Raw genomic sequence first — 72089 nt, forward strand, 5'->3', positions numbered from 1 at the left:
CTGCTTTCATATCAATCCTACATGCCCAAATCTTTATTGGAAAATAATACAAACTTAATGGAGGATTGTTTCAAAGCTATAGATTTTAAGATTTTCTGCCTAATTTTACAAAATTTAAAATCTACTTATAGGTCCCCTCCTCTCTAAGAAATGCACAATTCTTATATTAATATTAACTAAGCAGACAAAACTCTTTTCCCCCCTAATTGCTCCCCTTTGAACCCTGGACTACAGCACTGAAAGACCGGAAACCATTTTGAATCCCTCAAGCTAAGCTTAAGCGGATGTCTTAGAGAATGTTTGAACTGAGGCAGACATCGTCTTCATACACACTGTCCTCCAGGTGAAGCCAGACCCAGCCCTGCTTTAGAATCCATACTGTGGTAGCAGAGTACCACGTTGCTGAAGCTCTAAAAGAAATGGAGAATACCAGCCTGATCAAGCCTGTCTTTAACGCAACCTCTTAGTTTCTGAATCAAAAAAATCCAGTTCTTTTGCAGCATAATCTGGTTTGACCCTCTCTGCCCAAATGTCTGGTTGAAAGGTGCAGAAAAAAGTTTAAAAAAGAAAAAAAAAAGAAAATTTTTTAAAATATATGCTTGAATTTCTAGTCTAAAATAATTGAGTTTTAATATCAGATTGCAATTTTTTTGCTTTCAAGTCTCCTCCTCTATAAAATAGATATCAGAACTAGTCTGTTTTTTTTTTCTTTTCAGATGATAATCAAATAAGAAATTTCATATTAAGTTTGTGGATTAGAAATTGTGTTACTACTTTACCCTCTCTCTTTTACCTAGGAATGACAGCTGAGATAAGCCCTCAGAGGCCAAGAGGAAAAATGCACCAGGATTTAAGTGAAAACTCCAGCCAGTTTGCTTGAAATCTTATTATTTCAACCTACTGAGTAGCTAAAACATATTAGAATTTAAGCTTTCACAAAATATTCAACCAAAATAATGTAAAAGAATCAAAACATATTTACTTTTCATGACAGAATAAATTACAACATTCTGTTAAAAGCATGTTTGTTTAGTCAGTGAGATTCTGTTGAAGCTTTATTGACAGCTGCACTGAATTGGGACAACAAAAAATGCTTTAGTCATATGTGATCTTCAAGCAGATCTAATGGGTTATCTTAAATGCATACTGGAAGTGGAAAACAAGGTTTTTAACTATTTTTGGCATGCATTTGAGATAACCTTTTTGTTCCACTTCTTGAATTTTATTGTCCTTCTCATGATAATGCAAAATGCCCTATCTGACAAAAATACTCACATAATAAATATAGACTACCTCTGACCCTGATATATGTATTATATTGTAAAATGGCTTTTCTGTCAGTTAGTCTGAAAATATTTGGGTCAAGTGCATTATGGTAAAATAGGAAATATATTTTCTTCTTTCCCTGCTGTAGCAAAAAGGTGAAAGTTATATTGCTACTTTTTGCTCTGGAACGTGCATCTTTTCCTGTCAATCCAGCATAAACTTCAGCAAAAAGAGAATGTAACTACCCATTCAAAGGAAGAAAAAGTCAAGGACAGATTTGTTTTGTATCAATACATGACATGGATAATAGAATGAGTCATTTTTCTCTTCAGTTTCTATGCATAAATCCCATCATTCAGAGTGAAAACACTACCCTCACTCAAACTGTTTACATTAGAGACCATAAAGTCAAAATCACATGCATGAAGATCTATTTTGAAAACAGTGAACTTTTGAAGAGCATATATTGAGTACACAACTTGCCCTGGCAGGATTAGAAGTTTTATCTTCCTCTATTAAGAACAAATATTTTTTTTCCTTTGGCCTAAAACTTGCTTTAAACTTCATTAATTAGTAATTATATATAACACTAATACAACAGAACTTTGTCATGAAACATTATTGATGAAAACTAATTGCAACATTGTATTTTAGTTGTTTAAATAGGTATAATATAAAAAAAAGAATTCTGAAATACATGCTTCAAAAATGAACAATTCACAACCTGTGAATGAATGATTTAGAAAGTTCATTATAGATACATTTGATAAAGTGCATTTATACCTACCTAATCTGAAAACTATTGCTTAAAGCAGTCCCAAGATGCTGATTACCATCAGCAAATGAATACTAAATAGGTAGGCAGTTTTGCTCATGGCTGGAGTTTTGTACATCAGGCAAGAAAAGCCTTTTAATAAAGCAGCTCTGTTTGATTCAGAATGGCCCCCAGTGCTATACAAAATGATGGCTCAACCTTCATTACATTAGGAAAATACAACTCACACATAGAACATTGCAGTCTGACATCTTAATGCAACTGATTCCTGCAAAACACTATAACTGTAGCTCCAGAGAGTGAATTCCCCTATTGTTGGCACCGAATCGTTTGCTAGACTGGCACAGCACTGGCCAGCTGGCAACATAGGAGCTGGACCAAAGCCCACAGGATGCTGTCAGTTCCCTAGAGGACACTGCCTGAGAAGCCAGCATGGGAGAAAGGGGCTGCCACCACAGCTCAGACCACCAGCCAGAGGCACAGCAGGGATCTGGCACCAGTAGATGCCACCACTGCCTCTTCCATTGCATTCCCTTTGAAAGTAGCAGACCACTCCACTGTGCCAGACAGAGCACACAGTGACAGCCACTGGCAGTGGCAAGAGTGAAGTCTTAGTGAAGTGTCTTTAACGCTTGTGTAGCAAACAGCAGCAGTAAGATCAAGCATGCTACATGGAGGAAGTCCATATCTTCCCTCAGCTACAGGAAACATATCAATGTAAGACAGTTTCTTAAAAGCCTGTACATGCAGGCTGGCCTCTCCTGCAAAATTTGTTTCTCATTCCTCATACCTGATGGTGTTCATATTTCTGCAGAAAAAGGGAGGAAAGATCAAAGTTTTCATTAGTCAGTGAAAGAGATCATTGGATGTACTTGCATTGGAAGTATTTACATTTCTATATGCAGCTGACCTTTTTTAATTGAATTTCATTCCTCTAGAATCCAAACTCAGATCAGGGACAGGACACAATTACTAGAAAAAAGGACTTCAAAAGTTCACCTGAAGGGGTAAAGAAGTCAAAGACAGGACCAAATCTCTCACCTTGCAGAAGCCTAGGGTACTTTGCCTGCCCTGGCATCTCAGTCCTGAGCCATGACGTGAGACTGACAAGCCCTTCTTTCACTCCCAGTTCCACATAATTCAGGGTTTTTTTACTTAACAGTTTTCTGTATCCAAGCCCAGGATAAGTAATAACTAGTCAGTCTCGAAAGGTTTCAAGTTTTAATTCAGAGAAACAGCTGAAGGGCCTTATATCCCTTCCAATTTAATGAGTTGAATAGCTCATAGGAATCAGGTCTCTCTTGACATTTCCAGTAACTTGTTTCTAACAAGGACTGAAATATGAGAACAGCTTCTGCTGTTGTTTCTATATTTCTTTATATTTTCCTAAACAAAATCACACATAATACATAAGGGGGGGGGGTGTAGAAGGGGATGTAGGGAATGGAGGGTGGAGATGGGGGAGGATGGACATAACAGCAGTAAATGAAATTAAGGAAACAAAATTTAAAGGTACCTCAAACTTTAATCAAAATATTTAAAGGTTTTTATGTAGCTGGCTGGTATACATGGTTTTCAATTTTGTTGTCAATTTTTTCCCAAATGTTTAATCAAGACTGAAGAAACCATTTGACATTCTATCATAACAATATCACAGTATATCAGTATTGTTTTACTTGAAATTTGCTTTTTCAAGCTACCAAGTCAGTCTAAATCTGAATATTATCCTTTGGTGACATAATCCTTGTCTACAAAGACTACTTATTTTCCATAGGTCATGGCTTGATGCCTAAGTTTTTCTTTAGTCTCAGTGTGGACATAATACAAGATAGCCAGAGGTGTCACTGATTTGCTATATGCAGCTTTGAAATTCAGTCACAGATGAGGTTCTTATAATAAGCAAAAATTCCGTTCAAATACACATGTAAGCTTTTTAGAACATGTCTTAATGTACACTTTTCTTGAATAATAGTTTTAGGTCTTTGCAAAATGTCAGCCTGTGTGATTTCCAAGTTTTTTGATAGGACTACTCATTACTAATACACCTGCATCCTTGATAATTCTACCCCCATAGGGTTAACCTCTGTTTAACAACCACTAGGGTTACTTACCTCTAGTTTCTAGAGTACCAAAAAGTTTACAAATATTACTTTATCAAATGCTAAACTAATTATCCTTACTATTCTCTTAAGCATAATGTCTTTTTCTCCACTACCTTTCATTCTGCCTGGTGTTGCTTTTTTGACCTCGAAATACAGATGTCAGGAGTTATTTCAATTGTTCTTTCTCCATGTCTTCACCTGTCTCTATTAAGGCTGGGGGGTTGCATTAAACTGAATATAGAAACAGCTATAGCATCAAATATAATACCAAGTAGCAGAGAAACAGTATGTTATGTAATGTCAAAAAATGAACTATGCTGTCGAGGACCAGGAATCGGAATGGGAACGATTCCGGAAATGGAAAAATATGTACAGCGATTGAATGGACTTCACACATTGTGTGTTTCCCCCGAATTTGTATCTTCCGGGCATGTCCCGGCCTGCTCACCTCCCTGCACCTCTGTCTTCTCTGCCGACTGGCTGGAGAAGCTGCGGCAGGAGACAGCCCCCATTTGCCCTTTCCTCCCCTGGTCCCTCCTGCGCTCCCCCCCCCTTTTGCCCACGGCTCAATCCTGGTTTGTCCCCCCGTCTGTCTGTCTCCTGCTCCACCCTATGTTCTGGCCCTTTCCCTCCGGATAAAAACCCCGTGCGCACGCTGGATTAAAGATTCTACCTGCACCCCACCTTTGTGTCTGGGATCCGTGCCGTGTCGCGGCCCCATTCCCCTCCCCCGCTCGGACCGCGGCACTATGCCACACTATTTGAATTAGAATGGGTAAGTAGGTAATCTCAGAAAATCAAATGTACATAAAGTATTTCAGTTAACCAACAAGGAGGCTATAGTCACACAAACTGTACCATGATAACAGATATAAGATGATTTTTCCCCCTGACAGAATAAAAAATAACAGTACAAGTATTAAAACAAAAAAGGTCTAGCATGATACTGTCAAAATTTTGTATATGGTTGGAGTGATTTTTGTCTTGAAAGCCAGATGGTTTATCCCCAGTTAGTCAGGATTTTATTTTGAAATATTCTGTTTAATATTAGTCCAGCCTCACCTTGAATGTTGTGTGTAATTCTGGGCCCCACAATTGAAAAAGGCTGTTAAGGTATTTGAATGCATGCAGAGGAGGGCAACAAAGCTGGTGAAAGGGCTGGAAGGCATGTCCAAGCAGGCCGAAGTAATTGACTGTACCAGCTTTGGAGAAAAGGAGGCATCCAGTGACAAGACACGTGGGAATGGTTCACAGCTGTGTCAGGAGAGGTTCAGACTTGATATTAGGAAACATTTCTTCACTGAGAGGGTGGTCAAACATTGGAACAGGGTTCCTAGAGAGGTGGTCAATGCCTCAAGCCTGTCAGGGTTTGTGGAGCATTTAGACAGTATCCTTGATATACTTTACCTTCTGGTCAGCCCTGAAGTGGTCAGGCAGCTGGAGTAGGGGATCATTGTAGGTCTCTTCCACCTGGAACTATTCTATGCTTTTCAATTCCAAATCTTAAAATTTTCAAATATTCATAGAACAAGACAGCTCCTGATAACCTACATTCAAAAAGAGTTTTGCTGTTGGTTAACGGAGCAGGACTTGACCCATTTTTATGAAGCAAAGAACAATATGGTGCCCTTCTCACCCATTTTCCCAAACATGCTGCAATGTTGAGTCTGGCAGCAGGTTGTCTATGTCTGTCTTGTATTGCTCCCAGTTCAGTTTGCCCCAGAGGATGGAGACAAGCCTCTATTTACTGGCACTGGTCTCGCAGAAGAGTGGGGGACCAAAAGGTAAACTTCTCTTTACTCTAAGATAATTCCACTTTTCAGCCATGTTGAAAAGGGTGTGAATCAGTTTTAAACAGAAAAGGTTCTTACACCTTGGAAAAAAAGCCAGATTATATCCTCTGCTCATGCTCACATTAGCCCCATGCTGTTCAACACTCAGACTTCCATAAAATACCACTATTTCAGACGAGCTATGCTTGACCAGAACAAGCCCCACTTTACCCACCTTTTCCTGTCTTTAATGATTATCATCAGTAAGCATCTAAGTACAAAAACTAAGCAAACCTATAGCAATACTTTTCCTGAATGTTCTCCCAGCTCTTGACTTCAGAAGGAAGTTCTGTGGAAATTCTGTTTCTGTTCAGTGAGATAATGTATTCAAAGAAAACACACACACACACACACACACACATACAAAAAAAAAAAAAAAAAAAGAAACTGAGTTGTAATGGCTGTTAGTTCCCGGAATTAGTAATTTTCTTGCTGGAATAACAAAGGTAATGGTCACTATACCATCTATACAGTCTATAGCCATTTTTACCATCAGTCATGTAGCTTCTGGAGAATTGCATATCCATTGTAATACCTGAGTGTTTTACTTATTATTTCTTTTATTCAGTGAAGGAAAATATACTTTTTAGTGCACCTGACCAAGGCTAAAAAAACAAAACAATACATCAAAACGTGTTTTTTTCCTTATTTTCCCAAAAGATTCCACAATTAAGAGGAAAAAACTCTGCAATTAGGAATAGATTAGTTATCTAATCATTTGGTGCAACTTTAAAACTGCATGCTCTCCAGACAGACTGATCCTTCCTTGATACAAAGTTGCATGTGTCTTAGAAACTCAGCTTGAATTTTGTACTAAGGTTGCACAAGTAATTAAGTATCATATTTCTTAACAAGGCTACTACTTCTTATGTATAAATAAAATATTGAGACTTGATATGCATAGCATTATTTGGACATATGTCAAAGTTCCTAATTGCAGCTGGCTAATTACTGTATGATTTTAGATACTACAGCATCCATTTTTAATTTTGTCACTTGTCAGCTGTGCCAAAATCACTCACAGGAGCAGAATCTACGATTAAAACTTCTGCAATATGTAAAGAATGGCAGGAATGTGAATGATGTGTATGTCACAGACTAGACTAGGTCAGCCTTTGGCCTTCATGTTTCCTGAATTTAATTGATCTTTAGTAAGACATCATTGCATTCCTCCCACAACATCTGAATGTAGTCGCCTGTGACAAAGAATGACTTCACTCCCCCAGAAAAAGAGAGAAAAGAAAGGAAATAAAAGTTAATGTTGCTATGTACACAAGACACTTGCATACAGTCATGAAACCAAGATAACGAAAATGCAAAAAGCCTGGCATTGTTCCTGCTGTGCAGTATAAATATTCCACAGCATGGTTTTATACTTCTTCATCTGACACCTCGTGTACTAAAAGTTAAGGAACTATGTGAGAACATTAACCCTCAGTAATTTCTACAGTCTCTGCCTTCATAGATGAAAAAAACAGTTCAAATTACCAAAGGAATATAGCTTAAGAGGTGATAATCAGAATCCATACTACCCTTTAACCCATGCACCAGATTATGTACCTTTCTTCCTCTCTGCATATTTCTTTCATAGCACTACTACTCCTGAAGAGACAAAAGAGCGTCTGTGAATACAGGAAGGTTAGAATCCTTTTGTGATTCGTGCTTACTCAAGGGAGTTACAACTTTGTTCTTGAAAGAAGCTGCAGGGCAGTGTTTATCATCATTATTGAGAGAAGTCCATATGTTCAGGTCCATTGGAAGCACAGACATTTTTGAAAAGATAAAGTTACAATTCCTTCACATATTTCAATCTCTGCTTAAGAAGGTGTCAGTTGTGAGAAGTGACACTGTCTTTTTTATTTTTTGACAATGTAAAAACAGCAGAACATGCCACAATTCACTTCTCTAACAATATTTAAACATATACCTTAAGGATGGTTTGTTCTGCTCATTCCAGGGTCTTGCCTGAAGATGCCTCTTTTTCTCCAAGGACTGCATGCCTAATTGAAATGGAAGCAAAAGTAACAGGAGGAAAATGTGACTCAAGGACTCAAGTATGACACTGGCCCTGAATCAATCACTGAATCTGGAGAATTAAAAAATACCCAGAGCAATGACTCTTCAGATACACAATTAATTGCTTATTGAAATAGAAGACAGGCATAAAAATGTCTCTGAGTAAACTGGTGACAAACAAGTAGAACAAAAACATGCACCTGAGAAAATCCTCAATTTTAAGAGAACTTCAAGCACTTTTTTTTTTTCCTGGTTTGTCATTCTTCAATCTGAAAATAATGCACCTCTACAAGTCCTAATTTATACAGTATATACACTACTTATGCAATGCTTATCATAAAAAAACACAAATCAACAACCGTATTTCAAAATAATATGTCTAATATTAAAGTTCATACAATGAACTTCTAAATCAGTGGTGATATTCCATTTCCACAATTACTAATTTTCTGGACTCTTGTTCTGATTCAGCTGTTTGATACTTAGGTAAACAAAAGCAGTGTTGTCCTGCATTTTTTTCACTTGGTTATTTATAAATTAAACCAGAAAAGCCATAAGAACCTATCACCAATAAATTATTTAATAATCAAAGAGTTGGACCATCTCAGGTACTCAGGTAGAATGGCAAAGACTTCTGAGACTGTGATAAGACATTCTTATATAGAATTCAGAATTACCATTGGATTTACCATGTTTTCATTTTCACATTTAAAAAAGTAAAAACCTTTTTTAAAAAAAAAAAATCCTGGTTATGAACAGGATAAGAGAAGGCGACTGAGAGCTTTGGGGTCAGGACTCTGCAGTGGTGTAGCCTTGCACTGAATACTTGTGGCAATTTGAGCCACATTAGAAATCCAAAATCCAATTTCCAGGCTTCCCCCACCCCTTCCCATAATTTATCTCACCACCAACGAGGAAACTTTCAGGCAAGAGGTTTCTATAGGGGGAAAGGGGAAATAATATACATTTATTTACACAAATAAATACTATACAAGCTAAAAGTAACTATATATATATTACACTTCTATCAGTCCCTTCGAAGCTTCTCCCTCAATTAGTCCAGGAAAAGCCTTTTCAGGCTCATAGGCACCCAGTCTCTCTCTCGTGGGAGTGTTCGGGGAACCTGAAACACTCCCCCACCAACCTCCAGCTGTTTGCTGCAGTCCTTTCTTCTTCTTGGAGTCCAAGAAGATAGTTTTGAGTCCTTTCTCCTTGGTTCTGTGCCATCTCTGTTGTGTGGTTCTCTCTTTCGCTTTCATACCTTGGTTTGCTGCTGCTGTAATGTAGCTTATCACAGTACACATTTGGAATCTTCATTCCTCCTCCATGTTTTCGGATGCCCCCGGTCAAACCTCGGCAGGGCACCCCCCGAGCCTTTCTCTGGCCCGTCTCCAATTTTGCCGGGGTTTTTGTCCCTGGCACCGAGTTGCACTCAGCCCGTCCACTTGGCTCTGCTCCAATGCTGAGCCTCTCCTCCACTCACAGTGGGAGGGAAAGGAAAAGCCCCCCCTACAGCCTAACTGCAAAAGGGGGGGGGAAGGAGGGCTTGGCTGCAAGGCCTGCCTCTCTCTCTCCCGCTTACCAGTTGTTTGTGAGTCACATCCCTCACAAACACAGACTGACTTTAATGCTGCCTCCAGCTCTGGCTTAGGCAGGGTTGTGGGTCGCAAGGCCTCCTCTCACCCCGGGGGGAAGAAGGAGGCCCTGCCACCCCTTGGCCTTCTCACACCTGCACACAGCAGCAGACACAGACAGAATTGCCAACAGCTTCCAGTGGTTGTGCATATATGATTTTTCAGCAGAAGCGAACAAGACGAGCGGTGATTTGCCCTCCAGGGAACACTGCCCTAGCACCCAGTCACCTCTGAGCCCCCCTGCTCTCAGGGGGGCCAATCTCAACCCATGACAATACTGTGTGCAGTTTTGGGCACCACAATATAAGAAAGATATTAAGCCCTTAGAGAGTGTCCAAAGGAGGGCAACAGAGATGGTGAAGGGCCTTGAGGGGAAGCTCCTTGAGGAGTGGCTGAAGTCACCTGATCTGTTCAGCTTGGAGAAGAGGAGACTGAGGGGGAGATCTCATTGCGGTCTACAACTTTCTTGTGAGGGGAAGAGGAGGCGTAGGCACTGATCTCTTCTCTGTGTTACCAGTGATAGGACCTGAGGGAATGGCCTGAAGTTGTGTCAGGGGAGGTTCAGGTTGTATATCAGGAAAAGGTTTTTCACAAAGGTGGTTGGGGGCTGAAACAGACTCCCCAGGGAAGTGGTCACAGCACCAAGCCTGACAGAATTCAAGAAGCACTTGGACAACCCTCTCAGGCATATGGTGTGATTCTTGGGCAGGGTCAGAATTTGGACTCGATGTGCCTTGTGGGTCCCTTTCAATTCAGCATATTCTGTGATTCTATGATTTAAGGGAGGGCAGGGACAGGGGCATTACAGTGGGAGAACTGCTACAAGCTGCCTGCCCAGGAAGAATGAGTGGATGAGGCCTCTCAGACAGATACGAACAGCCTCACATTCACAAGCCCTGGTCTTCATGGGGGATTTCAACCACCTTGACATCTGTTGGAAGGATGACATAGCAGGACACAAACAATCCAGAAGGTTCCTGGAAGGTATTGATAACTTCCTTCTCCAGGTGACAGAGGAGCCAATGAGGAGAGGTGCTATACTGGATCTTTTTCTCACCAATGGTGGGGAATGTGAAGGTCAAGGGCAACCTTGGCTGCAGTGACCATGAAGTGGTGGAGTTCAAGACCCTTAGGGCAGGGAGGAAGATGCATGGCAGTTCACTGCTCTGGACTTCAGGAGAGCAGACTTTGGCCTTTCATAGAGTACCATGGGATGAAGACATGGAGGGAAGAGGGGCCCAAGAAAACTGGTTAATAGTCAAGGATCACCTTCTCCAAGCTCAGGAAAGATGCATCCTGAAGAAGAGGAAGTCAGGCAAAAATGCCAAGCGGCCTGTGTAGATGAACAAGGAGTTCCTGGACAAACTCAGACACAAAAAGGAAGCCTACAGAAGCTTTCTGCTGTGGAAGGAAGGAGAGGGTGGAAGCCTGAGAGGGATATAGAGAAATTGTGCAAGCTGACAGAGATCAGGTTAGAAAAGCTAAAGTTCTGACAGAATTAAACCTGGCCCAAGATGTCAAGGCCAACAAGAAGAGCTTCTATCAGAATGTCAGTGATAAACAGAAGACTGGGGAAAATATGGTCCCTCTCTGGAAAAAAAAAGGACCCAGTTACCCAGGATATGGAGAAGACTGAGGTATTCAACAACTTTTTTGCCCCAGACTTCACTGGCAAGTGCTCCAGTCACACTGCCCAAGTCACAGAAGACAAAGGTAGGGTCTGGGAGAATGGAGGAGATTCTCCTGCTGTAGGAGAAGCACCAGTTTGAGAAAATCTAAGGGACCTGAAGGTGCACAAGTACACAGGACATCATGAGATGTGTCTGCAGATCTTGAGCAAACCCCTGGATGAAGTGACTAAGTCAGAATCCATCATATTTGAGGAATCACAACAGTCCAGTGAAGTTCCCACTGACTGGAAAAGAGGAAACATAACTGCCATTTTTAAGAAGGAAAATAAGAAACATCTGGGGAAATACAAGACTGGCAGTCTCACCTCGATGCCTGAAAAGATCGAGTCATGGAAACTCTACTAAGACTCATGGAAAGTAAGGAAGTAATGGTGACAAACAACATGGTTTCGCTAAGGGCGAATTGCGCCTGACAAATTTGTTGGCCTTCTATCATTTGACTACAGCTGTGGTAGACGAGGGATGAGCAACTGACCTCGTCTACCTGGACTTCTGCAAAGTATTTGACACTGTCCCACATGACACCCTTGCCTAAACTGGAGACATGGATTTGACAGACTTTTTGGTGTGGATATGGAATTAGCTGGATGATCTCACTCAAAATGTTGTCATCAATGGCTTGATGTCCAAGTGAAGACCAGTGACCTGTTGAAGTGAGTCCAGAGGAGGCCATGAAGATGATTAAAGGGGTGGAGCCCCTCTCCTATGAAGACAGGCTGAGAGAGTAGGGTTTGTTCAGCCTAGAGAAGAGAAGGCTCCAGGAAGACCTCAGAACAGCCTTCGAGTACCTGAAGAGTACCTACAAAGGAGCTGGAGAGGGACTTTTTACAAGGGCATGTAGTGATAGGACAAGGGGGAATAGGTTTAAACTGAAAGAAAGTAGGTTTAGATTGAATACTAGGAAGAAATTCTTTCCTGCTGGGGTGGTGAAGCACTGGAGGCCCAGAGAAGCGGTTGATGAACCATTCCTCGAAGTATTCAAGATCAGGCTGGATGGGGTTTTGAACAACCTATCCAGTGGAAGGTGTCCTTGTCTATGGCAGAGGGATTGGAACTACATGATCTTTAAGGTCAGTTCCAACACAAGCCTTTCTATGATTCTATGATTCATCAAAAAGTCATTGATGGGTATAGTTGCTGTGGAACAACAACAGAAAAACTAGGATTTAATGTATATGAGAATGAGATTTCAGTATCAGCAGTTCAACGGGTAAGTACCAAAATATTAATGATAGAAATAATGTTTTTGAAGAAATTCTTCATTTTCTTTTTGGATGATCACCATCACTTCCTTATTGTAGCAGAAAAGCAGATGGTAATACCCCTCAAGATCAGTTGCGTTCTTGTCAAAAAAGACTTAAAATAGCAGAAGAGAGATCAGTATTAAGAATTGTATGTGCTAAAAACTAACTTCTACTACTGTGCAATACTGTTCTTCATTAGACTTAGAAGAATAAATTTCCATCATCAAATTTTTTTAATGTCAACCATTATTGTTTTTGGAGGTGATAATTAACCAGCTAACACTACATGAGAAACATAAACCAAAAACATAATATATTCTTTTCTAACTAAAATAAGAAAAAGAATTGTTCTTCCATTTCTGCAACATCCCAAAGTCACTGGATGAGAGCAGGTTCCAAAAGCTGAGATAAAACAGGAAAAATGGAAGGCACACATTAACAACAATCTTCTCATTTTAAGTTTTGTCTAACTTCCACTGAGGTTGAACTCCTTCTGAGAAATTCAGTTCTACCCCTGTACTCCTATTGAGCTCTGTCCTGAATAAATTCAACAGATTATTTTGCACAAAAATACCTGCAGAGTATCTCATAACCAATTTCTCAGAATTTAATCATCAAGAATTTAGTCATATACTTACTATTTTGCCATGATAAAAGTTATCGTTTTTTCATTAGATCCCATTATGTTTTTTATACTTACTGCACCTACAAACCCACTAAAATCAGCTTAATTCTCCTTACTATAAAACTGAACCATCTGCTAAACCTATTTCAGAGATAATAATTTGCTAGATTTATCGTGAGCATGTTCTGAATTGATCTGATTAGAGTGTCTTGAGAATAAAGGTTGCAAGACCTTTTAGGATTAAAGCACCAATTTTAGCAAATTATGTTTAGTTGTTTTTTTGTTTTGTTTTGGTCTGATTTTGTGTCAGATGGACTCCTTTGGGACTGAGGTTGTTTATTGTTTTGCCTCAGCTCCATAATTTGGGGAGGAGGAGGGTACAGTATCAGTTAGTTATCCTCATATTTCTCTTTAGAAATTATTAAAACCACTACAACTTCTTGTGATATTCTAAGTATTCATAAAATACCTTACATTTCACATCAATATCATATAGTATAGAGAAAAAAAAAGGAGGGGGAAGGTAAAGGCCTTTATTTACCCCTGTTTTTGAGAAAGAGATCCCCAAATTACATGAGAATTGTTAAAAATCAGTACTTTTGTTCAGTTTTGGAAACACACCTGACACACTTTTTTTGTTGCAGTTGTAGAGTGACAGCTAAACAGACATAATGCCATGTGCCCATGGTAAGGTTGAGAGGAGCTGTTTGGCAGGGGATGGATCAGGAAACATCAGGAATGATACTAGATGTGATAGCACTCTGAAGTGGATTATCTTCCCAGGATTGCTGTGCTGCCTCATTTTGCCAGGGACTTAACTCTGCAAGATGCTGAGGGTTTTGAAGAGTGATTCAGTAAAATACCCTAACATCAAATATGTCTTTAAATATGTATACAAAAAGCCCAAGTGTAATATTACACACATCTTTGAACCAGCTTAATTGCCAGGAGCTGTCTACAAAAATAATATTGCTGCACATAACCTCAGCAGAAAAGCACCAGAATATAAGCTTATGACACCTGCCCAAATATTCAGAAATATGCTCTGCAGGACAAATTAACCTGAAGTGTTTTTTACACCACTTCTGAAGATATCACCACAATAAGATCAAGTATTTATATTCCACTTTCCATTATAAGCAAGACATGAGGTAATAACTCTCCTAACTTCAACTAGACAGGAAAAAAATTAAAATAAACCAAACACTTCAAGTGTGCAAACCAGACTTTGCCTTGTCTAGATGCTTAGATCATTACTCCAAAATCACACTCATATTGCAGCATAAGGATGCCTGGAGGCATGTTAACTACGCCCCTGGGCTCTTCAAGTATCACCAACTGTTAAAATTCAGCAAAACGTATCAAGAGAGAATGAAGGCGCCAAATGCAGACATCCTGAATGCTGACCATATAAAGTACTCATGATATACACAAACTCAGAAAAAGCAAAGCAATTTGTGGTTTTTTGTGTGAACAGCCACATAACAAGGCTACTCTTGTGAGTGTACAGAGCTCAGCATTTAGCTGGAGAGAAGGCTGTTTCTTCTTCTCTTCAAAAATCAATATACTTAGTAACCCTTGCTGATGTGTCATCTGCCACTATATAAGAGCATCCTGTGTAAATGAGACGATATGCATTCACTTGCAAATGGAGAGACAGAGGATTAATTCATAGCATTTAAAGGTTTCATAAAGGGCCAGGCTGGTAAGTTAGCTATCTGTGATGAAGGAACCAAAGTTTATGGGGTTTTTAAGAACTAGAAAACAACTTCAGTGTTACTCTTTCTTTCCCTCATCTCCTGTCATAAGCAAACAAATAAAATTCCTTAGTTCTTCCCCTTGTATTTTAATAACAAATGGATGAAATGCAACAGACCAAATACAGGAAAAATCTGTTGCAAAATAAATCACCTTGGCCAGAGAGGATGCAAGGAAGAGGCTACAGTATGAGACATTGGTAACAGGATCCTGGTACTTGTTCACTCTTAAAACTTATTAAAAGATATTCAGGGTCTTCAGCACTTGTTGAAAATGGAATGATTTCTTCTCAGAAAGTATAAACATCAATGAAATCTCTCAAACAATTTTTACATTTACCTTTCCACAGTTCTTCAGTAATTACCTTCCTAACTAAACTATAGGGCTTTTAAGTCACGACTTGAGCAGTTTTTTGTTGGCTGAAGAGACGATGGATGAAGTGCTTAAACGAGGATCTGCTGCTGGAAAATCTAAACCACAGTACCTAAGTCTAAGAGCAGTAAAATTACTGAGCATTAGCCATATTGCCAGACTCATAGTCAGTGCCCAAGATAATGGTGACAGGCATTCCGTATTACTATATCATCAATACGACCCCTCAAAATTATCTTTCCACCCACTGAACCAGTTAGTCCTGAGAAACAGCAAAGACAAGGAACTGTTCATAATCTTCTGTTATTTACCATATCCTCTTTTATTAAAGACTCAGTTTAAAGATGCACTTATCAATAAGTTGAAATCTATCCCGATAGCAGGAATTATTTAAATATCACTGAATTTCTCAGTACTGTATCTTTACCCCTAAGGAAAAATGTCTTTTAATTCTGCAGCCTCTGAGGTCTGACTGATTTTGGCTCTGGAGCCATGTTTTACTATTCTCATGGTACATCTGTTCTTTATTTCAGAGGTATAATTCCCGTTAATGTGGATGCATATTCTCTTACTATCTGTTTGAAAGGTCAGCTTGGGTTTCAAAAGCCAGTAAGATTTGTCAAGAGGCCTTAGTCAAAATTGTTCCCACAGACCACAATGCTCCACAGCACCCACAGTACCAAAAATCTCATTTGAATCAACCAAGTTATATCTATATGACCTCCAGCCACACTTTGGAACCTGAGCAGTGATAGGCTATTTATCTCCAATTAACCCTCAAGAGTGCCTCTATTTTGTGTCCTATTACATTAACATCCATACAATGTAGTTTCATCTAGGGAGTATTTTGAAATGCAAACATAAAATAACATTTAAACATTTCTTCCTATGATCCCTGAAGTATGGACTTTACACGAGGTATTAGAGAGGTACCTACAAAGATGATTCAAGTGGTATTCTGTTTCAAGTATGAGAAAGACCTAGCAAGACAATGAGAGAACATCTCAAATAATGCAAAGCATTACCTTTTTCATTTTGTTAAATTAACACGTAGAGTAATTTCTAATATCAAACTGCTTTGTACATACTACATAGGTTCCATTACTGTTGTTTACACTCAGACAATATTTTTAAAAAAAAACAAGTCCACATATTACAGGTCTACCTGGGAAGAAGCAAGAAATTAGAAACGTATCTCACCACAATTTAGGAACCAGATTTTTTAAAAGAGTTCATGACACCTTTACTCACCTTTCAATGTCAACAGTAGTAGACCTCAAGGCAGCCAATCTGGGTGTGTGTTTTTCAGAGTTATATGTTACACATTTATTTTTTTCTAGAATATAGATCATAAGAAGCTCTACTAATAAACAGCTCAGAGCTGAATTTGCCTCTAGTGAAACAGTGTTCTGAACAGGGTGGACGTACACTATGTTAGAAATTGGGTTTAATTTCTTTTCACTTAAGAAATGTGCTATATTTTAGAAGGCCGAAATTCATCTCTATGGTTTACATTTTTTTAATAACAGAAGATGACAGAGGAGAAAGAAAATCTGCTTGGGTGACCTCACACTCTGGGTGTCAGTGAAGTGAACTATTCCTAGTTAGCAACAAGTTTTCAAGCATCACCTGATGAACAAGATGACATGCTCCATTTTAAGTAGAACTGAGGCATTAATTGGAACAAAATATCACTCTGCTTGAAGAAAAATCATAGGTTATAGTTGCATTACTGTTTTGAATCACCAGTCAGACTCACCCTAATTAAAAGGGTGAGTTTTAGACCCTGATTGATTTCTGGGTGCTAAAAAGAAGGTATTAAAGCACAGTCCACCCACAGTGCACTTAAAGTGATTCAGAGCTGACAGGCAATAAAAGAAATATTGTTCCTCTTCTCATTTAGCAGAACAAAAATAGCTGTATGCAATTTTATTTCTGAATTTGATAAGTGAAAAATGACTCATTTTATTAGACAAAGACCATTTAAAATGTTAAAAAGCCTGATCCTATAATTTGCATATTTTGAAAATTAACGTGGTTCACCACAAAACAGTCAAATATAGTATTACAAGATACTTGAAAGCCCATCACATTACTTTTCAGTTTTGCATTCTGTTAATGGTCATAAAAAGTACACAGTAAAGATATTATGTAGCTGTTCATATATTGTTTCACATTTTGGACTGTCGTTTGACATTTAACACGATGGGAAGACCAAAATCAAAGGTCTTAATATGCTGCTTACACGCAGCAATAAAACAAAAAGAGAATGGACTAATGCAGCAAATCTGTTTTGAATTTTATGCCCCTTCCGTGCATTTACAAATGGCAAGGGGGTTGGAACTAGATGATCTTTAAGATCCCTTTGAACCCAAGTCATTCTATGATTCAATGAGTCTATGAATTTTACTCATTTGAAAAATAACAGTACAGTGAAATCGTCTGTAAGCCACCCAGCTTTTATAATTTTATATTTTACAGCAAAATAATTTTACATTTTATATAAAACTGGTAAATAATAAGCACTGCAACTGGAAGTATTAGGCTACAAATTATTTGAGAGTGTTATTTCTCTGAATTTTTCTAGGTCTGTGGTCCCTTCTTCACTGAAACTTTGCTTAAAGTATAGCAATCTCCACTTCCTATTAGGATGTGGGAGGGAGAGAGAGAATTGTAGTTAAAAAAATTACAACAGGTTTGCATTTATTTTAATTTTATATCTCTTCTTAAATAAAATCATCTGGCTGACAAAGTTAAAATCAGTGCAAAAGCATAAGGAGAGAAATAAGCACATCTAGAAATGAGAAACAGTGAATTTGAAAAAAAATAAACTTATAAGCATGGTCTTAAATGAAAGGGTTTCTTTTTTTTTGAAGTAAGTTCACTTCCCCTTTATCACATTTTGAATCATTATCATGTAATGAATGATTTTCATGAAAATATTAATATCTCACATTGCTTTTTACTGGCTAAGTGATGCAGCATTCTAAAATTTAATTATGGAAAAAGGAAATTACTGTTAAACTTTGTAATGTAAAATTCTTTAATTAAAAAATGAATTTGGCACAATCGTTAATATTTTATTGGGGGGGAGAGGGGGTGGTGTTTGGATTTTTTTTCATTTGGGGAAAGTTACATGTATTATACCACGTCAATGGCCCAAATGTTTGTAAAAGTATATGAAGGAAAGAGCAAAACTGCAACATCTTGAGAGCTAGTCTTTTCCTGATGAGATCTTGCTGATCAACTTGCCTTGAAACACCATACAAGGATTGCAGGTGGTCAGCAAATAAAGAGGGAGTCATGAAATGAAAGTTCCTTTTTACAGAAGTTAAAATATTTTAGTACTGGGGAAATGATCATTACCTTAAATTGAGAAGCAGTGGAGTAGTCTTTTACCTATCATGATAGTCCAGAGAACCCCCTTGTGATGCATTAGAGCAAACACTGCAGATTAAAACTTGAAGAAACCCTGTAAGTTGTTCTGGAAATGCACAGTCATTATTTATGCAGCCTTACTCTGGGTATTTGAACGTTTTCAAGGACAGCTCTAGGCACAGACTAAGTCACAAGTTGCCTAAGGCAGGACACTATAGAAGGCAGCAGAGTACCAGGGGTACTCTGTCTTGTCAGACTGTGCCAGTTCCCTAATGTGCCAGGCTTGCTATTACAGTTCTTAAACAAAGAGGCAGAAGGTCTATTTTAGGGGTGGAGGGGGGGGAATAATAAAAAAATTGTTTATTTCCACTTTTTTCTTGTTCTTCAAATGTACTTGACAGTACATTTACATCACAGGAAAAAGTTCAAAGAAAATCTATGTGCTGTTCACTGTTAAATATTAAAAAGTATAAATTACCAAATCAAATTTTGGATCTATAAACTAGAGTCCCAAACCATTATCAACCCTTCTCAGTAAGGAAGACATTAAAATACCTGACTAGATCATAAAAAACGTCATCTACATGTGTATGTAGATGATACAAGGGCATACTTACCTTTTTTCCTCTAGTATGGGCAAGATGCTTTTGAAACTCTAAGTTCTGTGAAAACTTCTTCATCAAAGGGCATCTTATTTTGGATTAAACCTACCTTTATTAAATCAAGTTCTGTTAAGGACAAATTGTTCACTATTGACCCAATTATCTAACCTGTGTGTGTACTTACCTACCCACATGTACTCTGGCAAACGCTATAATTACCCTAATGAATCACAAATAGAATTTTCGTTTTACCTTGCAAGTACCGGAAAGCAGTGACTAGAGCATGACTTGATTATATAAATGCTACCTTATTTCCAGGAATGATGACAGAGCTGGTAAAAAGTGTCGTTAAATATAGCTCTAAATGAGCCACTCTGTTCAGCAGATAGAGAAAAAAAAAACAACAAAAATCTGAAAAACACAGTGAAAGCAAATAACAAAAGACAAAAGACCTAAAAAAAGTCACCATAATCTGATGTAAAAGATGGAAGCCAAAAAAAGCACCAATAAACTGAAATTAAAAGCCTCCGTAGGAAGGATTTAAAATGGGAAGACAAAAACATATTACATATTAATGTAATACTCAAAAGGCAGGAAACACAATTGTGATTCTTCTCCTCCAGTTTTCTAATGTACTTAAAGCACCCATTTCCATGCAACCTCTACATATGAAACCACTGGAAAGCCCTCGTTATTTCTGCCAGTGTTCATTGTAATGTACACTCTGCAGATTACCTCCAGATCCCTTTTCTGAAGAACACTTATTTCAAATTTCTGTGACTGCAGGACACAAAATATTTTTTCTTACAGATATGTAGTGTCATGGCACTATGGCCAACTATGTTCTGCCTTTTGACAACTCTTCAACTTGTGAAAGCCAGAAAGTGAGAAGGTGAGAATATCTGCAAAGCTATTAAGAGAATTAGATGAGATTGCCCTTGAGTTCTACACAGTAGGATCCAGCAGATAACTCACCTTGGTTTCCTTTGGTTTCCTTTGATTTACTTTGGTTTTGGTTTTTTTTTAAATTGATCAGTGAACTTCTATCTGTGGCTGGATTATGGTTACACCTCCATAGGGTGGTGCCATGATTTTTTACGGCATCTTTATTTAGAAAAATGTTTAGGCAAATATTTCATGGGAATTTTCTTGGGAGGCAAACGTGCTTTCTGAAACAGCTATTGATGATCACAGTAACGTCTAACTTAGAGGTTTTAGGTTACCAATCAAAAGTTGTTTTTTTTTCTTAATATAAATTCACACCTTATAATTATAAACTCTAAAAATATCTAGAAAATAATAAATATTTGAAAATAGTTTAGGTTCCAATGCAGGGGATTGAATTTGAAGTTCTGTTTCTCTCTTTTTAAATGTTGATTCTCTCTTTTTAAATCTTGATTTATTTCAGGGGTTGGTTGTTTTGTTCATTTCTTTATACTCTTAGGGGAAGAAGGTACTATTTTTCCTGGGACAAATCCTAGTGTGATTTTGATAAGAACGCACAAGTACAAACACAAAACCAGTTTCTAAAATTTAAAGAGACTGGAGCAACTAACATGGCTTTGTCAAGAACAAAGCTTGTTAAACAGACCTAAGTCCCTTATGGCAGAGTAACAGCCTTACAAACAGAGGAGATGCTTGTAGGTGTTATACAGCTCAGCCTCTGGCACTTTTTCATGCGGTGTTTTCAAAGAAAGCTAGGGGAACTTGATGTTAGGTGGGGGCAAAAGAAAGAAAAAAAATACAGAATATCAGTGGTTCACAGCAAAACTGATGAAGCATTAGGTTACAGTGGTTTCTTCAGGATCCAGTACTATTCATTACAGACTGTGGTAAAGTAATAGCCATATGAGATTGAAAGAGGGTGAAATGGGCTGCAAATACACTGAGGAAAAGATTATAACTCCAAAGAAATTAGAAAAATGACCTGAAAAATAGGAAAACAAAAATCATTAGAGATACATGCTTAGGGGAATAATCCAGCTAGCACAAATAGAGAATTGCAAAACTGACCTTAAAATTTAGTCCCTAGTGAATCATGACCTGAAAATAGTCAACATGGTGCTGTAAAAAACTGCAAAACATAGTGCAGTATGGATAAACTGGAGTTTAACAGACAAATCTTCTCCAGTCCATACTATTAAGTCTTCAGGAAGGAGCACAATCAACTGCAAACAGTCTAGAGAATTATCAGACATCTCAAACCCTGTTCTCTGAGAAAAGTCATCTAGAAAGGTTCATGAAAATGTGTTAACCGTCCTAAAATGCATAAAAGGATGCTACAAAGAGGAAAGAAATTACTTAGAAGTAATGGGGTGAAATTGCAGCAAGAAATAACTAAATTACACATTTTGGGAAACTTAGAGACGAAAAAGGTGGACCATTAAAACATATCCCATGTGGATCAGCAGAGACCTTTAAGGATACAACAAGCAAGCACCTGCTTTCCTATGGAGCAGACATTGTCCATGTTTGACCAATAACACCAACTGACTGATTCAACTGAGTACAGAAAACATGAAGCAGATCAATTTCTAATCTTTTTCCTCAAGACAACATAATGTATTTAAAGCAGAAATGTCTCTGAGTCTGAATTCTCAAATTAAGACACCAAAGCTGAGTATTGCTAACAAAAACTTACTAAGCCATTCAAGGCACTTTGTTCACTCTAAGATGCACAAAGCTTTTCTACTTTTTAGTGTTTTTAAAGCCTGGGTTGTAACACATCTTGCTCTGCAGAGGTATGCTTTCCACAATGAAAACAGCATTTTGACCAGATAAAAATATCTACATCCCTCACTAACCTTTTGAAATACACATAAATGACAGCTACACTACTTAAATATACACATTTATTTTTAAAGCTGTTAACTGTCATTATGGAATGGCTTGATTGCTAGGAGCACAGTAGTCACATCTCTGCATTAGTAAGTGCAAACCACTTATTTCTGCAGAACGTTCCTTGGACACAGTATGAATAACACTGTCTCTAGCGAGTCCTTAGTCTATGTAGCTTAATAGTTGGCATGTGTAAAGGTAACAGTCTTCTCTAGAATACACTCTAAATAGAGTAAATTACATATTACCTACATGCATTTTGGCTGTGATTCATCACCAGAACAAGACATCCCCTCTAGTCAGTTCAGCCATTTTCTTTGTATTAGACACTAAGAGAGAAATTTAAAAAAAAAAAAAAACACACAGCATTTGAAAAAACCTTCTCCAGCTTCTTTCTATGCTGCATCTTTGGTTTAATCAAGTTGGAGGCAAATTTTTTTTTTCCTAAATGAATCGTTTTACACACATTTTTTAAATTGAACTTCAAACCTTACTACCTATGAATGTGACATAAGTAAAAGAGGAAAACTGGTATTAACAACTCTATATTATCACAGTACTTTATTCTATGTCAAGAAAATAATTTATTCCTTACTTGTAGTATAGACTTGTCAAAATCTTTACCCACTAACAATGATCTGCCTTAAAATAAATTACACGCTTTTATGTCTGGTCCAGATTCATACAAGAAAAGAAATAATAATATGTTTTCCAAAGTAGACTCTATTTGTATATTCTAAGATATTTCCACAAATATTTAAAATCTTATTTCTTTCATACTTTTCCTTAAAGCATCTGCTGAAAACTGATAAGATGTTCTACGTTGGGATCCTTCCCATCCTACTGTATAATTATGCATTCTTCAGTTGTAGTAAGGTCACATTTCTGTAAGGAAAATAGTTTTGATTGTATGCATTAGAAAAATCCAACACTAGCTAAATGCAAAGCAGATCAAAACCACAACAGCTCCTTGTACTTTATGAACAAGAGGAGAAAAAACCCAATGTTTATGGTTGCTTAAAAGTACCTATCCACAAACTGTAATAGAAAAGATCAGCTAAATGTTAAAAAAATTTAGTTTAATCATATTTCTACTCAACAATGAGAACAATACATATAAAAATAAAACCCTGAAACTCTGATGCCAATTGCATTTAAAATACAGTCAAATGTTCTAGCTTTCTTTCAAAATCTGGAGAGCTTTTTCTTACAGTCAAAACCAATTAAACTTTTTGTCATGGTCTGATGTTAATTAATGGTTTTGTATTGACCTCAGTGAGCACAGATGTTTTGCAAGGTGCATTCCGTTAAAAGCTATTGATAGTCTAAATACTTCATAGTAACTAGCTCTGTCTTTCTCCTCCCTGTATTTCTCGTACTCTGAACTAATTAAAGCTAGGAGTGTTTATTAGTAATTTAATTGAAAAGACAATAATCTTTACCCTTACTGAAATTGCTTTGACTTAGCACAACACTTCTGTTTTCCAGACTAATCTGTAAACTAAACAATAAAGAGCACTAGATCTGAAGAAGGTTAAAATGTGAATTCCAGAGCGAAGACAATCAGCGAAGATGTAATCATTCACAGGAATGCAGAATGGCTGCGGGAAGTCAAGATGACCTTATTAATTAGGCAGTGCTATTAATTTAACAGCTCAGAAAAAACAATGTTTTGCTGAAACAAGATATTACTTTGTTTCTAATGTGTAAGCAAACATAAGAAGAGGCAGTGAGCATCATGTCTTTCCTGCAACTCAGAAGTATGTTATGAAATATTCCTGTTTGTATGAGGTCTCATCAAGAGTCCCCACCTTAAATCTAGAGTGTTGGATATGGGCATTCACAGCTATCTATTTTGAGAAAAAAAGTCTATGTTTTATAAAGCCAAGAGGTTAATAATTTGTCTCATGTTCTGTGTCTGTGACAAATTAATAACCTATGGAGAGTTCAAGATGATGCATTTTCAGAGCAAACCAGAAAGTACATAAGACCCTCTGATTGTCAAAAGTCTCACAGCCCTGACACAAACTGAAGAATTGGGTCTTCCACTCCATTCTCTCATAATTTGTGATGCACAACAGCCCAAGAAAAAGTAGCTGGGCTCCACTTTACCAAGAATGGAAGAGGAATCGGAATCTCAGTATAGCTAATCATTGCTTTCTGCTAAGTAAAACCATCGAATCTGACATGCTTTTACAATCCTACAAATTTCCAGTCCCTAAAATCTCTATGGCTGTCCCACAGCAGTTGGAATTCACTGGTACCAAGTAATCACTGTTGTGGAGATACAGAAATCGTTCTGTGCTTGCTGTTGTGGAGAGAGATATCTGAAAAAGGATTTGTATAACCTTGTAGTGCTCCTACCAAAGCAACTAACAGCTGTAATCTCACACCTCTGTCAGTGACTATCTTCCCCATCTTTCTTCCACTCACAGGTCTTGAGACACAACTAATGGACTGAAAGTTAATCTCTTCCAACAACACCTTGCTTAAGATTTACTTGTACCAGCAGCACTGACTCAGTACTGGTCTTTACCCAGAAGCAGCTGAGGTACAAATATGTTTTGTTCTGTTGACTTTGCAGCTTTAAGCAGAAAGATGGGAACAGTCCATTGGTGAGGACAATGAAGTCTTAAACCACTGCAGCTGTTACCTAAGGGGTTGTTAGCAGAATCCTAACTGAACTTTCAGGCTATATCTAGACTACTAAATTAAAACTGTTGGGACCATGCCAATCCTTGAAGCCAGCTGAGAAGGATCAGCCTGCATTTGTGCTGGTTAAATCCTTTAGCCTCTGACCCAAACTGGTTACACGCTAACAGCTGTCAGGAGTGTGCCCTGACACATTTTTCACTCTGTTTATGCCAGGTACTGTTTCAGAGTAATGCACTCCAGTGCCCAGCAACCTTCTTGGGAATAAATTAAACATACAAGTGTAGATGCAGAATCCTTTTTGTTATTGTCAAAGACTAGCTTATACAAGGGTTGGTATTCAGACTGTGCTAGGTGGCGAGTGCCATTTTCTTTTCCTCACACCATTAAGGTGTCAAGGTATAAGAGATTTCCGGCAGTTCCTAAAGTAATAATGTATCACAACACCCTATCTTTTTGGATAGGATATTTGAATGCATCATAACATTGTATCTCTTTGGTCCTTTTCATTCTTGAAACTGTAAGATCAAACAACTAAAGCCATAAAATAATATCAAATTTTCATTCAGCATCCTAAAATGGTGAATTTTAATTTGTTTACTCTGAAGATAAACACTTCAAAATTTCAGACTTTCCTTATTTTTTTCCCCTAGCTCAAGTTTATTTATACTTTTAAGAATAGTTGGATAAGTTACATCTTATATTAAGTAAGACAGATAAACCAAAACCAGGTCAAAGGACTAATACTATTTTCCCCTCAGTGGAGCTAAAGCAAAACATAGCCACCTAGTGTAACAGAACTCTTCCTGGAATTTAATCAAAGAAGGGCTGAAAATACCACAAACAAAAACAAGAGATGCTGAAAATTTCCAGAGGGACATGGTCATGAGTTTTCTAAGTTGACTATAGTTACCTTTTTTCATTTTCCAAATCACATTTTGAACCCCAACAAGAATACTGGAGCTGGAGCTCACTGCCTTTACTTTTTCTACTCTTCAGCTTGTGAACAGCTTACTGAAAACTACCTGTATTTCTGCCAACATATTTTTTTTAAAGGATAGCAAACTTTGGCAGTCAGGCAGCTGAACCAGATGCTCCAATGCAATTTCTGGAAACTGAAAATAATAATACAGCAATTTAGAACCCTGATAAAGACTGATACTAAAAAATGCCTTATGTGATTTCTAGAGCACAAAAAGACTCCAGGTTTGGAGGAGTTCTGACACAGCAGCATGGAGGCACTGCAGCACATGCTCAGTGTGCTGGTTTTTTTCTAGTTCCCAAAGTCATGTCACAAACAGTGCTGAACTTCAAGTTGCTGAAGCTAGATAGCTGGCAGTCTCTAAGCTAACATAAAGCCTATCTGGGGTATCTATAGACTATACTGAAGCTTTTACACTTTTTTCCACAAAATAACCATCAGTATATTCTATCATACCTTTGCTTTTCTAGGGAAGACAGAAATTTTGCCTCATAGAGGGTGGGGCATTTATTTTATGATAGCTGTTCTGTTGCACAGTGAGTTGTACTCACTATGGTAACATACTCCTGTCTATGTTAAGCAGGATGTTTAACAAGGTATGTTTCTGCCTCTTATTTTTTTACACACGCTTTCTCTGCCTCTAGTACAGCAAAACATTCTACACTTGATAGAAGGCAACTGCTGTTCTGGAGGTTTTTTTCACATGGGGCTTTAGAGTTTTCATTCCTACCAGGGCAGAAGAACTCACTGGTATCCTTGCTTCTTTTTGCTACTGAACAGGTGTTAAGAAGTTTTGTGCTACTGACAGTATTCTCTTGCTCTCTAACAAAGCCTAACAGGTTACCTTTATTTTGGAGGAAAAACTCTGAAAATATGTGCAGGGATCTCTACCAAACAGAAGGCTCAGACATCCATATCGAAGTGTGACTATACAATTAATATTTCTAAATCATCTTGCCGCTGTAGGGAGAAAATTCATGTGGCCAAAGCTCAGCTGGAGTTGCAGCTGGCCAGAAATGTGGGGGACAATAAAAAGAGTTTATCAAATACATTAATAGCAATAGGCAGCATAGAAATATCATTGGCCCATTATAGGGTGAGGATGGTTGCCTCACAAACAGGGACACAGACAAGGCAGAGGTGTTTAACGCTTTCTTTTCCTTTGTCTTCAACACAGATGATGGATCGAGAAGGTCTCAGTGCCCTGAGCTGGAGGACCATGACTGCAAGAATGATCAATTCCCAGTTGACACAGAAATTGTGCAGGATCTGCTGCTCCAGCTGGATCGCTACAAATCTGTTGGCCTTGATGGGATTCATCCCAGAATCCTCAGAGAGCTGGCTGATGTAACTGCAAAACCTCTCTATGATTTTTGAGAGGTCTTGGGACTCTGTAGAGGTCCCAGCTGACTGGAAGCTAGTGAACGTTGTCCCAGTATTTAAGAAGGGTAAGAATGAGGACCCTGGAAACTACAGGTTTATCAGTCTTGCTTCAGTGCCTGGTAAAGTAATGGTGAAGATTATTCTAGGAGTTATTGAAAAATGCCAGATAGACAACACTGTCATTGGTCACAGCCAGCACAACTTCATGAGAGGAAAGTCCTGCTTGTCAAACCTGATTTCCTTTTATGACAAGGTAACCCAACTAGTTGATCAAGGGAAGCCAGCTGATGTAATCTTTTGGATTTCAGTAAAGCTTTCAATACTGTCTCTCACGGGATCCTTCTGGACAAAATGTTCAGCACACAGCTGGATAAACACATCCTGTGGTTGGTGAGCAGTTGGCTCATGGGTCGAGCACAGAGGGTAACAGTGAATGGGGAAACATCGGACTGGTGACCCGTCACTAGTGGGGTTCCACAGGGCTCCATCTTAGGCCCTGTGCTCTTCAACATCATCATAAATGACTTGGACACAGGACTGGAAGGAATACTCTGCAAGTTTGCAGATGACACAAACCTGGAGGAGCTGTTACCTCCCTTGAAGGCAGGGAGGCCCTGCAGAGAGACCTCAACAAATTAGAGGACTGGGCAATCACCAACCACATGAAGTTCAACATAGGGAAGTACTGGATTCTGCACCTGGGCCGAGGCAACCCTGGATGTTTGTACAGACTGAGGAATGAAATGCTGGAAAGCAGTGCCACGGAAAGGAACCTGGGGATCCTGGTTGATGGCAAGTTGAATATGAGTCAGCATGTGATCCTGTTTACCAATGGAATCCACACATAGCAGCATCTGCACAGCTGAGAGGATACTAAACCACAGCAAAGAAATAAACGTCCCAGTAAAGAAGAAGATTTTACAGATGAAAACCATCTCACCACAAGCCTATGCACTGACACCAAGCTCAGGGTTTTGTATTATGTCCTTCCATTTGTCTTAGAGACAACTTGTTAAAAATGCATACAAAACATTTCTCTTTTTGCTATAAGCTAAAAACCAGTGCTATTCCTTCTCTAGACTTCAAAATACTTTAGCACCCACTAAACATTAAACAAGCTCACATCAGTCAGTGTCTTTTAGTAATGCTAATGAGCTTTGTATCAAACAAATAAAGGTCATTATCACCTGTTATCATCTTCTATTTAGAGAGCTACATTCACACATTCATAATACAAGTAGAATTAGTTCTTAAGCTTACTTATGATAAACATCACCTTTAGGGAATAATAAGAAATATTATTAGCTTGGTGGTTTTTTTCATTTCTCATGCATTTTTGTTCCTTTTTTTTTTTTTTCCAAATTTTTATAGAGTAGTATGTTTGCCGTTGGCCCTGCTGGAAAAGGATGTTGATTTCATCATATGTTGTTTCTATCCAGTGTCCCAGCAACAGGTGGCAATTTCATCCATTGCTGCCTTTACCTGAATAATTAGCTTTTCAATAACTGAGCTTCTGTTGGAGTCAGAATAGAATTGGCAATTTAGCTACACATCATGAGTGTAAATGTTGCCTCTCTGGGGAATATTACATCTGTGTCCTAAGTGTAGCTAAACAGAAAAGTAACTATCCTGCAAAAAAATTTTTGCAAAAGTACTGGCACCAAAATCAGATCAAATGCTGCAGTAAACTCAGCTTAAACCTTTGTTTCAGCAGTGTGGGGGAGCTCTGTTTTGTGTTTTTGTTTATTATTTTACTAATAAAAACTTATCAACGGAGAAAAAATGCAGAATGATGAACAATGCTGTCAGATATTAGATATGAAATAAGAATTTTTTCCCTCTTCTGAGGTACAGTGGCCTTGAGCAACTCACACTGGGGCAGAGACACAAAGAGCAAGGGACTGCAGCCATGGACGATGCACATGTGGGGCAGAGGAAAACCTGTAAGAACAGCAGAGGAGCAAAAGAGATAAAGTGTTACACAGGGTCCCCAGACTCCTGCACCAAAGGTTTGGGAGGGACCAAGTGTAATACCCAGCAAAAGGGAAAGTGAGACCATGATGAAGGAGGAGAGGTGTTGGACTGAAATTGAGCTCAGGGAGGAGTTCTTTCCCAAGGTATTTGATTGTTTATTTTCTGTCTCTTGTAATCAGTGATGAAAAGTTTGTGTTAACTAGAAATAATTAGGAAAATAAAGTGAAATTCCCAGCTGAGTTACTTTTGCCTGCAATGATAGGCAATATAGATATCTTGCCTGTATCTACCTATCATCTAGATACCAACCCTGTACCTCTTTTACAGCTTAAGTTTTTATTCCATTTCATGCCCATTTCCCATGACTACCATTATCAAGTGAGAGGCACATGACTTTTTTTTACACTCCACTCAAATGAAAAAAAAACAGAATACCAAATTCAGGCTAGATGTAAAGAGCTAGCTGTAAGGAACAGGGGTTTTCCCATCCTGGTGTAGTCATGTTGCCAGAACAAGCTGCAGCTGATCTTCTGCCATACCATTTCCTTGCTATTGGAGATCTCTTAAATTATGGCTTCTGTCATCTGACTGGTTGATAGGAAAAAGAAAGTCACCTTAGAATATGAGTTAAGGCAAAGAGAAAGCCTAGATTTTCCTGTGAATGAAGCTATCAATCACCTGTACTCTTAGGCAGATGCTTCCATTGTTTCTGAGTAGAGGGAAGATTTTCTTCACTTACTGAACTATAGGGCAGTGGTGTCTGAGTTTGTTTAAGGTAAGATTGTTCTCATCGTCAGATCAAGCTCAGCTACATCAGCTGTATTCTCAGAACAGCCCAGTCATCACTATTTTGGTGAACTCGACCTCTTCATCTCATGCCCTTTTATATCAGTATTCAGCTATCAAAACAAAAAAAGTCATTGGCCATTTGGCCTAATATTCATCCATCTAGTTTGCATTTTTAGCAGTTTAACTCACTCCATTTGGTCATTTTGTCTATAAATTTTGTCCTGGGACACAAATGGAAAGGAAGTCCTTTCTGATAAATTCTCATTTGACTTATAGTGGCATCAATCTGGTATGTTAAGTAAAGTAGTGAAGTTATATAGCGAGTAATGGGTGAAAACTAATTCACATCACCTGAATCATAGCAAGTAACAAGGTTTTTCTAACGGTTCTTTTATCAACTGCCTTCTGTCCTGAGAGGCAATTTAACCTTTATCATTATGACACCACCTATTTATTGGTTCACTACCAATAAGAAGCAGTACTATTGGAAGATCCCTCAAGAGATCTCCTTAACAGCAACTGTGCTTGTTACAGTCTGGTCTTTCCGACACCCTGATTCCCTTGTTGCCTCTTCCTGGGGTTCTCTGCTGGATACTAAACAAGCACTTCCTTCAGGGTAAACATGTGAGCCAAACTCAGAGCATTATATGGGATGCAAAGGCTTGACCAATGTTTTTAACTCAGTGATGCCTCGTTTTAAGGACCCAGGCCTATTAGCATAAAGGCTTTTACAGATTAGTGGTTTTCCTACCTGAAAAACACAGCTAAGGTCAGATGCTGAAAATATTAATTCTGCATTGCAAGCAGAGATTTATTGTTCTGTGTAGAAAACTGTCCTTTTCAGTGAATAACTGCAGCAATAAGAAAATAAAACCATCTATCATGAACACATGAATTTTTTAGTAATCCCATGACCAATTTAAACAATGAATCCCTGAAAATGGAAATCTTGAGTTCTCTTTCTGTAGAACCCACTGGCTGTTAATCTTGTTGAAGTCAGTCAAATCACCTTTGCCTCAGTCTCTGTGCATTAACCTACATCAAGTACATAAATACATGGTGGCTGAGCCATTTTATTCATTTAGGTTTGTGAAGCTGATTTCCCAGACAGAGGTACTACAGAAAACATTAATATTAAAAGTTACGATTGCTCATAGTGAGATGGCATGGCCAAGACAACTGGAATGCAGAAAAACTGTAACCTACAAAACCTCATAAGTAGACACAACTGGATATCTGAGAAAAATGTGGTATCATCTGAGATTTCTTCCATATTCTTTTCCTTGTTTGGACCATAAATATTCCAAGTACAGTTTTTTTTTTTCCTCTATTTGAGTTTCCATTGTTTGACTGGTAAAAATGTTTGATTTTTTTATTTTTCCATTTAAGATAAGTTTTGTTTATGTTCAATTTTTTCTGAGAAAGACTCAGGACTACTGACTAGGTTGCATTTAAGTGACTGATCCACTCTTAATACAGTCTTCAAACAAGCATTACATAGATGCTTTCACCAAAACACAAATAAAATATATCAAGAGAAATCTGGGGTCATTTAGGTGAATTTCAAGTTTATATGTATGCTTCTTTTCTGGTTTCAACAAATGCTTCACTTACAAAGTAGGATGTGTGATGTAGACACCTTTGCAGTAACAAAAAGTATTATCTTGCTGTCAACACGAACCAAAAATTTATTTGGGACTGTGCTAAAATCCTGTTTCTGCTCTGTAAAAATGTAAACTGAACATTAAATAGAGCTATACCACTATACATTTATTGCATGGCTTCTTATAATTATTGCTGTTGTTACAATGTCAAGGTCAATTTCTTACAGGCCAGTAGCTGTCAAGCCTGCATTTACTTTGATTCTAATGCTGCCTTCTAATCAAGAAGCAAAATTGAGGTTTGCAGGACAAAGTTCAGAAATCAGGTAGCAAGTATTTATAATTAAATTGTAAGTAAAAATACAAGCTCCTCAATGATGGCCTTTATCCTAGAGGAGGACATATATTTGAACCTGTTATCATCCAGCTACTCACAGAGCATTTCAGGGATGAAGAGTCTTTTATTTTTCTAAAGCAAAACCACTGAATAATATCTTTATCTAAATGCTGGGACTAAGGGAATAGAAGGAACACAAATATCAAATACTCTGTTTCTTATTTTTCACCATCTTATTTCTTGTATATTTTTAAAGTGTTTGGCATTGCTTTTTTTGGATATTTGAATCTCTTTCTATCCACAACCATTACCCCCCCATGACACACACACCCCGTCAGAACAATCTTTACAAGCAGATATAGCTGATAAACCATTCTTCCTAATGTTGAAATAAATATTACTAAAACCTTAAGCACCAGTCTAGAGTAAAGAAACGTATGGCGTAACCAAGCACCTCAGGAATTTTCTGCGGAGTCCTTATAGGAAAGAACACAAACAATACTGATTTCTCTGTGGAAACCATTCATGAATTCATCCTTGCGTTAACTCTTCCAATATCCCAGCTCAATGTATAAAGCCCAAAATAGGTTTTGAGAATGCAAGCTAATAAATATCGGGAGACTATATCTTCTAGCACTGGAGAAGAGAAGAGAAGAGAAGAGAGAGGAAAAGCCCCTCCAAAAAAAACTTCCTAGACTCAGATCCCAAAAGCAGAATACACCCTGACCCCCATATCTGTGCCTACATTCCAGAGGGACATATTACAGGACATACATTACGGAATGATGTATCCCAGCCTCCCGTGCAGTCTTAGTCTCTGGCTAGATACTTCAACAAACGTAAAGACAACAATGCCATATGACTTAGGTTTTTCTCCAACAAAAAGAAATCAAGCAGAGAATAAGCTATACTGCTTTTCCCGCAAATCCTCCAGTGCAGATGCTGGGATGCATACAGACCTGGCCAGGGTTAACTGTCAAGAAGCAGTGTCAACACACCCTCCTGTAATGACAGAGCATCAAGGTCATGAAAGTGATTTGATTTGATTTCTTTCTTACTATTCAATACTGTTATTATTCCAGTACTTTCCCAACCTTTACTCTTAGTCAGACACCTATTCTTTGTTTTATATTTTTTGACTCTCACAGACCTGATGAAATAGTATTCTTTCCAGAGAGGAGATCTCAGAGCATCTTTGTGACAGCTCTTATACACGGAGTCTGGACATTCAAGGACAGACTCTCACAATCTTTTGGTCCAAAGCATCTCATGAGAACTACAAATCTTGAAAGTATTAATGACATAAGTCTCTGAAGAAAATACAACCAGGTTCACTTGGAATTATTTTTCATACCCACCAGTGAAGAAAATAGGCAACTGACTGCAGAGGTTATGTGTTTTCCATGTGCTTTTCTTTTTTTTTCTGTCACAGAACTACTTATATTCCACACGTTTCTTGTGTTCACAGCAATTCACCTCCAAGCAAGGCACAGAAAGACCCAGGAGAACAGTTTACAGATCGAATGCAAGGTCAGCAACAAATAACATGATCTCAAAGCAGTGCTTTTAGGGAACAATATTTATCCCGTTTATCTTTTGTTTATTACCATCATTTAAGTCATTCTATTTTGTGAGCTGGTCTCCAAAGGAACCATTTTCCTTCACACAGGGATTGCATATTCATCTTCTGCCTCTCTCTGTACCAGTGCATTCTCTTTTATATGTTAAGTGCCATCAACTGTTATCATCAACAGTTTCAAATAACTCACCTATGAAAACTACAGTTTTATTGTATATAGGCTCTAAATTGATTAGCTTATCATGAATGTCATTAGAAAATAATGTTTCTAAAATGAGAGGTAAAAACAATATAAAGCCCAGTTATCACTTAACCTTTTTGATAAAATATTGATTTAAAATTATAATAAAATTGGATTTTACTGTCTTATTTATAACATTTGAGTCGCATTCTAAGATTCCTCCACTGTTATGAATTCACATAATGGTACATATAGACATTTAAAGATCTGTCCCATATAAAAACTTTGAACACTAGAATATGCATATTTAGTCACACAAACAAGTCATGCCAATATACACACTGCTAATTAATGGCTCAATTTGGTGAAAAATGAGCTGGCATCAGTACAGTAGATCCTCAAGCAACAGAGGAGCTTACTCAAAGTGATGTAACTTCCATGTTGTTAGTAAGAAAAAAATATCATATGTGCTACAGAGGAGAGGGACCATTGGGTTACTTTTTTCCCTTATATCAAATAATTAAAAATTCCTACAACTGTCTAACTGTCTTGAAAATAACCCAGCATCAAAAAAAAAAAAAAAATCACTCTTTCCTTATTAGATTACACTCTGGGGTTTTTTCCTAAAATTTTTCCTAAAAAGGAATAATAATTCCATACGTTTTGTCCCAGGAATCAAAAGGAAGTAAAAATCATAGAATCTTTAAGGTTGGAAAAGACCTCTAAGATCATCGAGTCCAAGTGGTGTTGGAAAATGTTGACATAAGGATCAGAACAACAGGTATACCGTGTATCATGTCCCTTTTGTGGTAACACAAACCTAGTCTCATCTTCAGAAATTATTTACACTAAATTGTCATGTTCATTTTTTTCTGTTTATTTTCATAATAACATTTACAAACTAATTTACAGGTAATACATGCAAAGTAGCCATTTTCACAGCATTATTCTGGAAGCATGTGAAAAACAAAGTGAGTGTTTGGAGATTAATTACATATTTAAAATCAGTACAATTCATTAATTTTTTTCCACTGGCTTGAAATTCCTTTCACCTATGACAAGTGTGTGCTGAACCTCAGGCTTTCCTCAGATTTTGCATTTCAACTCCTGATTTAGCTAAAAGATTCTTAAGACTTCATTTAGTAACACAGCTTTCAGTTGTCTTCATAACTGGTATGATTTTAAAAGACCTCTTACTCCTAGTTTTGACAAAGTCATTCAGCACTTTAACGCCAAAGTTTATTTGGAGCATCTGGTGTTAAATATCCCCCATAACGGGGAGAACTTTTGCAATTTGGCATTTATGACAGGTATATGTCTTCCAAGCACTATTAAATACCAGATTTTTCTTCTTAAGGATATTTAGCGCTGACAACACAGATAATGAATGGTCAGTTTCTAAATTTAACACACAATTCAGTCACTGGTCCAGTGTTTGTTTTAACAAATGCAACGAAAGTATTCCTTTTCTTTCAAACCTATGAAGACACAAAGAAAAAGGAAGTATAATAAATTAAGCCACCAAAATCTTTGTTGTTTCTACAAGGCTAGATTTGCAAGTAGAAGTAGTATTATGTGTGTGTTTGGTTTTCATTTGGTTAATTTTTGTTTGTTTGTTTAAGTTATTTAAGCATATTTGGGAGGGGAAGACAAGCTGTTGGACACATGAGCTGTCTGAGTCTGAAACAGAAGCAGCAAAGTCCAAAACCAAATACAATTTAAGCTTAATTCCTTAGATTCTCCTAAGTCACAGTCAAACCACCTTAGAGAAAAGCAAGTTGGACACAGTGTATACAGCGAGCTCATGCTGTGGTCAGTTAATTCCTAAACTTCATGGTAAATACAAAACACAATAGGTGAAGAGAAGTATACTGTGATACAAAATTTAGGGTCCAGCATAATCGTTAATTTCATGTTCCTTGCTTGGTTTTGGGTGGTATTCAGCCTTTGAGGATCAAGAGGAAGATACCACAGATCTGTTCTCCCTTTGGTAACTGTTCTTTTTTGACTGTGTGCGATGGTTTACTTTGGTGAAAAATTGTGCAGATCCATCTACGTTTTTTAAATGATAAAAAAGACCAGAAAACTTTAGGTTCAGTGACCGATTCAGAGTTCTCAAGAAGACAGTGTTGGTCTAATGGCTGTATTATTCCTTACTTCTCTATAAATATAAAATATATAAATATAAAATATATTTTCAAAAATCCTCATTTTCTGCTGGATTCACATGAAAATAACTTTATCATTTATGAGAAAAAAAAAAAGAATATTAAAAAAAAATTATGGAGCATTTCTAAACATCCTTTCAAGAACAAAGACCTTGCCCAGATAATCAAAACCAGTCAAACAACTGCTACTGAAGAGATAAGAGCTAAATTTTCTCACTATGTTTTAGGTCCACAGCTAGAAAGTTTTGTTGTATATGGCATATGTTCTTTGCTTCCTATTCACACTAAAATTAGCCAGAACAATTTGCAAATCAGAAGGAAATGACAGCATGTCTTGCAACAGGACAAACAGACATTCTTTCCCCTGTCCCAGAAACAAATGAGAGGAAAGGGAAATTTGGACTCCATAGACAGCTTCGCAAAAGAAAAAAGCAGAGGGAAATTATTATAGATTATCCTTGATTATAGAAAGGAAAGAGAGAAAAGATAGAAAGAAATAGATAAAAAAGAGGGGGAAAGAGAGAAAGCTTTCCAGACTCAGTGTTCCACTCACCTTTCTATCAAAGGGATTTGTACCTCAGATTAAAACCTTGCTAACTAGCATCATATCAAACATCCCAGCAGTTCAACTTCGTAAAAAATTTATGGGGTGAGATCCATCTCTATAATGAACAAATCTTGTCCAAGCTGTGTGTTTAGCTCATGTACTGCATAATATTTTTATTTTCCATACAACAGCAATTTCTTTGCTCTATCCCTTCTTGCGCTGACCAGTAAATTTCACAGCAAGGAAAAATATGTTTGCGATACAGATTGGAATTACAACATTATAGTCCTCTAACACGCTAGGAGATGGGAAATTTTAGGCCATCTCCTTTAGGCCAAAGAAGTCAAAGAAAATGAGCAGAAAAGAAATAGTAATTCTAAAGGAAAATACCATTGGTCAGCATATGACTTCATTTATTTTCTGGTTTTGAACTTTTTTGCTCCTTAGCAAACAGAAACATGGGAGGTTGTTTTCTAAAGGAGAAAATACATTTGTAGGGAAATTAGGGCTGCAGCCTTTTAGCAGATGTCACGTTAGTTTGATATACCCTGGTCCTAAAGACAACAAAATAAATTATTGTATATAAACAGTCCTCACACTGCTAAGAGTCTGCAGAAAAATGTACATACAAAAAAATGATTCAGCACATTCATTGCCAGGTTTTAAAATTGCTTTACATATTTTACGAAATTTACCTACAGTAAAAGGGTAAAGCTTTGATGTCAAAACTCTTGTTTCAGTATTTTCTCTTTCATTGACTAAGCAGAAAACCCCAAAAGAGAGCAGCTTTAATTAGCTTTATTGTATTCTGATTTAGTAATTAGACAAATGGATGCCAAAGAATGTATCTATTTTGTTTAGAATAAAATTAATTCCTGAGAGAACTTGGGATTGCAGTATTTCCTGTAATGCACACAGTGAAGTCTGTGTGGAAGGAGGCCTTATATCAAAATAATTTAATAAAGATTACCATAACAGAGATGTTTAGGGGGTTAGATCTTTCTCACATCTCACTTTTTTTTCCTTCACATTTGAGCAAGTGAAGTAATGCAGATCTCCTATCAAACAGTGCCAAACAAGTTTGGTTCTCCTGCAAACCACTACTTGCATAAGCCTATTTGTGCGCGTGAGCTTCTCTCCCCAAGTAGCTCTTCCACTCCATGCTGTGTTGCCTTCTTAATGGGAAACCTGAATAATGCCCAGCAAACCTAGGGCAGGAAAATGCAGTTTTACATCCAGTTTAAAGCTCTAAGTAGCATAGAGCTCTGATTCTGGTTCAAAGTTATCTCAAAGTAGTAAACAACTCCATGTTTACTCCTATTTTAGGAATGGGAGCAATGGCTATTCTGATCTCGGTACAAAGAAAAAACATGGACAACTTTGGGAAGTTTCTCAGTATAAACTGAACACAGCTGCAGGTGTGTGTTCCTTTTTTTCATCCATTTTCACGATATGTTCCCTACTGAGATGCACCAGGACCTAGCAAACAGTTTGAAGCACATCTCCTCATAACTAACTCAGGCAGGAACTGTTTGCCACATTAACACATCTGTAGCTTCTGAGTTAAGCAGCTGAGGAAGGCACAAAAGCAGGGAGTGTAGCATGCCTGGGGACTGTAGCCTGGGCTTAGCATTACTGAAACAATTAAACTCACTTTAATTGCATTGGAATTATTAGCATCACTCCTAGATAACAACCTTAGGTATTTCCTTTCCTGAGCTTTTCAAGGCACCACACAGCCTCTGCTGCTATATCAGTTGCGAGTGAGTTACAATTTAAAGTGAATGACCTTTTCAAGGTCACAGATGAGCTATATAGTGGGTTTTGTAGATTTTTCACATTGCCTTTTATGTTTATTCTGTACACTGTCAGTGATTAATAGGACTTATCATATAAGTCTTGATCCAGAAGAGCACTTGACTACATGCACTGGAGTTGATCATTTAATCTAGCAAGATCAGGTACTGGTTTGAAGTTGAAAGACATGTTCCATTGCTTTGTTATTTATAAGTGAGAATGTTTACCATTATGCAAGGAGAAAGATAACCTGGTAAAACATATCCTCGCTTTTGGTAAAAATGTAATATTCTCAGATTTAGTCCTTGGAGTATGCTTGAATTTACTTCCAATTTTCATATTTTCCCTGAAGATGTTCTTGAGGACACGTCTTATTCTCAATGGCACTGGGGAGAATCAAGTCAAAGATTTCTTCAGGTAGCTATTTCTAGTAATTTCTTTATATTTAAGTATACAGAACCCATCAGATTCATTTAAGTCAAGTGTCCTCTCTATTATCCTAAAATCCACTAACCTCATTCTTCTGACTCTCAATTTCAAAAGCAATTTTGTTCCTCATCTCATTATGCTAATAAAAAGGAAATCTTGTTTAACCCAGAAGAATTTATACTTATCAATCACATCAACTTGAAGTAAATTAATATTGCAATGAAAATGCTTGAAAAGCTCTACCACATCAGAGGCTTACCAAAAGAAACACTTAGGCAGAAAACTAGATTTTGACAAGGGAAGTAAAATACAGGTATTTTAAAAATTGTCTAATCATTAAACTGTATTTCTCTGCTTGTTACATTACTAAACCCAAACTCTTCTTGAGAAAAAGCTGCTCATATGGAAAGGTTTTATGCAAAAGGCATTATTTAAATAGCCAATTAATTCTTTTCAGTAAAGATCAGTATTGACTAGTAAGGCCTATTTATGAAATTCTAGAGATCAGACAGATACACTGTACCTGCAGTTCAAAAAAACTCTCTTTAAAAAACAAAAAAGTCCCAGAATTTATATTAGAGATTAGAACAGAACATTGGAAAATGATATAAAGAAACAGGAAAGTGATAATGACTTTCCGATTAAGTGCTTGACAGCCTGTCCAATTCTGACAACACCACTCGGTTTCATAGATCACCAGTAGCCAGATTGGTAACTTGAATCTCCACCAAAATAGATAATTTTGAAATATCTGCAAACAACCTGACACATCTGGGAATGGTTTTGCCCATGTCCCAGTTTCTTTATTCCATCCATGCATTACAAATCCTGGATAAAAAAGGAAATATTATTTTCATCATCTTATTACAGTGAAAAAATTGCAGTTCTAAATTGGACCATGTCAACTCAACAAACTAAAAAGTGTCTGTAACATTTATGTCCTTTCTAGGAATAGCCAAGATCCCTTGTCACTTGCTTAACACAGTAATAAATAGCAGTAATAAGTGGAGGTGTGAGCTGCATTCTGTATGACTGTACCAGTGTGTCATAGCCCAATAACTCTGTTCTGTAAACAGTCACCTTCTGCAGTGAACAGATCACTCCATTCTCTGCGCTGTTCCTTCTGTGGCCACTGTAGTGACCACGGAGACAACACCAGAAACAGACTGAATGAGACCAACATGTGATTTCACATAGGCCAATGGAAACTTTCACTAAAGAATGCTCTGTCCATCACATTTCCTTCCCTATCGCACTAATAGGATACTTTCATGGAAGGTATTTGACAACAGTTTCTATTTTAAGCTGGTACAAATAGATTCAAATTGAGAGGAACTTGATAAGGTGTAAAGCTGGAAGAAACTAAAATGGTTTGAAAAGTAAAGTTGCTTATACACTTTTGCAGATGCTTTTATGTGTCACCAGCTTCAGAGAAAACGTGAGAAGGCAGAAAACAGAGCAGCAGCTAGATGCAGAGCTCCAAGAGTTTCATCCAGCCAATACTAGTTCTGGAAAGAACATGCCTCTGCACGAGCAGAAGCCTCTGCCTCAGCAAGTGTCCCTCTCCCTCACACTGCCCACAATATGAGGAGGGAGACCGAGTACAGAAGCCAAGATTTCACAGAAATAAAACATATCCAGTTTAACTTCTTACACCTATCTGCACGCTCTAGAAAATTCAACCAAATTGTAAAGGTTGCCATCTGACAGGGATGTCTTTTTTTAAACAATGTAAAAAAAAAAAAAAAAAAAAGGTTGCTCAGGATGTTTTAAGATTATGATTGTTTTCTCCATTCCCCCGCCTGCCAAACTTCACCATTTGGGAGACAGTATACACTCATAGACATTGCAAGGAATATTATATTTGCTTTTGTTTTTTCCATCTAAAGTATATAAAAACTCCATATGAGAAACATTATCACTTTGTCTCTCTATCATGGAGTTTTTAAAGTGACTACAGAGTAAAATCTATGGAGAAATGTAGAAAATTATATACTTTGAAGTAAAAATGGAAAATACTCAACTGTATACTTTTATATATATTATACTTTAAAAGGGTCATTCTAATTATCTCTTTGGTTTTGAATTATGCAAGCACTAGCTGGAAAAGAACACTTATCTAGCTATCAGCTACAAAACAGAAAAACAAATTGCAAGAATTACTGAGCTTCTGGAGTTCGGAATGACTGAGATCTAGTTAAAGAAACATGCTACTTTGATTAAATAGCAGCCTCTGCTCCATGTACTCAAATAGGAATATACCTTAAAATATAACTTGGGGCAACATACTGAAAAATTAAATACAGTGTTCCTGGATTCTATCTGACAAGGCTGCTATAACCCATGTTATGATTCATGGAATTTTCATGTTTTCTTATGTCATCTACAGAAAAAAATTATGACACTTGATATGTCATAAACACAGAGACATATGGAAAAATTATAGCAGATCCATTGTAATACCTTCAGTGCATAGTTACCTTCTCTAAGTGTTTGCAACAAATTCGAGTTATCACAGTAATCTTATCAGTTTTTCAGCACTTCACATCATACAGTGATGGGGGTTTTTGATCTGATCAGAGAAACCTTAAAGCCAAATTAAGTCACTTTATGATCAAGCCACAGCCTCACCATCACCATTTTAACTCCTTGAATCCAGGCCAGACTGCTTGGCTGGAAGGAGCATTAATCAACAATTTTGAAAATGTAAAGAATATAAGGTTTTGATATGCCTAACTTAAAAAACCTGCTCTCCTACCAGATCCACAAAGTTCCTATTAGTATCTTTATATGCATGCAGAGTAATTATGTTAATTCTACTAATTAGTCAGCATAAGTAAAATTGCTTCTCAGCCCTTTCCCCATTATAAGCTGTTAGAAACTCCAGAAAAAGGCTCAGCAACTCTTGGTAAAATTTGTAGCTATTTGGGTTTGATCCAACCATTCTACACAATTGCATTGAAGCACAGCAAACAAGGTTAGGCATTAATGCATAACTGAAGTAGGCTTAATGCTTTCAACATGGATCGGATTCAGACTGGCTCCCTTCCAGAATTATGCTTTTAAAAGCTTATTTAGGAACAAATTACATAGAAGATAAACACACAATTAACCAATCTCCCAAGAAGCTAACAATCAAAATACTCTGTGCTGAAGTATTAAACATATTAGGCTGTTGCCTTCATCTGTCACTTGGTTCCTCAGTATCTATCCTATCTTACTTCCTGCCAAAGTCATGGTTAATTGATGTAAGTACATGTAACTATTTCTTAATTTTAAATTCCATATTTTGAGTACATAGCAATATGGAATGTAAGATGGAAAACAGATCAAGGAATGAAAACTTACAGTTTCCATACATACCTTGTCATTTTCACAGGGCTCAGAAGGTAGGTCCATAAGTACACTGTTCGCAAGTGTGAATGCATATCCAAACTGTGTGATATGAGTGACTTCCAGTGTTACTACCTGCATCTGTTGCCTTCATACTCCTACTAGTTTTCATTACTTCCAAATTAATACAAGGCCAAACTCCAATTGCTTTATTCGTATAGTTACACTAAAATCAAAGAAGGGATGAAATAGCTCAAAGTCCAGTCACATCCCTGTAAATTTTCATTAGATTACACAGGTAGGTTGGAGTCTGGTTTCTTGTTTCTGATGAAGTTTAGAAATTAAATAGGCAGAGTTTATGGCAGCCACTTCTTAGTACACTCAGGAACAGGGCTTTATAAACCCAAGGTCATTGGGAAAATCTGAAACAATTGTTCAAAGTCCTTACTTTGCACGCTTTTAAGGTTAGCAAGAATCCAGATAGGAAAGGTAATGACAGAAGAGTCAGAGTAAGTGACATATGCCCACATAAGAAGGATTTCTTGACTTTGAGCTCGGTTGTTTCAGGTTAAGATTAACAGGTAACTGAAAATACATTTGTCATATAGTGGCCAAGAGGTGATGCTTAATACATCTCTGACTTTTCATTACAAAGGATCAGGTAGTTTAGCCTATATCCCTTCAATGCATCTTTGTAAATCTACCTCCTTCTGCTGGACATCTCACTTTCTCCTTTCCACAGATGTGCCATGACTGATCATAAACTTTTTCAAAAATTCCTCATAATTAACCAGTTATTGAGGGTGCAGTTACCAAACTACAGCTATAATTATTGGTATAAATGATGCACTGTTTACAGGTAGAACCCTATCCAAGCAGACAGGTGAGCAAATTCCACTCTCAGAGGATAATCAAAAGTTATATTCATCCACAGCAGTTTCTCTCATTCTGTTCTGACAAGACACACCCTTCCAAGTATATTTTCTTTGCACTATACTTTTCATGCTACTCCAGCTTCTGAAACAAACACCAGTGGAGAACATCAACACTAAAACCAAAAAAAAGGCATGTAGTCTCAAACCACTAAGGAAATTAATTTAACTATGTTTCTATTTAGTGTTGCATATACTTAATTCTGGAGAGGAAGAATTTACTACAAGGTTGGAATAACAGTAGTCAGAATGAGACACAGAAAATAACAAATAGCTCTTACAATTAGGCTTCACTTCAGACACCTCAGTTTAGCATTCTGATGATGGAGAAGTTTTGATGTAAATTTTCAAAACAGTTTTAAGGTGCAAAGAAAGTGACTAGATTTTCAGGACTTGAGGAAAGAAAACAAAGACAATACATGGACATAAATATGTACACTACCATAATGGAAGTAAGAAATTTCTAAAAAACCTAGATCTTGAAACTAAGTGGATCAGTAGCCCTCCTACCTTTAACTATCATATCTTGATGCAGTGTTCGCATCCAAGCAAAGGTGTCTGTCCACCCACCAGCTACTCATCCAGTGTCTGATCTTTAGAAGTTCCTTAAAGTACCCTCACAGAGTCCTGTCTGGAATACCTTAAAAAACCATCACCCCACACTAAACCAACAGTGGACCCAAATCTGCTTTATATGCATCCAAATCCTGTCCAAAGACAGCAGCAACTGTCACACTGCATATAAACAGTTGCCACTCTACCAGTGTCTCACCTACTTGTCACTCAGGAGCTAAATCTGATACTGGATGAAGTTTGCTGGAATGCAGTTTAAGTTCAGAGGTTTGGAGATGACTGAAGTGACTGCTGTACTGAGCACAGACATACATCAGAGCCGGAAGGTGGATCCACAAGGAGAGCCTGCATACATTGCTGTCTCTTTGAGGCTTCCCTTTTGGTACTCCATGTAGTTTTTTCCTCCCAGTCAGCTGTTGAATCTCTCTACTTACCTGACAGCTGCCCTAGATGGAGACATTTGTTTTCTTTCTCAAAGCTCTGAACCAAGCTGACCTCATCTTTCTGCCTAAATCTCTCGGTTCAGACAGGGGCAACATTTTGAAGGACAAACAAGCACCACTGACCATGCCTTCTGACCTACCTACCTCCCTGTGCCTTGAGAAGAAGCCTAACCCTACGCACTTTCAGACACATCCATGAACTTCAGGAGGGTCCATACTCACTTCTAGGCACTTAATGTCATGTAACTAGAAACTAGTGAACTTTGTCAAGAAGTCTCAAAGCTCTCTTTATAAAGCAGGAATGGAGACTGTCAACATAGAGAAGTTCTGGGATGGGGGACAAACAGGCAGAGATAATAGTATTCCTTAGCCCTAAGTGTTGGAAAAGGGCCATCTTGCTCTGTGAAAGCTTTCACATGAACCAAGGAGCTCGGAAAAAGGGCTGATCAGCATGGTCTATTCGAATTGTCGGATTTGACAGCAAATATAGGCTCTTGGAAAGTGTGCTGAAGGTTGTCAGCTGGCATCTTTGGCCTGTCTCATGGACAGCTTTCTGCTAAATGGGGCTGGTATAAAATAACAGAAATCCTGCATCACAATAAGATTGTGACCTACCTGTGTAGATAGGTTACAGCATGCCCACGGTACAAAACTCAGAAGCAGAACAAGTTTTAAAAGGACTTCCATGGTGCTTTGACCCTGTGTGGATGTGAGGTGCCCACCAAAGTTGCTCTATCACTCCCCTCCCTATCACTGGACAGGAGAGAGAAAATATAATGAAAGCTCATGAGTTGAGATAAGGATGGGGAGAGGTGACTCACTGACTATCGCCATGGGCAAAACAGACTAAACTTGGGGAAATTAATTGAATTTATTACCAACCAAACTCAGAGGAGGATATGAGAAGAAAAAAAAAAAAAACTAAAAAAACACTTTCCCCCCACCCCTTCCTCCTTCCCAGGCTTAACTGTACTCCCAATTATCTACTTCTTCCCCCTCAGCAGCACAGGGAGACAGGGAATGGGGGTTACAGTCAGTTCATCACATCTTGTTGCCACTACTTCCTCCTCAGGGGGAGGAGTTCTTCCCCTGCTTCAGCATAGGGTCCCTCCCATGGGAGACAGTCCTCCATGGACTTCTCCAACATGAGTCCTTCCCACAGGCTATAGTTCTTCATGAACTGCTCCAGCATGCGTCCCTTTTCCATGGGATGCAGTCCTTCAGGAACAGGCTGCTCTAGCATGGGTGCCACACGGGATCACAAGTCCTGCTAGCAAACCTGCTCTAGCATGTACTCTCTCTACACGGGTCTACATGTCCTGCCAGGAAATCTGTTCCAGCACAGGCTTCCCACAGGGTCACAGCTTCCTTTGTGTATCCACCTGCTCTGGCGTGGGGTCCTCCACAGACTGCAGGTGGATCTCTGCTTCCCTGTGGACTATGATGGGCTGCAGAGGGATAGCCTGCTTCCCCATGGGCTGCAGGGGAATCTCAGCTCCTGCACTAGGAGCACCTCCTCCCCCCTCCTTCTTCACTGACCTTGGTGTCTGCATAGCTGTTTCACTCACATATTCTCACTTCACCCTGCTCTGGCCACAGTTACTTCTGTGCAATAACCTTATTTTACTTCTTAAATACATTATCCCAGAGGCATTACCACTATCACTGATGGATTCAGCCTTAGCCTGCAGCAGGTCTGTCTGGAGCTGTCTGGCATTGGCTCTGTTGGACATCAGGAAAGCTTCTAGTAGCTTTTAAAACAAGCCTCACCTGCCCCAATACCTTGCCACATAAACCCAATACAACTCGTAAGGTTTTTGCAAAAGGCTGCCATTCTTTCCTGTGTGCAAAATTCTGAGAAGGCAAACAGTAACACCATGAATACACTAAAATTATTAGGAAAAATCCAGCTATCCAGTTTGTATACTAAATGGCTGAGGTACAAAGGTGGGATGCAGACAGCTTGGTTTTCACCTTCCCTTTCACTTACAGACTTCATACATTGTGCCCTGGGACAACACAGACATTCTGGAAAGTGGGATTACATCCATCTGCAAAGTCAGAATAGCAATAGTTTGCTGAGGTAGTGCAAGCATAATGGTCTGATGTATGCAGAACGATGTAAGCTCTTCAAGAAGAGGACCACACCTTAAAGTAATTGGGAAGGCAGCACATGTATATGTTCATACAAATTCAAGTGAATGACAAGACAATTTGTTCAGCAGCTCTACAGCAGTGTCATTTGCCCATGTTTTCCTCACATATATCTTTGCCCTGTTATTCGCTGACAAGCATACAGCTGAAGAAACAGCCTAGGTGAAGCAAATGCAAGAGACCACCTGCAAAAAGCTGAAGGGCTACAACACAGTAACACCATGGCAGTCATTCAAGGATCTGTTACACTCGCTCTTCTGCATTTCTTTGGCCAAGAAGTATCAGGAGCACAATTGAGCAAATCTTCGGATGTGTCCTTGTCACGGCCACTTGGAGCCAACACACACAAAGGGATCTTGTTCTCTCCCTACTAAGTATTCCCAAGCTTTCTACAAAAACAATGTACCATGCCTGCATGTCAGAAATCAAGGTATAACATAGACAAGAACAAACAATGAAAACTTTGAAACTTTACAGCTCTGTGAAGGTTTTCCACATGCTAATGTTGGCCTCAGCAGCAGTAAGGGAGCAAGTTTTATAGGGTAATGAACTATTCCTCTGATACAAAGCACTCCTTCAAAATCAGGCATGTAAGTCATATCTTCATCTCATTAACCTTTTCCTCAGGAAAATTCACACTGTTGTCTATAACTGAATAACTAAAAAATTCTGAATTTAGGATGAAACTATTTTTATCACTTACTCCGTAACCCAGTACAGCACACAGTGCCTTTTGCAAATCTGTTTCTCTCCTCTTGTTAAGTAAAGCAGTACAGAACACTTGGCCAAGTTGCAACGTATACAAGTAAGACTTTCTGAATGCACCCAAAAGAACTAATGGCATACCAGGTTCCCACCTTCAGAACAGAAGACAGATAAAGACATGCACGATGCAGGAAAGCACGATTCACCAGAATCATCAGTAAATCCTTGATTATACACTAAATATAGGTCTTGAATTCTTACATTGCAGAAGAATTAGTTCTGTAAAAAGATGTTCTGACTAGAGTCTAACTTACTAACAGGGGAATGTTATTGTCGTTACCAAGCACAGAACAGAATAAGACAATTTATTTCTGCAGAACAATTCCAAAGACAAAAAGCCTGTTCTTGTATTCTTGCAGTTGTGCATCATTAGACTGCAATATGGTGGTCGTATTTCCATAGCTCCCAAATTGGAGTGATAGAAATTTTTCAAAAACACGTCAAAATATTTTATCTTAATGCTTTCTTGTACATCTGCTTGGCCATCTTTCAAACAGTTCTACAACATTACACTGTAAAAACAGAACTAAGATATGGATCCAATCCTGCAACTCTTACTTGCTTGTATAATTCCTTAAAGTACCCCACTGTAGAAACTGAATTTTTCCTGCTTACAGCTGCATCTGCTCTCCCAGATTTCATGTACTGGTCATGGCCTCATACATTGCCCAAGTTATTGCTCACTCCTGTTGTTTCTTATGTGTCCCAATTGAAAAAAAAAAAAAAACCAAACAAACAAAACATAACAAACAAATGTAAGGGAACAAGTACACATAAGTTAATACTTGTACCAAATTCCGTACACACTCTTACCAATATGAAGAACTGAATCCTTACAGTTGATTGCATTTCATCTTGAATATCTTCAGCATTTTACCTGTCAATTATTCTGATACTTAATCTCCTCTAAAGACAAAGGAATGCATTTTGTTTCTGTGTTAAGTTTCACAGGAAAGAAATACTCTGTATTAGGGGCCCCTCCTGTTAGCAGTTACCACCACTCCATGCTGGGAGAGCCAGCTAGGTTTAAAAGTGCTGTTTTCACAAAAATTGCATAAAACTGCCCTTTTCTGCTTAGAAAAGGGACTGAATACATTGCACTATCAGAGTTAACTCTTACACACAATTTCTCCCACATAATTAATACCTACTTGTTTTAGACTTTGCTTTTTCATAAAAGTAGAACAAAAATTTCTGAAGTTTAAGATATTAATTTCACCAAAGCAGGAATTCTTCAAAAATAAGTTTACGTGCAGATGGCTTGAACAAACAAACCTGTATAAAACCAGCAGAAGAAATGCATTTTGTAGGAGAGAAATATCAAGCGGTCATAGGACATGGGGATGGAGATGCATATTCATCTGGTTTTTGCCAATTGCATACACAACTTTCTAGAAAATTATTGTGTCTCTGCACAGAAATTAATATGCATGTGGTAATGACACTCTTTGTTAAAACACCTGAATTTTATATTCAGACCCATTTGCATAGTTAGAGGTCACAGCACATGAGCTTGGCCAAGCCACAGTATTGCTCTAGCTTCTCTTTTACCACCTTTGAACTGGCAAACATTTAGCAGAGGAGTCTTTCATCTTCTACTAATTTACTGTAGCAAGTACTTTTGTTTTCCTGTCCTGTTACACTTATGCTCTCAATTGCTAACAACTTTTTTCTTAAAAAAATAAAAAATAAAATTTAAAAAAAAAGAGTTTTTTATACCTGCAAATCCTCCATATTTCCAAACACTATATTTCTAAAACATGTGATGCACACAGAGTAAAGAGAAACAAATAAGGCTGACAAGTACTTTTTGCATTCCAGAACATTAAAATGAGATTTAATGCAGTGTCACTCCAGTGTAAGAAAATGCAGAAGAAAATAAATCATGACAGCATTTTAAAATATGTTAAATTTATGTTTTGTATTGTGTGTTCAAACCTTATAAGTTTTCATAATCTATGAATTTTCAGAACTGTTAGAGGTCAGCAGAGAAAATGTTCAAATGGCAGATAGTTTCTTGGGAAAGGTTCTTTCCTCAGTAAACAAGTCAAGAAGCTGCTATTGCTGATAAGAGGTAGCCTGATCTATCAAACCTCCTAGCAGCAAAGCCAAGTCTTTCCCTTCCTCCTCTCATCCAGAAGTTTTAAATCTTTTGATCTAAGAGCCAGGAAGATGTTTACTACTTTTCCCAGGTAGCCTATTTCTCCCCACACTCTTTCCTATGCCATAAGTGAAGTGGTGTTTATGGCGAACTACTGCACCAGAGGGTGACCAGTGAGGTTGAGATCGGAGACCCCAGCCACGTTCTGAAGCCCTCCTGCTCCAGAACAACATCTGTTCTCCTAGAGTCTGTGTGCTGCTCATGTCCTCACGTTGGGCTAGTTCTTACTCACTCCTGTTGCTTCTTAGGTGTCAGTACCTCCTCTCCCCTTCTTTATCATCACAACTCCCAAGCTCTGAGACCCCAATTTTACAGGTGACTTCTGAGGATGTGAAGAGGCACCAGTGGAATATTCTTATCTACATTCCCTCTATCATACTCCCTCCCTTATCTTGTGCCTGGCTGATGTGAATTTTCCTCTTAAGATTCCCTTGCACTAGTACCTCACATGTTATAGTAAAAAATGAGTGTGTGTGTATAGGTTTCACTGTGAGTGAGGTCAGTATTTAACAGAAACATTTTTTCTAGTTTTAGTGACACTGACAATGTCAAAGCCCAAAATTCAAGGACTGACAAATGCCTATTAATTTTGAAGTAAGATTCTTTCCCTTCACATACACTTCTGCTTTTTTTCATAGACTGAAACAAGAGTTTTTGAAATAGGCTTTTGTGGGTGACGGGAGAAAGTATCTACTGACTCCACTTCAACCACAAAAACCATTTATATATACATAGATCAATAAAAATCAACACTGCCACAATTTGCAAAAGAAATGTAGACACTCCTTGTGTCAACAGAAAGTTGGCTATTTGTATATCATTAGAATTAACACAAAGTGAAAACAACCTGCTGAGACTATGGTTAAAGAAATACTACCTACTCGGCACATTTCATCCTGAGAAATGGCATTTCCTTAGTACTATCAACAGATATTAAAATATAATGACAACTCACCACTGTTGGATGATGCTCTGTAGAAAGAAAGATGATCAAGCATTTAACAGTACATGTAAACTTTATTACTGTGCTTGAGGTAAAGCACAATTCAGTAAAGGAAAAAACTAGATAAACAGCAACGTAACTCCTTACATAGGAAATTAAGTAAGATACAAGGACTGGCACCTAATTTTCACCAGCTTTTCACTAGACTCTGAAATGCTTTGAAGTATTACAAATATGGTTTTCTCGACTGAAAAGGAAGCCTGAACTTCTTACCATCTCATCACTATGAAAAGGAACTGGGTGTCTCAGATGTGATTGCTGAAAGATAGCTGTTTGTGTCTATATTTAGATAACTCTGAAGATCAAATGGTCTAAATTCTATGAAAAGTGGCTCGCTTGGGTTTTTATCTAGAAAACTCGCAATTGGGACAAAAGCATCTTTCAATTTAGAACTCAAAATGTTAAGATATGGTTCTCAGAATTATTAAAAATGTACAACTCTCACTAAAGTAAAAACCCAGTTTAGAGGGTCATGGGGCAGGAGTGGAGGTGTCCTTTTATAGTAAGTTATTAAACTTGGCTTCCTCTCACATCAGAGTGAACTAAACGCATCCTTCATCTTTAAAGCAAAGCAAGTTCAGAAAAGCAGAGAAAAAAAGCCTCCAAGTTTCACAGTTCTTTTCTCATGATATCTCTTAAAAGTGTGTTTTCATTTCAGCAGAGATGGTGTTATTCCGTGAAAAGATGACTTCAATATTTGCAGCAGAATAATCTTTACTTACAAGTCAAATGAACTGCAGAGAAGATGAGGTGTATTCTCAGACTTTACCAATTAGTTATTTCAGGTTTGAAGGTAATGCTCTGTGCCAGCTTGGCTCCGTGGGTTTTTATTAATGGTATTGACAAGAAAAACTGTTCCTGGCTGTGCAACTTCAGAAGCAGTTTTCTGAACTCCCATTGTAGTGACAGTTCATAACCTTGGCCTGTTCAAGAGACACCATTTATTGGAGAAATCAGACACCTCTAAAAATGGTAATGGCTCACGTTTCAGTACAAATACTAAGTTAAAAATTTAATAAACAGCTTTGTAATCTGAGCCGAAACTTTGATTTATGTTGTCCATCTCACTGGTTTCAGTCTTTTCAGAACTCAGTATGTAGTGCCCTGCACATGTGTATTAATGGTGGTGGTTTTTGAGAAAGATGGGGATATGTGAGGATATGGGGAAAAGGATTAGTGACAGCAGAGAATCAAGAGTCTTAAAGAATCAAATAAGGCATTTTTTATAAAATCAGCTTTGGATACTTTATAAAATCAGCTTAAACCCATGTCAAATTTGAAAACAAAAAAATACAGTTTAAAGTAAAGAAGCTTTTAAAATCTGAATACTGTCTTAGTGGTGCTACGATATTTTTCTGCCTGCAATTCATTAAGTATTTAAATTTAACAAAATGAAAATAAATATTTTTACTTTACCAATTAATTCCAATAAGTTTTTAAGAAGCTTATGAAGAAAATCTTTTTACACAAAGATAACAGGTACACTACTAACTATAACAGGCATGGGACTCCCCTTGCCTTAGGAACCAGTGTATACCTACACGGCTCACTGTCCTGTGCTCAAAATATCTCCCAATAGCCACAGTCCATCTTCCCACTAGAAATAACTCAAAAGAACTGTGCCCAGGCAGCAGCTGTAAGAGTTGGCAGGAGGTAAACTTCTGATGAATAGTGTAAGTGCTAGTCCTCCAAAGCCATTCTTTTCTTTACCAGCAAAGGGATAATTAAAGATTCTTTGCAGCATTCAGTATTAGTGCAAGACTCCAGATAACACTAATATAATCAATGCAATGAGTTGAGAATAATGTCCATTAACAGCTTATTCATCTACTTACTTTCTTGAGGCTTCTTGATGTTTAAAAAATATACCAAATTACATTTTACTAGTTTTATTAGATGTCCTTTTGGCACAGTCAAAATCCAGATGATGATATATTTTAATCTTTAAATGTACTTATTTCATGGAGAGTCTTTTAATCTTTTCACTTTTAATCAGTCATTCTATATTATCCTCTCCAGATGGAGTTTTTTATATTCATAATTAGCATGGAATAAACTCTATAACTGAATAGAATTTCAATGAAAATTGAAGTTCAGTGGGAGAGATTTTAAGAAAGAGCGGTGAACTCAGAGGACTGGCATTGCATTATTTCTGACAGGCTCCTGCATTAAGTCTAGGACACCACCATAGGTGAAGCATTCACCTAATTCTGGAATTAAGCAGAGACAACAAAGGGGGGAAGAAGAGAGGTGACAAAACAAAAGCTGCCAAATTCTCCATAATAGGAAAATTTTGGCCAACAATGTGTTTTTGCCATCCTCTCTTAAGATGACTTTGATGCCTTATTGTTGAGTATTCACGTTTAAATCAGCAGTGTGGAACAGATCAATAAAAAGTAAACTAGCCATGGACAAGCTAAATATTTTCTTTTTTCTTTTTCCCATGAAGAGCAGCCATTTGAAAATACTAAGCAGCACTGGCAACAGTAATTTTTAGCATGTCACAACAAGGTCAATATGGTACTAACTTTATAATTCTTTGGGTAATAGATGAGACATGTTGAAGCAGCTTTTGGTTCATTTGGTATTATCCTCATTATAGCTTTAGCTGGCACAGGGGATCAATATTTCTGAACTTTACATTACTCCTGAACAGATAGAAGGACATATTGTTTATTTGGCTGCCTAGTGATTTCTGAAACAGGAGCCTATCAATTATATTATGGTACGAAAACCAGTGCCAACTAAAAGGACTCCTAACAGAACACCAAGATGTGTTGCTTATTCAGGAGCTGATTATCCAGGAGCAATAAAAATATTAAACCTAGAGAATAATATTTAATCTGAGGCTGGCTCTGTAGCAATCCCAGCTTTTTTTTAATCTTGCAGGACTATTTGTCACTGACTTTAAATATTCATTTTATGAGGTGGTGCAGGAGTCCCCAGAATCCACTTGATTTCAGCTGCCAACAGTTAAAGCCTTTGGCAAAAATTACCCATTTAAGCAAATACAACAGCAAGGCAGGAGATGCAATTACATTACTTTCCTACAGTTAGTTATGTTCTTGCCCAGTGTGTCCATTATTGTCCAGAAGCTTTTGCAAGCACCATTACCCTAGACCCTTTAAAAATTGCCTGTAATGCAAGGTTAAATATCTCAATTGCATTAAATGTAATTCCAAACAATCTCATTGTTATTACATATGCGTCACTATTACAGGCACTCAATTGTGCATCTATAGTTGAAATTAAGTTTCACTTTTGTAGCAAATATCAGGTGCAGAAACCTGATCTGAGTCCAAAAATGTCTACTGGGATCATCTGGATTCCTCTGTCCAGTAAAGAGAAGACACCGCAATTCATTAAAATTAAAGGATGTTTTGCAAATGTATGCTTTTCCCTACCGCCCCATCCCTTGTAATGAAAACCATGTTCATCCACCAGCTGAGATAGAGAGAATATTCTGAAGCAAGTTGAAAAAGAGGTACATAGGGTAAAAGAAAAGAAACAGGATGAAACAGCATAATACATGTCATATACTTCTAGGAGTGAGACCATCTGTATTGCCACACTTCACTTAATATCAAGTTTTTCCTCTGCATCTCTTGTGATATTTGAAGATCTTTTAATAGATTTATGATATATAATGAGCTGCATCTTGTGCATTCTAACAAATGCTACAAAGGCCAATTAAGGTTTCATACATGTGGAAAAAATGTAAAATTTAATTTTACATCTGTCTTTAGAGCATAGAAATATCAGTGAGGAGTCAATACAATGGACATCATCTGGTTTGTTTCTCAGCTTGAAACTATTATCCACACAAAACTGGACTGACAGTATCACAGAGAACCTTCAGGATGGAGGAATAGATTACTTCTGCTCCATAGAGTATGCTAAGAGACAAAAGCTTTTTAGATTGGGATGAGGCACACAGAGTTTGAGATGTGAAGAGGCAGAGTATGAAACTGAGGATGGAAATATTATGATATTGTCTGCAATATCGTAAAGAAACTGAGACAGTTCTGAGTGGAACGGGAAGGAAACACACAACCCAGTCCTTCCTGGTGGACTATACACCAGAGGGACACACAGACTTTGCTTGAAATAAAAAAGACATTAAACCTCACAGGTAAGTCCAGACACAGGAACACGGCAAAGTTATTTATAAACATTTTTGGGGTTTTTTTTTCCTATTCTTTTATTTTAAAGTTAGCTATCAAATTTTTCCTCCTAAGAAAATCTTCCCTAAAAGTTATTCTTAAAATCATACAATCCAGCTTGGAATGGCACAGGTAGTTTTTGGGAATCCTTGCTGTAAGGAAAAATAGACCCACCTCAGTTCAAGGGCTAAATGTGGATTCTCAGTCAAAAAAAAAATAAAAGAAGTTAAACAATATAAGCATAAGATTCAGATGCTTTAAGCCAATGCTTGATTCAGATGAACTAACTTGGACTTACTAACTTTGTTTACCAAATAGCGTGAAGGAAAACTCCTATTAAAGAAGTATCATGATCATTAGGTCCTGAACTTAATGCAATAGGGTCAGTTTTTCTTGTAAAAGCAATAAACACAGTTATTAGGTAAGGTTTCCTTTTCTTGGGATAGGTTTATTTTCCTCATCTCATAGCACCACACCAGAAAATTTTTATCACCTATTACCTATTGTGTCAGTCACACATAAGATAACTGAAGCCTTCCTGGTTCTGTCTGAGAACTCTCCATTTGGCCATGATTCTTACCAAACTGACCAGAAGGGTGGGCAAGGATCCATTGTTGTTTCATTGTAAATTTACAGTGTAGAAGCAGATGCACTGCTGTACTTTACTGTGGGATGGTTAGGAACCAGGAAAAAAAATAATGATTCACATCCTTATTTCACAGAGTCTCTATCAAAATATGTAAAGTCTCTCCTGTTTCTCTTTTCCCAAGACATGAACTGCCGAATATTTCAAGGGACAAAAACCTTACCAAACAACAAAGCCAAATAAATAACTTACAACAAATGATGTATCCAATTCTCTTGCCATGAGGACTTCATCACATATATATTTAAATAATTTGTAGTAGAAATGACAGCAGCATCCAAATAAGTAGTTGTAGATGGGTGTTTTCCCTCATTTACCTGTAACAATAGATTCTGATGTTTTGATACTGTCAGAACTTTTGAAACCAATAGGTGAATTTGCTATATTTTTATAATTCTCTTCAGACATTATGTCAAAGCTGGGGGATTGAAAAATAAACAAAAGGTTTACAACTACAACTTTTAAGTTCCTACATACAGTTGCTACTGTATTCTTTTTATACATTATATATGTAAGCCTCTTTCAGCTTTGCACCAGCAGAGGCAACTGCTACCTGTCCGACAGATACCTTTCTTCTTCTTCTTCCACTTTCAAAGAGGAAAAAATGCATGTGGAGTTTTTAAGGTGCTCTTTTTGCTAGCTTTTGCTTTATCTCTAAGTGTGCAGTGAATAGCATTGAAATGTGTAGAGTTGAACCAACATATCACCGTTCAATGCAAGACCATACAGGCTGAGATGTTTTAATTTTAAGAAAAATTTCACTTGCAGAGTCAGTCCTTCATAGTCAAATGCTCAAATGCTCAGTGCACAAGAACAAACACACATGTATCCCAGTACATTATGTAAGATCACTTGTGATGAACACAGAAGGCAAGAAACATCAACAGTCACTGAATTCTTGTTGTATTCCTCACAGATTGGCAGTACACTGGCTTTTGGATGTAACTTCTATACAGTTTATGACCTGGCAGTGACAGTTTTAATCCTGTGCCAACCCTATGACTCATGAAACAACACGCATTCTCCCTTTGTATCTTCTTTTCTACCTATGCCTGTCTTTTGTTTTGAGCTTGCTTTTGTTTCCCTACACTGAACATTACTGAGAAACTGCATGCAGATACGCTGTGGTTTTATTAAAATACTTATCTAGATGCTACCAACACATCTCTTTTATCTCCCCTTTCACCATTTCCTCTGAAGCTTTCATACTCAAACTTTCTAATTCATTCTTTCTTTATACCAACAGTAACATTTTTATGCATATTTGTATCATCCTTTCACCTGAACATTAGTCTAATCACAACATGAAACTTCTACTTCAATCTACTTCAATCTACTTCAATCATAAGACTCTCCTGAGAATCAATGTCATTCTTTTCAGACTGAAGCCTTGAAGGAAAGAATAAAGTCCATCATGAGCTATCTAGAGACCTTCACTTCCTCAGAATGATACTAAACCAAACTGTAGTTCTTAAAAAATATCATTTCATTCAAGATCAAGTTTGTAAATTGTACTGAATGGAGAAGAGCAATTGACATACTGGAAGGCAGAGATGTCTTTCAGAGACCCAGATGCTGAAAAAATGACCCCATGAAGTTTGACAAATGCAAAATCCTACATCTGGAAGCAATAGAACAGGTTGAGGATATCTGGTTGGAGAGCAGCTTTGTAGAAAAAGACCTAGGTGTCTTGGTGCACAAAAAGTTGAGTATGGGTCTACATCATCACTTTGCAGCAAAGAGGATCAAACACATACTAAACTGCCTTAGGAGGAATCTAGCCAACAAGTCAATGGAATTCCTCTCCATTCAGCAGCTCTGACGCTGCATTTAGAGCATTGTGTCTATTTGTGCACTTCCAGTCAAGAAAGTCATTGGCATACTGCAGCAGGTCCAACTGCAGAGGACATCGAGAGGACAGCCACCAGGATTAGGAGGCCAGAGTACACTATTTGCAAGAAGGGGCTGACAGAGCTGGGATTATTCAGTCTGAAAAAAACACTGCTACAGGTGTAAGGGTGAGAGGGGTGTGTGTATCTTACTTCCCCCTTTTCAAATGCACCCTAATGAAGAGCATAGGTGAGGACACATGGAGCCAGACTCCTCTTAGAAGTGCATAGCAACAAAATGAGAGGCAATACATTTAAGATGCGACATGGAAAATTCCAATCAGGATTCAGGTAAATTTTTAACCATAAGAGTGCTCCAACACTGAACAGGAGTCCAGAGCAGAGGTGCTATTTCCATCCTTGGAAATATTCAGCATGCTACTGGACAGAGCATCAAACAACCTAATAAAATTTGACCCTGCTTTGTACCTTCCAACTTAAATTATCCTATGAATACTAAAGAAGTCTCTGAAATGAAATCACTCCCTGCAGTCTTATTCATATGTATGAAAATCTGGCATAAGAATACAGGTAGAAAGCTTTGGTTAAAAACAGCAATCATCTTATAATGGGGAAAAAAAAAATTAAGTTACCTCATTAGTGTCAAACACATCTGGATTCATGGCCGTATTACTTTTGATGTTATTTAGAACTTTTCCGGATATTTTCCAAAGTCTGTATTTTAGTTTTACTATCTTCTGCCACACATCTACAAGATGCTTTTCCTTTTAATGAAAATATTAGAGAAAAAAAAAAGTCTTGTTTAATGAAGACTTCAAAGTGACATTGAGGTTGCAGGGGAAAAAAATATAGAAGACTTGATAGTTTTCCAACTAAATCCAGTCCATTTTTAATTCTGGGGTGTATATGAGTGCCGCCATGCAGCTGTGACAGGTTCCAGGAGGGGGAATTACAGAATTATTATCCTATTGCTGTAGTCTCAAATCTGGTTTCTAAACACCACCTTATTGGTATTGGTATTTTCTGTGAATGCTGACTAGTTGCCTATTTGGCTGAAATGGTGAAACCCTCATCACAAGAATCTCAAATTGTGTATTTTCCCAGGATAGCAACAGTTACTCATAGAAAATGGATTTCAAACTCTAACAACCTTGTTTTTATCAGACAGCATTAGAAAACAACCAACCTTGACTCCTCTGTTGTGTTCTGAATTTTTAATACCCTGAACTCTGTTTTAAGATAGAGTACCTTCGGGGGCTATTTTAATTTATGCAACTCATACCAGTTTTAATGGTAAAATTGTTTTCCCTTGTTTTAAGCAAAAGAATAAGGGTGTAAATCACTCAGACTCTTAGTATCTTTTCCCAGTCAATGAAGATTATCATCCCAGAGGATGATTCCTTCTCTTATATAGAGATACTTTTGTACTAGGAAACCTAGATTACTAGATCTTCTCAGACAACACTAAATGATCACATATTCTCTGGGCCATTCTCTGGAATGACGACATGCAAGATACTACTTGCCTGAATTGGTGTTGGCACAGGAATTGGTTACCATCTCTCTCACCAAGGATGCTCCTATACCATACCACAATCTCAGTAGAACCCATTATTAAGAATGTTCCATGAGAGTTTTGATGTAGATTAGTTTTCCCTTATGCCTGAAGGACTTAAATCTCAATACAAACATCTGATTTGCATCTAAATCATTTCATACTAATTTTCAAAGTCATTATAGTCTCATACTACTCTTCCTTGAAGCTACCGTTATTAAACAGAAGCAAGGGTTAAAATCATTAAATATTCTTATTTTTTAGAAAAAGTGTGTTCCCTCTTAGATCAGTCTTAACTATGGTGTATTTCAACATCCATCTACATCCACCTACTTAACAACACAGATTTGTAAATTCAGGAGCTGTATATCAAATTAACAAATATATCTAGCTTCTGAGTACTCATATGAATATATATGTCTATATAGAAAACAGATAATTTTCACATGTGTTCTTTAATCCAATTCTCCCAAAAGCTTATCTAAGGCTTAGTGAATTTTGCAAGCGCAACAAGATACTGAGGAGTTACAACTGATACTGACGAGCAGTGTGAAATGTATTTTTCCTTTGCTTTTTTTTTTTCCGTTTTGTGGCTGTGAAAATTAAAATGTTAAGCAAAGTCAATACAAGGTGTGATATACAATCAAAAACACCCAGCATATACTTACTATTGTTCCTGTTTTGCTGGTTCTGTACAGCAAGGTCTATCCCTTACTAGATACCTACTCTGGGACTATTCAATTGATTGTGAACTGTTTTACTCTAATAACTACAAAAAATTGCATGAAAAATTACTTCTAAAGCCTTCAAGTTAAGACAAAGAAACAAAGTTAAAATGCTTTAAGCTGAAGTCCTAAAGAAGAATTTTAAAAAATAGTAAAGTAAATTAAGTGCCTACTTGTCATTGCAGTTCACTGAATTTGGGAACCTCTTTCCCCCCCACTGAAAAAGCCAAATATGTAGTCCCCTATACAGGCACATAGCTTTCAGAAAAACTGAACAGCCTTCAAGAAATGAAAACAACTGCTGTCTACTTTTGAAGTACTTTCTAGAGTTAAAAAAAAATTACTAAGTAAAGGTCTAAATCAGGATTGTTTCTGATTTTATTAGTAACCCAAATTTAGAGAACAGTGGGAAAAGTCTATTTGAAAACATGTGAAGACCAGATGTAGCCTTTAAAAATTAGGTCTGTTTTTTCTACCTCTATATTTTAACACACCTAAAAGCTTTTTTTCCAAGCCGACACCTGAAAACAGACAAAAGGGAGGAGAAATAAGGAAATATCATGTTTCTTCTCCCTCATCCTTACCCTTTTTACTTTGTCTGATATATGGGTGATTTTTCAGCTGTCATTACTGTGTTCTGGTTGTAAGGTTCTGTCAAGGGCTGCCATCCAGCTCTCTAAGCAAAGGTCACTCAGTGGCAGGGATTGGGAAGTATTAGAGAGCTTACAAGGAGGCAGAGATAATGACAAAAATCCAGTGTTTTAAGCCCCCTGACATACCCCTCCCACAAAATCCCCATAATGAACTTTCTATGCTATGAGGTTTTGGGGTTTTTTAATCAACACTCTGTTGTAAGTTTCACTGAAATAAATTATATATTTTGCTACATCTCTTCATAACCTGGTTCAACCTTTTGGATTTTAGCTACCAGTGTACAGAATAGATTAAAAAATAAGCAAGCCCCAATCTCTAAAATAATCTCTATACAGGCCTCCTGATTCACAAACACTTCTTATCCTCAGAATGCAAAATCAGGTCAATAGTGAATTATGTTTTAACCTATTAACATCCCAACACACCTAATAAACCAACAGAGTATCAAACGAGCCCATAACCACATGTGTAGATAAGAAGTCAAGACAGTTTCTCACAGTGCATTGCAACAAGAATGCTTAATGGCTTCTCAAAAGGAAGAAAGCATGAGGCAAAACCAACCAAAGGGGCAAGTGCCAAATTATAAGCTTGAAAGCTCAAAAATTCAATGTGTTAGAAAAGGAACTACAGCAGCATTTGATAAGTTACTTGGTTGAATCAACAGTTAATTATTGTGGAAATTATTTAGGTGGTGTACATTTAATTTGACATGCTTCCCACCTACAGTGTATTAGTTGTCTGATGTAAGGTTCTACAGTTATTATACTAGTGACAAGTAAATGCAATTATTATATTAGCGATGAATAATTTTGCTAGTGTGGCAAAATAATGTCGCTAGTTATACAAGGTATTACCAAGGTCAATTAATAAAAGAAATAAGAAAAACCTGCATCTTGGTGATTTTCTTGGGAAAAACTGCTGCATCATCTTGGTGAAGATAACTGTAATGAGCAGTAACGCAGAGTGCAGAGCTGGAGCCTCCAAAATTCCAAATAGTAGTCTATATCACCAACCTGGACCATCAGAATGAGTCAGAGGGTCAGTCCACATTCCACATCCAGCCACTGGCAAGAATTTAACACATTTTTAGAAAATCAAGGTGTGAAAGACAGATATGGACCAGGCTTGATTGCTTTCAGGATCTTCTTAGAAGACATTCCCAATCTGAGTCACTGCCTCACCAGAGTAAGTGCCAAGTAGAGTTAGCAGGCAAGAAAAAGAATTCTTCATACCTCTCAAATCACATGTCAATAAAAAAGGAAGCCAATTCATTCTAGAAGCCATTTTAGCCTTATCTCAGATTACTGTTATCAAAATGCCTTAATTGAAACCATACTGTTATTTATGGCAAAATTAAACACATGCAAATGTTTGATTCATCAAAAACACAGAACTTTCACACACGCTTTTGCCATTTTAATGTTAATGCTACACATTTTCTGCACTTGTAATTTACTTCCTTAAGGTAATCCAAAAGACCCAAAATAATTTTAATGTCAAAATATTGAAATGTCCCTTCATCATAGCTGTTCTATCATATGTCTGCAACATAAAATTTTATGGTATGTTATAATCAGTAAGAAGAAAAGCAAAATTCTGGTGTCATTAGGCTATAGATCTCCCTGCATATCTTATTAGGTAGAAATTGTTACAGGCAAATACTTCACAGGAGTTTTTCCCTCCTAATTTTCCATCTATATTCCTCTCTTCAAATCAGGCTTCCCTGGACATAACCAAAAGCATGGCTGAAAATTTTTACCTTGGTCAGAATTTTCAGTTTCTCCTTATGTTGCAACATGATCACATGCCAAGCACTTTGGGTATACTTGATTTACAGTCTCTGCAGTAGTGTTCAAATTCAAGACTCTGCATAGGGAGGAATATTTCCTGAACACTCAGCCTCATATTTCGATTACACTGTTTGTAACTTTTGTCTTTCATATTCATCAATAAATTACAATAAATTAGTACCAACTTTGCTAATATAAATGTTCATAAAATGTTCATAAAAGCTGTATTACTTTGTTTACGAAGACAAACATTTTAAGAATGTGCTTCCCAAATCTTTCGTACTGGACACATGCCAAGTGTCAACTCTTTTTTTCATACCCATTGTGCAATATTCAGCTTTCTCCCCAAATCAGCCTGCTAATAGAGGGTTTTGTTTCAATAGGACCAAGAGGTACGTGAAGATACTTTAAAAGTATTTATATGGGGGTTAGCCACTGTATGCCTCAGAAGGTACAAGCACAGTGTAATTCTCAGAGGAAAACACAGCAGAGGCCATGACCTTATGCTAAAGAGAGACTTACTTTCCTTATGAGACATTTCTTTCCTTCCACTATGTTCTCACACATACACAGAAGCTTATAGTTTAAAAATAACAGAGAATGTATTTTTGCATTACCATTTCTTCTTGCATTCAGATTAAAAACATGGATTCTGTTTTCCTGCTCTTAAGATCAATTACCTTTCATGCTGTAGCCAGCTCTTAAATTTATTATTTTCATAAAAATCTCACTGTAATTTTGTTAGAAGAAAACAAATAAATTCATGTAAATTTCTTCAATCTTAGAGTTAAAAGTTGTATACAGGTTATGCTAGACTAAAATTATTTGCATTGGTATTTTAAATTGGCTGTTAAGGGGAAAAGAACTTTTAGACACATGACTTGGTCTTGGCTTCCAGACACATGCTATAGAGCAAGTCAAATTTGCTCCTTTATGGTTATAAAAATGTATAGTCAATTGTTGCCAGTCAACTGATTCTTGGTCCCTTAAAGCCCAAAGTCCAAGAGAAAATAAATATTTATTTATAGATTCATGTCTCAAATCAACATAACATCTGCAAACAGCAAGATGGGTGCCTTAGTTTATGCATCAAGTCTGGTGACAGATTAATTCAAAAAGATATAATATGAACAAAATACTAAAAATAAATTGGTACTGTCAAAACTGTGATTGCATTCTCAAGTGCATTTTTGCTTCCAAAAAGTTACCATATTAGCATGTCACAAATTATTTTGTGTGTACAGAGCCAGAATAACCTAATGCTCAAAGCTCACAACGGAGGAAAATGTGCTTGTTACAGTATTGTATCAAAATGCCTAAAGTTGACATCAAAGAACAGGTAATGAAATGTTGTAGGCAGCTGACTGTAAGGGGTAGGGGAGCCTGGAAACAGTGATATCAATACCAGATTGTGCTAAATATCCCAATCTCCCTTTGCATCCACTGGCACTGTGCAAACGGTGGCACCAGTGTTCTTCAGGGTGTATTCTGTCTACACACCCACGCAGACACACGCCCACATCTACCAAAGAATCCATGCACATGCAAATAACAAAGCAAAAGGATAGTCTTTGATAGCTTTGGTTTAACTTGGTCATTTAGTACTTGATCTACAGCCTTCTGAAGGGCTGTAAAGCCTTTGAGTTTTGAAGGCTTTACATTCAGCCATTACATAACTAGCACATAGTGGTACAAGACATTTTTGTCACATCTTTTACAGATGCACTGAAAATTACCAGAACAGACTCACACACAGTATCACAACACTGGATCTAAATACATCTCCAAATCAAAATTGCATTAAAGTTGATATCAACTGGACACATTGAATAGGAATAAAGTGTTTTTAAAGTATTAATTACATCTCTGTAAACAAGTGCCAAGTTTGCTGGATTCTAGATTTGTTAGTTGTGAAAATGTGTTGTTAATGTGCCTCTACAATGTTATGTTATCTGCCACCAAAGTTCTCCAGGAAAGAATACTTTCTTCCTCTTTCAAAGTCAATTTGTGAGTTATGGAGAAAAATTTTAAAAGGACAGAATTTTTCCTATATAAAAAATAATCATCTGCAAATGAAGCTGAACAAAGACCTAGCGTGTTTAAAGAGTTTCTGATACTCCATTAAGATCGCTAGGGACATAAAAACAGTCTGACAAATACTAATGTTCCAAAACAGATTGTGTTTAAATTGATTTTACGTCAAAATAATAAATTATTTTTCTTGTACATTCTAGGAAAACTCCTAGTGCATCTAGGAGTGCATTATGTGATCTTGAGAAGGAAATGGTACATTCTTTGAATGTGAAATAATTGAATTCATGCTTAAAGTGGATTGGAGTTCATTATTACAACACTATGAATTACATTATTACAACAAAATTATTTAGTTTTGTTTTACTCTCCTCAATATTACGGTAATGCCAGATTCTGGTTTGAAATTACAGAATTTATGTAGACAATATAGAACTATGAAAACAAAAGCAGAAGAGAGGGGGGAAAAGGAACAAAATCCTGTAACTTTCCTGTTTCTTTCATCCAGGAAAATTTTTGCTATTTGTCTTGTCAGTGCAGTTTCTGAGCTTCTTACATATATTAATGGATTTGTTCTCCCAAAAATAGCTCCAAGACAGAAATATAAAGTGCCCCTTTACAGAGAATACAAATAATACTTCCTTCACCCAAAATCACTCAAAAATACTTTGGGCAACACTGGAAACTGAACCCACATTCAGATGTACACAACTCATTTATTAAGTCAGTTTTTCTTCCTAGCAAGGATGGATGTGACAATAGCTGATGCAATAATCAACACTTTACATGCATTAAGTCTCAGTAATAGGAAAGGAATGGCCTCAAAAAAGGTCTAATCCACACCCAGCCAGGTACTTAAATCACCAGCCGAACTGGAAACAAACTTCCTGAAAACTTGAACCTATAACATGGAAAAGCATTTACAAAATGATTGCATTTATGCGTTCTTTAGTATAATTTGACCAGAAAAAAACTCCTAAGGAATATATACAGCAAAAAAGATATTTCACTGCCATTTGAAATTGAGGCTTAGCCCAAAAGAGGGAAAAAAATGGAAGGGAAAGCCACATTTGCATGTCCCATCAGGTATAGCTTCCTGCTGTTGACAACTTGGGGAATTAAGAGAAGATGAGCCCTTAAGGTGATGTACTCTGCAACTATGCCCCACAGTCTTTGTGCTGGCTAGCACGCTTAAAATGCCTATCATTCTGAAAGAAATTCTAACAGCAATAAAAGTGTTCAAGAATAAAAACTTGCTTGTACTATTGCCTTTGTGAATTGCAGCAATGGCTGCTTTTGAGAAATATCCTTTTAACCTTCAAAAGGATTGATGTCTTCATGCAGTGATGTATGATGATATGTGTTCAGTAGTTATAAGCAATCACCTCACCTTGCAGGCTACAGGTCTCCTCAGAGATCTATGCCGTTGCAGGAACTACCTAATCACTGCCCAGTATGGGCATTGGCTGGATTTATAACCACAGCTCTAATAGTGCAGTTGAATCCATGTTTGGGGAAATTGTATCACAAATGTGACCAAATTAAAAGTTTCAAGAAAAAAAAAATCACTCTTAAGACTATGTTTTTTGATAATATGATAATGGAATTCTCATACCATTACAAATGTTGTTGCATACAATATTAATCTAAATAACAGCTAAAGAACACTACTGTAAGATTAAAAGATCTGACAAACTCATGACTCAGACATAAAACATTAGACTATCTTTCCATCCAGCAATGACCCAAATTACTCAAAATGTCATTTTGACTCCTTTTTAACAGCTTCTTACTTTTGCAGCCACCTAATAATGAGCTATTCAAGACAGCAAGGAAGTAGCTCAAGGAATGTGTTGCAGGAAGAATACAGATGACACTAGCAATGAAAAAAACAATCAGAAATAATATTAGTTCCTTAAGATGTCACTGAGTAACCTTCATTTTAGCCTTTATTCAGAACATCAAAAGTTAAGTCCTCGAGTTTTTTCAGCTAACAACCTGGGAAAATAACATGAAAATCACTAAGAACAACTCGCTCCCTGTCCCCCAAAAAACAAAAAACCACAACCATACTCAAACCACAACACAAAATAACACTCCAACACCCACCTTACATTTTCTGTAACATCGACAGACAGGATTAAATTAGTTCATGTTCTGTTCCTCAGAAGCTGATATAGTTATTCCTTCCTCCACCTACCCAATATAAAATGCAAGCTATGAATTGAGTTGCCTTTTCCCCCTATTTTTTTTACTGATTTATTTAGCAGTCTTAAAGCTTACTGTCACACTTACAAAGGGTTTGACACATATTTGGACTTGGATATTTCTATTCCATATATTACATGTGTGTTCAACACATCTAGTGTACTTGAGACATGATGGTATAACTGCTCATTGAAAAAATATGAATGCGTGCACATTTCCAACCAAGAAATCCCAAAGAACAAGATGCCATTGTAGGGAATTAAGAACGGGCTGATATTTTTCTTGGTGAAAAGCACCATATTTACAGAGCAGTACATTACATTTCATCTCAAAATAACTAGCAGAGAACTGAGCCATTTGTGTCAAGTAAGTCTGCAACTGAGTAAAGCTGGAGACAATGAGAAGTCAACCATGTAAACCTCCACATAGATGGCCTTCAGAGAGAAGCACAAGTATAGGTTGCACTGACTGTTAAGGCTCCAAGTGACAAGGCATGATAAGGTAAGTGGGAGGGACAGGGTGGAAAGAAAGTATGCAACAAAGCCAATTTGGTTATGCTCAAGGGTAGTCTGTGTCCGTATGTTGCATTTGTCTGTCTATACATTGTGTATGATCCTCTCTGTTCTGAAAAAAGTAATAACTCCACAAGCCCTAGGGAAGATCAGTCAAACAATAAGGGAAAGACAATCACTTTTCCCCACTATAGATGGCACCATCAGCTTTAGGGAAAGCAATATTTTTGTCATTACCTCTGCAGAAACCAAACTTTCCCCTGACTCTCTGTACGCTCAGCAATTGCCTTAATGTCAGTGCTCAAAGAGTAGAAGAGAAGCTGCAGAATTGTTGAAAATACATGAGCCAGAGACAGGGACAAAATGAATGAGTCCTATGTATAACGCATGAGTTTTGACAGAGCTGTAGAAGCTGCTGCTAAATGATTAACAACCCTAAGAGAACCAAGCTGACAATTTCAGCAGTCTTTCTGAGAAACACTACTTCTGTCAGCCAAATTTCAAGAATTTCTAAAACCTTCCAAAAGAAAACAAGCAGACTTCCTCAAGACAAAGCAATATAGGAGCAACAAAAGTAGCACTTCTGTGTCAGAAAAATAAAAAATAAATTAAGAGGTAAAACCTTAAACACGATGGATTCAAAACCACTTCTCAGTCAATAAACAGAGGGCAATCATACACATAAACAGAGAAACATAAATAAACCATCCCTGTGGCTTTTTGGGGTTTAGGCTTAGTAAAACTGAGATGACAGCAGAACTGGAACAGTTACTCTGTGCTGAGAAAGGCTTAATTATGTATGTTAAAACAACAGTCAAAATGTCATCATCTAAAATGTGTTGCAGACAACATTCCTCAGCAACTGGCTTTATAATCCACTGCACTGAAAGAAGCTTCTCTGAATGCAGCAATGCCTAAAGCATCTCCTAAATTCTTGGTTAGCATGACAGTTTTGTTATCACAGGCACTACTTGCTTAGGTATCAGAGTAAGGGCTGCGCATGTTGAAAGCACATGGTTCTTCAGATACTTGTTTTTGAAAGGTTCTCGTAATTATTTGCTGTCTCAGGACAGAAAGGATCAGGATTAAAAAAAAAAAATAAAGTGAGAATGTCTTTCACTCCATGTTTATCTACTGTTAACTTTCCCTAAGCAAGAATATAAACATATGAGTCCTACCTCATCTAGTGTTTAGAAATGCACATGGAAATATGTATGCCTTTGAAATCCAGATTACCTCTCCTTCCTTCAACATCACAAGCAGAAACTGAGCCTTAATTCAGCATTGGATTTGATTCATTTATATGCATTATTTATATTATTATTCCTGGGAATCAATGTTACTGCTTCAGCTAAGCAAACTTTCAAGTCACTTTTCAGTGTAACCTTCCTGCCACAATTCATCTGACAAGAATACAGCTGCATTCAAATTTAAGGGACTTCCTGGGTAAACACTTGCTTGAAGATCCAAGTAAAGAGCTGGGGAAATTATATTAATTACACTCACAGAAACCACTTCTGCCCGTCTACAAATTTAAATAAAACAGTTGAACATTTCAATTTTTAAAGAAAAAAAGAGAAAACAAGGTAAGTAAACAAAATAACAAGAATTAATTCCTACAGTACTAAACCCATAAAATTTCAGGGTTTCCTTCTGGAGAAGCAATTTTTCATCCAGTTGGTTGCTTTCCCTTCACTCCAGTAACCACCACTAACAGTTTGAGGCAAAAGTCTTCTAGATAGGGTGTCACTGAAACCAGTGCCTGTTGTTGGTGTGAATCATCTCAGCCACTTGCCCATCAGTTTGCAAGCCATCCTCGTGCTGCCATTGCCATTAGGAGCTTCCACCAGTCATGCCTTGCATCCAAAGCTCCTCTAAAGCTCACATAGTCCCCTCTGAATTTCTTCTCTCTTTTCTAAACTGTTTCCATGTTTGGACGAGTGGCATACACTTTTTCATTTTTCTTTTTATTAGAAATAAGTCTTAAATATGCTACCACATCTTGAGCAATGCAATAATTTCTAATTTCTAATCCTTTCTTGGTGTGTCCTCCTCTACCTCAGATACATATCAACAAACTGCATCTTCCATTACTATTCTCCTTCCGGTTTCCTGGGGAGGGTGGAAGACAGGAATTTTGCTTTTTGCTTCATCAGCTTGGCTCCAAGTCTGTCAGTTGTTGCTCTTAAAACATTTATCCTTCCTTTTGTTATCCAGGGCTTTCACATGAAGAGACCAACGCACTGCAGGGCAAGCATCTGGTTCAATGATCAATATGCATTTGCACTCATACCCAAATTCCTGAGTAATTATTCTGAAACAAAAAGCTTATTTTTATTAGGTATGGACAGACTAATCCCTGCCTGGCCCATAATGCATTTGGAATTATCTTCTTTCATCCATTAAGTCTGTGTTTTTCATGTTTGTCAAAATAAAAGTTATACAAAAGTTTCTTCAATGCTTCAGATGACTAGTTTGGTATGATGACTGGTTAAAACACTGACATCTGTTTCTATCACTCATTCCTGGTTTATGGAGGAAATAGAAATATATTTCAGTGAAGTCCTATTGCAAAAGGCAATAGAGAAAAATTGTAAAAGATAAAGGAGCAGCACTGCAAAACCAGTAAAAATATTTAGGATCGGTATAAGATATTGTTTTGCATAATAGAATTCCTGTTCAGCATTAGGAAAAAGCAGCTATTTCCATGAACTTTTAAATTTGTCATACATCAGTATGTCCCAGGTATCACATAAACAGGTTAGCAAGAATTCTGATTGAGAAAACTGTATATTAACTACCAACATGCTTCCAAGGCAAAAGTTAATATTTTGACTTATTTTAACCTGCTGAAACAGGGCAATGGGATGGAGTAAAAAAATGGAGGAAGAGAAGCCAAAACCAAAAGGTTAAGCCAAAAGGGAGGGTTAGAAAGGGGGAAAAAGAGTAAGATAACTGCTACCTAAACTGCTATAAAAAATAAGCCTGCTCCTGCAGTTGTTGACCCTGTGATGATACGGAACAGCTTGTTTGGTAGACATTATTTGATATTTACCAGCAGACTCTCAAAGAAAAAATCTCCATGAGTATTTGAATCTCCTTTTGCTTCTCCTAAAATTGCCAGTGAAGACAAATATTTCATGCTTTTAGCCACCATCAACACAAAAAGACAAAATTGAATACATCCTGCTCACTCCTAGCAAATGCAATCTTGAGAACAAATGATGCACACACATATATCCCTGATGACAGCAATAAAAAAAAAAAAGAGCATACTTACATGAGCAATAAGAACAAATTGTTTAGTAAGCAAAGTTAAAAGTCATCTAATGTGCAAAATTGCCTTGTCTGCACCACATATAAAAGTAATTAAAAAACTACCTAAGCAAAATATGGCTAAGTCTCTGCATTTAAGCACACACAGAAGCCCTGGCTAATTGTGTATGTACATATTTATCTTTGCATTTGGAAGTTTCTTCAGAGTTTTCTTTTTCTGCAATGAATTTAAACATGTCACACTACATTCAACAGCATACTTGGTAACAAGGACTTCCGTAGAACTTTATCTTGTACACTGAAGTTATGACTAATACAAAATACCAATTTAATGAGCTGAAAAAGACATAGCAAGTCTATTTTTATTCTACACAAGATTACCATTTTTTCTTATAGCTATAGCTATGTAAAGGAAGGAGCAAACATATTTATTTGCTAATACTGCTGGGGGGGAAAGAGTATTGACTTAAAGAACAAAATCACTAACAGTGGTCGTTCCAGTGGTCATGCCAAAATTTCAAATCCTCAGTGTTGCACAAAGGCTAGGAAGCAATCCTGTTCCTAAGATCATTTATTCCAAATAGAAAAGTGTTCCAATATAGCCAAATCTCATAAAACTGAAAAATTTAAAATCACAAATTTGATTCATTTTTCAATAAAATAATCTGACATGTTAAAAGATTATATTTTCTTTTAATGTATGGACAAAAACATTTATTTTGTTGCAAAAATGCAAGACAAAATAAGGTCTGTTTCACATTTCTCCAGCTGAAAAATTACAAGCAAAATACAAGCACATATCTCTGAAATGTGCTGTTGATCTGTTTTTCACATTTTCTAGTTCAGTTTAAGACAAACTGTTTGAGCAGAGCTCTGTCTCCCAGCTTATTCTTTCATTTTTCATCCCCATATTTAAACCAACTTCCTCAGTCTTACCAGTTAAGTCCTGTCAAGTTTCTTAAGCCAGCCATCTGGAAGTGGGGAGCTGGATCCTCACTTCTGTATAAACTTCCTAACCAACAGGTGAAGTAAGAATCAAGCAATAGTAACTCATTAGGTAGTTACTCCCATGCTTTACAGAAATGTGTTAGAAGAACTTTGTAAAGTCTGTTCCTATGTAAATTAATGCATATCATTCTGGTTTTAATTCTTCTCAGATGACACTAAGAAACAGGAATATGAACCCTGGAGTTTTGGGCAACACAGTTCCAGTGTTCATGCAGGACTAAATGCTCTTCACAGCTCTTAGAAGGACTTCATCTGAGAGGCATGCACAATGCAAGTTTCACACGCAGTTCTGGAATTAAGCATTTTAAAATATTAGACACAAACATTATGGCTTCTCAGTGGCTAGAGTACTTCTTTTAACCAATAGCCCAGTGGCTAAATCATTTATTCAGGAAAGCACTACGCAATGTAGTCTCTTCAGCCCGACAAGGTTGAAATATATATATTTCCCTGCAGAAAGTACATCCTCAGCATACACAGGGTGCCTGATGTGACATAATTCACCTTGCCATTGAAGCCACGCCACTTAGCAACTGTGATTCATGATTTACTAGACCAGAAAGAGGACTGACTCATTGCATGAGTATGACCCTCTCCCCTGGGAATAAGGATGTTCTCCTGGGAGAATACCTCAACCCCTTCACTCAGGCTATCTGCAGAATCTCATTCAACTGAATGAACACATGATGGTCTGCTGTCAACAAATACTTGATCTTACTTAGGCCTGTATGAGGCCAAGAGCTAACTAAGCTTGACCTTACCAGTCAAAATATACGCTGAATCTGTGATACTATAGCTAATAATACAGTTACAAGAAAGAAAAATGAACAATTCATAAGGTGATACTGACTACTGAGCATTAAATATAAAAGAATCCTCACTAATCTCATTCTCAAACCACAGTGCTTACGGTAGATTGACCACTGCTGGCAGGTAAATCACTTAGCCCCCAAGCAGAACAGGGGAGAGAATCGGAAGGGCAAAAACTACATAAAATCATGGGTCAAAGTACAGACAGTTCAGTAAGTGATGAAAAAGAAAGGAAGAAAAGCAATCTCTTGCCACCAGCAGACTGCTACCCAGCCAGAGTGATGCCCCAGCAGTAGCTACCTTGGAAAAAACTCTCTCCTACTTTACACACCACCCACACCACACACACATTTTATTGTTAAGCATATATTCATTATATGCTATGAGATATCCATTTGGTCAGTTGGGATCAGGTGTGCCAGCTGCATCCCCTCCCACCCTCAATCTACTCACTGAGGTGGCAAACTGAGAAACAGAGAAAGCCTCCATGCTGTTGCAAGGGCTGTTCAGCAATAGTTGAACAGTGTTACCAACACTGTTTTGGTCACCAGTCTAAAACAGAGCACTGTATGGACTACTATGAGGAAAATTAGCCAACTCTTCCACCCCCAGCTGAACCCAGTACCTGCTGAATCAGCTCAGACTGCCTTCACACTCCTTTTGATTTCCAAGCCCCTACATTTGTCTTCTTTCACAGAACTAAATGCACAAACAAGCAAAACCACCTTAGGATCCTCAGCTCATGAAAATGACTTTTCTCTCCCACTCATGAAAACGTGGATGTTTAGGAGGCAGCTTGAGATGCTGCATTTAGCTGCTATAAATCAAGATTTCCTTTTAGTCATTTCCACTGTTATTCAGCCAGTACCCATGGGAGCACAAGGAAGTTACGAGATGAGAAATACTAACATGTGGAAAGGCTGAGGGCATACTAGCACACCTGCT

General features: G+C 37.4%; 1 protein-coding gene across 1 annotated transcript; it reads left to right on the forward strand.

Moving 5' to 3' along the window:
- The first annotated feature begins 15373 nt into the window (after window positions 1-15373).
- Window positions 15374-40140, forward strand: LOC113950718. Its single transcript, XM_027650825.1, has 7 exons — window positions 15374-15500; window positions 26945-27114; window positions 30448-30537; window positions 33320-33381; window positions 37653-37744; window positions 38476-38540; window positions 39958-40140. The coding sequence occupies exons 1-7, from the start codon at window positions 15374-15376 to the stop codon at window positions 40138-40140; spliced, it is 789 nt and encodes a 262-aa protein (XP_027506626.1).
- The last annotated feature ends 31949 nt before the right edge of the window (window positions 40141-72089 follow it).

Source organism: Corapipo altera, unplaced genomic scaffold (assembly GCF_003945725.1).
Source record: "Corapipo altera isolate COAL_440 unplaced genomic scaffold, ASM394572v1 24, whole genome shotgun sequence".
In the NCBI taxonomy this organism is placed as follows: domain Eukaryota; kingdom Metazoa; phylum Chordata; class Aves; order Passeriformes; family Pipridae; genus Corapipo; species Corapipo altera.

Excerpts from the sequence above, each read along its gene's own strand:
- LOC113950718 (XM_027650825.1), top strand. The coding sequence starts at position 15,374 with ATGGATGAAGTGCTTAAACGAGGATCTGCTGCTGGAAAATCTAAACCA. Across the intron at positions 37,745-38,475 it reads TAAACTGAACACAGCTGCAG|ATGTTCTTGAGGACACGTCT; the intron begins GTGTGTGTTCCT and ends TTTTCCCTGAAG. Across the intron at positions 38,541-39,957 it reads CAAGTCAAAGATTTCTTCAG|ATGCTTTTATGTGTCACCAG; the intron begins GTAGCTATTTCT and ends ACACTTTTGCAG.